Genomic DNA, 50,805 nt, shown 5'->3' with positions numbered 1-50,805 from the left:
TTTGTTGTGTTTTAAAGAAAAATATTTAAACTATTATCAGGAAAACTCGAGTAGAAATGTGCGTAAACAAAAGCAACACTTCAGTTTTTCAGTCCGTCCTCAGTGGTGTGTGCAGAGTCAAACAACTGAACACACTCAGTGAAACGTAAAGATTAACAATAGCATGTACGTTTCAGGGGTGTATTCAATTTGTAAAACTATTAACACAACATTGATCATGGACTGACATTAAATATCTCAATTTTAAATAAACTCAAATATTACAATATTTCATTAGGTTTTCGTTTAAATTCACAAGAGTAATCCTTGTTCTCCTACACTTTGAGCATTTTTGTTGGAGGTATTCTTTTCACAAAGTAAATACTCTGTGTGACAACAGGGTAAGCAGTTTCTCTAGAAGCACTTTACTCAGCCTATTTAATTAATGAAAGCTTATCTAGGTAAGTAAATCCTGGTTAACACCAGGCGATGGATAAGGCATGAAAAAGAAGCCGTTGACACGTTCAGATATATATTACAATCGCATATAAAAAGTTTGAGGGACATTATGAAAACAATTTAGACTTCTGTATTCAGTAATCCAGAAGTGTAAATATAAGTCAAATAGATGGTCAGTACGTACTTGTCCCTGCTGACAAAGTAGATAACAACTGTCGTCGTTTGTTAGGCTCATTATATAAATTGTAATTTGAAGGAACTTGTATTTAAGGTATTCAATGTATAATGAAGGGATTTTAATCAATTTTGAATAAGTTTTAGCTATTTAAAAACGCCTTGCTGGATAACGATAAAAGTGAAATGAATTAAATTCACATGACTCATTACATGTAAGACGCCGTTAATTTTGCACCTTAAAATGTTTTTGAAGAGTTATCTGCCCTTGATTTAAAAAAAGAAAATTTTTTAATTTCTGAAAATTTATGTGGTATATTATTCATTTTTTTCATAGATTAATAAAGAGAGAGTTTATGCTTATTTTCACCTAGAGATTTGTTGGAAATTCAAATTACTTTTTACAATATCTTCAAAAAATATGCACTGTCCATAGACGTCAAAGTAAAATTCATGATGCAATTAACTGGAAAATAATCAAAATTTGGTAAATGCCTTTGGTGGAGCATTTTTTTTTTGGTAACTCCTTCAAAATCTACTGTGATTAAAAATATTGGACCACTAATTTTTGGGTGTAAAATATGGTCGCTGTACATTGAATATCTTAATTCTTAAAGTAGTAATCCAACTTATGATCATAGTTCATTTGCTAAGGAAGAAATTCTTTAAAATTATGTCTGTTTTGAATATCTTTCATATTCCACGCAGCAAAAATGAATTTCTATATTGAATTCAAAAACTTCCTAAAAATCCTTATAAACAAAGATATATAGCGGGTTCCAGTAAATGTCCAACCATTCATCTTCCTTTACTCCATACTAAAATTTTAACAGAAGTAAAGGAGAAACTTCAAAAGTACTCTGTAACAATATAATTGAGAAACAGTGTAAATCATATGTGGATACTTAAAAATTCCAGGAAACTTTTGGAACGTTTAAAATCTCAAGATTTTACCAAAATCAACAGTTAAAAAGATAACAATTTATCAACTTTATACACAACTATTCCCCACAAGAAATTAAAATCCAGGCTATTTAATATCTTTGGCAGCTGCTTATTCAATAAAAATTGCACTTGTAAACTTCCTTATTTTGCCATTGGTCATGTACCTAACCATTTTGTGAAATACATTCTAAGTGTACACACAAGTACTCTTAATTCGTTATCAAAAGGATGCTTGATTTTCTGATTGGAAATGTCCGTGCGTTTTTCTAACAATCTATTAGAATAAACATTGGTACCGATATTTTCGTATTCATATGAAGCAGAATTTGTCCAAAATCGAAAAGGTAAAAAGGAGAAAACACTTGCTGTGTACATGGAGAATATACCGATAGAAACTAGCTTATGTTAACAAGTTTTATGTCACTTTTTTCAGCTGTACAGTCTTTAACATTTATCCTTATTTTTGGGGTAGACTTTTAGTTAAATCTTCACGATAAACTATAACGTTTTTGATCTGAAATACTTGGTTGCAAATAAACTGGCACGGTCAAGTGTTTCCATCCATCGGATCATCCATCCCTTTCTGACGACCGAAATTCCTCCAAATTTTTATCATCGATCTTCGGACGTGTTTCTTGTGTCTTTTCAGCATTGATTATCAATTTTCACGAATAGAAATATTCCCAGACAACAATATGTTCACTATTACTGATCACAAGTAGCCTTTCACAAAATGGTCCCTTAGAAATAAAATCCTTAGCCTAATGTCAGTGAATTCGAAGCGTTACCGCCATTCAAGCCGATTTACACCTTGCGTCATTTTTCAAAATCTACGACGGACGGTTAGTGCAATAATTTATATTCGAAAATATTTAAAATAAATAAGTAATATAAGTAATAAATAACAAGTTTATAAACTTCAATGGGAATTGAAGTGGGTCGGTACGTGATCAAATCTTCTGAGAAGGCCTTCGGCCTTCACAGGATTTGATCAGTGACCGACCCACTTTAATTCCCATTGAAATTTATAAAGTTGTTATTTATTTCTTAAGAGAAGTTGAGGATTAAAAAGTTAATATCATCAAAAGCTTTGTTTTTAAATTTCGATTTTCGTTATTTTTTTCTTGTAAAGTATCATAATGAGAAACAAATGTGTCAGACTCTGCTGATTCAAGCTGATTGTGTAATATACATTTATCCTGTCGATACATGAATGAAAATAACTATTGTAAATTGATAATTCGTATCTTACTGTCGAGTTCAAGGCCAAAGTAAGTGTTGATTTCTCCTCAAGCATAAAGATTTTAATTTTTTTTTCTTTTTATGAATACAAACATAGGTCTGCTAATAACAGCACGCAACTGATACCCTGGGAATGCCAAAAGAGTATTCGAAGACCTGGTCTCCAAAAAAACAGAAATATCGCAATCAGAAACTCAAGCATCATTTTAATATCAACTTCAAAGTACTTCAGAGTACTTGTGTGTACAATCGGGACGCTTTTCAACAAAATAATTTTGAAAAAAGATCAATGACAAGATAAGGAAATTTACGAGTTCTACTTTTATTGAAAAAAAGTTGTCATTGGTATAAAAATGCCAATTTATCGCGGGGAGTGGTTAAAAAAATTACCAGGTAATAATTATAAGTCAAGGCATTGATTCGTGGTAAAATTTTGTGATTTCAAAAGATGTTCCTTGGAATAAGTATACACATCTGACCTACACCACCTTTCGAATATATTGCTGCACAGTACTCCTGGGGAATCTTCTTCACAGCTGTTAATATATTAGAAAGAGGGTTGGAAAAACATTTACTGGAACCTAATAGATATTGAATGATTTTTATGAAGTTTTGAAATCCAATTTAGATATGGCAATTCAAAATCTTTTTCGTAGAATATTGAAATTATTGAAAACAGTTATAGACATTTGATTTTGAAGAATTTCCCACTTAGAAAGGGGGTATGGGTATAGGTTAAAGTTTCAAATCTGAACAGGGTTGGAGATAATTTAGGAGTGCTGTTATACGAATTATATCTGCAACATACAAAAGTCGACGTAATTCAACAAAATGTTAATATTTTTTTTACCTTTATTTTGGAATATTTTGCACGTTTTGACTGATTTGAAAAATACGTATCATATGAACGCGTCTGACGGGGAAATATTTTCAAAATAGAATAGTTGTATGATATAAGTATAAAAGCTTTATATATTACACTAAATCAATCGGGCAGAAATGGAATATAGGTTTTTCATATTTCTCTCCATGTTAACAACAGCGTATGCATCTTGTGAAAAGTAAGTTATATTTCAATTTCCTTCAACCGTTAAAAAGGAAACTTGGTAATGACTAATGTACGTTTTAAACTAATTGTCCTAACTTATGTTAAGTAACTTGATTACAAGCACTTTAAGAGATAATTTTAGAAGTACTTATTTTAGTCTTTTTCAATGATCCCATGCACTTTTTTTGGAGTCATGTAACGGATCTATCCGTATTAAATGGTGGCGCACAAGACCAATCTAACTGTGCGCAATTCATAGCTTGTGGATATATTGGAATACCATAAAAAAAAAATCACTTTAACTGCAAGTGTACATATTGATTTTCCCGGGTTCTTTCTGCTTTTTTCTGTGTTTATTAGGACTTTACAAGCCTTTGTTACTTAAATTAAAAAGTAAACACATTTTACTATACATTGCGAAACATCTCAAACAAATATATTTACACGCAGCTTAGCCTTTTTTCACCTTGTAGAAATGTACTTTTGGATGCTATTTTAACTTTCAGTGCCCAATTCTCAAAGACATTTCGATTTAATTGATTTTGGGGCTACATTACGTTCGAATTTTCTCCAGCATGTTCTAGCTCGCTTGTATATCGACATATATGATAGATACGATGTACACATTTTGTATGAAAATTGGCTGTGAATGATATTGTAGTATAACCTGGTTGTCTTTCATTAATCTTTGAGACATCAACTTATTCTTAATGTTAACTAATTTATCTGAAATAGAGATATCATCTCGTTTGGCTTTTTTCTGATAAAAAAGTCAGCCTGGTGATATTTAGTCACCCTGGTGATATTTTGAGTTCCTCTCAATACATATTGCAGGCAACAACAAAAGTTCAAGACACTTTAACTGTTGAATGATGGGATGAAACTCATTGTGTTAAGACAAACCCTTTAGCAAATAGATAGACAGTGTTCTGAATGACTGCAGATGTAATTAACCCACGAACCTTTTTCCATTTAATTAAAAAATTGAAGAGAGCTACACACTGCTTCACACATCTTCCTTACCCAAGTGTGAAACATATTGAGATAACGGACAGTATTCTAGATCAAAAGTCCACAAAACAATAAAAAATAGGAGCAGATTAAACATGGACCTCCAAAACATAAGAGGTGAGATGACGTGCCATGGAGGAGTGAGCATCCCTTGCTGACCGGTCACACCCACTGTGTGCTCCTAGTCATGGTCGAGAAATAAAGGAAAATCCGTCGTCAATTCAGTGTATAAATAATGGAATAACAATGAGTATTAAAAACGTCCGTCAGCATTTGACTTATTGATAAATTGTATTTGCTGGCTAGATCATCGTATAGATGATAGAACTTATGAAATGATGACTTTAAACGAGAATGCTGATATTCTTGTTTCATCAACCTATTTGTAAATAATTTACCTCGGTTTGGAAATTGTCATACGTTTAGCATGCTCTTGTTTAATGAATCAACTGAGATATATAAACTCCGTATGTTGTCGATGAAGGTATATTGCTGCATTAGAAAGGTAAGTTGAAGCTTGTGAAGTTAAAGTCATTACTTTTATCATAAAGATTGTGTTTTTTATATTACCATTAACATCTTTTTCGAGTAAAATATCCAAATATGGAGCAGATGTATCAGACTCTGTGGTATCTTTATCTCAAGATCACCGGGATATGTCGTATTGACATACGAATGGAAATTTTAATTGTTAATTAACAATACATCGTCGATATATCTAATTGTCGAGTTGAAGGCCATAGCAGAGATTTCTGCCTTTCACGCAAAAAAATTTGGACAAATTCTGCTTCATATGAATCACAAAATTAGGTTTGCTAATAGCGGGACCATATTGGTACCCATGGGCATTTCAATTGATTGTTGTCAGAGCTGGTCTCTAAAACCACATATTGTCAATCAGAAACTCAAGCATCTTTTTATGTAATTTCCTGAGTACTCGTGTGTACAAGAAGAATGTTTTCAACAAAATAATTTTGTACATGACTAATGAAAAGGTAAATGAATTTACGAGTTCCATTTTTATTGAAAAAGCAGCTGTCAATGATATCAAAAAGACTGGACCTTAATTCATGGTGGGGGATGGTTGTGTATGAAGTTGAAAAGTCGTAAGTTTTTTAGCCGTTGATTTTGGTAAAATCTTGCAATTTCAAATTGTTCAAAAGTTCCTTGGAATTTTTAAGTATCTATTTCTGATTAACACCACTTCTGGAATATATTGTTGCTCAGTACTCTTGAATTACCTCATTCACTACTGTTAATATCTTAGTGAGCAGTACAGAAAAAGGCTTGATTGAACATTTACTGGAACCCGCTATGTATCTTTGTTTATAAGAATTTTTATAGAGTTTAGAAATACAATTCATTTCAGTTCTTTGGGATATTAAAACTGATATATGATTTTGAAGAATGTCTTGCTTAGAAAGGAAACTATGAGCATAAATTAGATTACCACTTGTAGAATTAAACGATTTAAATCCAAATTTTCTTAAATACAATTCATATATTGAGCCTTACGATTTCTCCCAGAGGGATAAATGTTGGCGAATCATGCAAGCTCTTTGCTATCAAAGATGTTACTGACAATGCAAATTGCATGGCTTTGAAGTGGGTTTTGAACAACTGCTCATTTCTTCTTTTTTTCATAATGATGTTCAGCATTTAAACAAAGTCTATTATTTTAGACCTGAACCTTCTGTTTCATTTCAGAATTTCCTATTTAAAACACTAAATTTAAAGAAACAAAATACCATAGGAGGGAATTTACTTTATTTTGATCTGTAATGTGATTTTCAAGATTTTTCAGCTTAAATATTCAAGAACATAAGCAATATATCTTACCAATTGATAATTTTCAAGAGATTCTTAACTTAGATTAAAGTGTCATCAGATGCTCATAAACAAAAAATTAGCATGCATTACCCAGTGTTTTTAATAGATATCAACTGTTAAAAATTCTTGGATTACTAAATATATATTCTAGATGTTATTGTTATCCAAACTTATTTCAGAAGAAGTGCAAAACACCATATATAGACATCAAAATATAGCACAAAGTTCCTTCAAGTATTAGAACTTTTCAAATCTTCGGAAAAATAAAAAACAAGATGTGTTTGTGAAACACTATGCGCCCGGCAGCAACAGAGTTCGAAGAAGCCTATTTTAGCATATAGCTCACAGTTAAGGTCACAATGACATTGACCTTGGTGTCATTTAAAAGAACTTACTTTGTGGAGTAGGCATACTCAATATAAAAACTCTACCTTCTATGGTTCAAAAGTAATGGCAAAAGTTTGAAAAAGCAATTTTTAGCATATAGGTCACAATCATGATCGAAAGGTCAATGACCTTGGTGTCATTTGAAAGAGCTTAATTAGTGGAGTATGCATACCAAATTTGAAGTTTCTATCTCTCACGGTTCAAAAGTTATGGCGAAGGTTTAAGTTGACAACAGACAGACAAACAGACAGACAGGACAAGACAAAAAGATATACGCCCCGAATCTATCGATTCGGGTGCATAAAAAAGTTCGAACTTCATTCCGTATATGTCCATAAGCTAAATCAAGCAATAGTGCATAGGTTATATCCAATTATCATTCTCCTGATAAAATGCTGTTTAATTATTTTGTAATTAGAAATTGAGTGTACGTAACTATAGTCAAGTAAACTGAGTGAATGCATGTCTTAGCTGGCCCGCTTTCTCCTATGGAAGGTTTGAATGCTACTGTTTGTATGCAATGCTTCTATTCATTCATTTAAAAAAAAATAATAAAAGAAGCTGATCCTTATGTTGCATGTTCGAATCTCACTCTGGTACGTGGAGATCCGTCTTTCAAACGAGAGATGAGACGAGAACCCCTGTCGCAGTAGGTATTGGCACGAGATACATCCCTCCCTGCTCGATGACCCTGAGGGTCGATTAAAGGTATCAATTTGCAGCCGTCCACCGGCAAGTGGTGACGTTTCCATATGAGTGAAAAATTCTCAGAAATACAGATGAAAACTTTTTATATAGCTTATAAAGAAGTTATAGCTTTAAAGATCAAACACCATTCTTCTTTCCAGTTGGCTTTACAGTACTGACCAATGATGACCTGGAGTAAGAAGGAGAAGAATGAAAAAAATAAAACTGATTTTCAAAAATGACATAAAATACATTATAGACCTTTAATCCCAAATTAACTTTATATTCTTTCATAAAAGCACAATTTTTGGTGATTTTGAATAGAACAAAATAATTGACTTCCATTTAAAGTCAAAAAAGAAACAAATTTTCAGTTTGATTTTGAAATGCAACACGTATTAGAGTTTACCAAAGAGAAATTTTATTTGTATAACATGAATTATTACAAATTATGTGGCATTATTAAAAAGAAGAAAAGAAAGTATGTATTGAATGTAAACTAACCTATCGAACAGTCTACATATGTGAAAGCACAAATAAAATCTATGAATTAAAAAAAAATAAATAGATAAATTAAATGTATACGCTTTATATGTCTTATCAAAACATGTTTACAACAATGTATATACAACCCAATATGATTTACAATTAACAAGCTTTCAACATGTTGTTGCAAACATTGCATTCTTTTAAAAAACGTAAGAAATTAATGACTTTTTCAAACAAGAAAAGATTGATTGATAGATTGTTTACTGTTTAACGTCCCTCTCCAGAATATTTCACTGATATGGAGACTGATATGGAGACGTCACCATTGCCGGTGAAGGGCTGCAAATTTAGGCCTATGCTCGGCACTCAGGGCCATTGAGCAGGGAGGGATCTTTATCGTGCCATACCTGCTGTGACACGGGGCACATACACATGTATAACTAAAAGATGAATAAAAATCATCTAATGTATCATATTGGAAAAAATGCTTGGAAATATAAATTCACATTGTATATTATTACAACACAAATGTATATAATTTACTCATATCTACTAAGGGGTATATATGAAAAAGTATATCAATGTGAGGTTTCTTTACAGATATATTCGAAGATTCCTATTCCGATCCAATATCTTTTTTTTTAAAATGTTCTGTGAAAAACTGTAAAACCTGTGACATTTTGATAAGAAACGCTTCTTTCACCAGTAATCGTACTCGACAGAGCTTCTATACCAAAACTTGGGGAAATCTGAACTGCATATCTTCTAATGTTGTATATGGAATAGAATGTTATCTGTGTGGACTTATTTATATTGGTGAAACAAAGGGATCACTTAAGAATTTCAGGCCATCGATTTCAAATTAATTCTGGGGGTCAGCAGCTTTTATACAAACATTTTAATTAACCTGATCATTCTATTTTGTCAATGAAAGTTGGAATTCTCGAAAAGATTTATCACTACACAAGCAGTCCATCACTGAATACATCTTTCCAGGCGCGGATCCAAAAAAATTTTCCAGGGGGGGGGGGGGTCCACCCAGTTAAAAAAAAATCCAATCCTAGAAATTTCTTAACAAGGTAAAAAAAAATAAATAAAATAAAATAAACTCGCCCAAACGTCAAAAACCTACTTGGTGGTGGTGGTGGTGCGTGTAAGCTATGACTTCTATTGCCTCAAATCTTTCACTTTTCTTATCTATTCCACACATATTCGCGTTTACCAGGGGAGAGGGATCAGGTTTTCCAAGGGGGTCTATTGTAACTTTTTTTCTTTCTTTAGTATAAGATAAGATTTATCAATACCAATTTGGGGCCCATCAGGCATACAAGTAATAAGAAAAAATATACAAGAAGAAATTCAAAATTGATAGTAGCAACTAACAAAAGATAAATGATGATACAGCAGTTGGGGATTACAACATATATAATCAACATACTGTAAATATGAAGCTTTTTTTTTAGAGTATAAACATTATTTCTCTTTTGTATTTATTTGTTTCTTTGTTTAACATTGCATAATTTGCTATTTCTTATTTTAAAGATATTGATTAAAAAATTACCCAGCTTGATAAGCAACATGTCATTTTCATCAGACATAATCCATAAAAATTTTTCTTTATTTGTTAAAGTATAGAAATTTTTATTACTTTTAGCAATAATATTAAAAAAGGCATCTCTATCATGTTTATATAATGGACATTCAATCAGTGAGTGTATCTCATCTTCCACACAGTTCATGTCGCACATTCTACAAATTCTTTCATTTCTTGCAAGGGTGGTTTGCTCTCCTACAGAGTTTAGTTTTTTTTCGTATCTTCCACTTTCTATTCTGAGGTTATGTGAACTTAATCTAAATTTGCATATAATTTTTCTTTGTTCAAAATTTTTTAATAATAAATACTTTTCAATTTCAAAACTTCTTTTTATATAGAAATATGTTGTAAGTTTACCCGATAGACAACCATCATCTCTTTTTTTAAACCAATATTGAAGGAAATCCTCTCGAATAATTTTTTTCAGTTGTTTCTTTAAAGTTATTAGTTTCATTGATTTACATCTTGACAAATCTATGCCCATTCTATTACAGAAATATGCTACATTTGAAAACCAGCTATTTACTTTACAACTGTCCAAGATAATGCTTTCTTTGTATGCACTGTATAATAAAGAGTTTTCAGGCATGTTTTCCAGTATGTGCCAGTAAGATATAATTGCTATAATAATAGAATAAAATATTGGTTGTCTACCCAGTTCAGATAGAACTGCAATATTGGTACTTCTTTTCCCTGACCCTATGATAAATTTGCAAAATTTCATATGAAGATTTTCAATCTCCCAATCTTTAAATATATCAAATAAACATTTTTCTTTTCTTTGCATTGATGATGACAATACACCCCATATTTCGGATCCATAGGTAGCTATTGGCTTGATCATGTGATCAAATAGATGAAGTAAAGTATTAATGGGTGGATCTGTCGATTTTATATCTTTGTATATTTTAAATGATGACTTTAAAGCTTTGTTATATAAATTACACCTTGCTTCTTTGAAAGAACCAGAATTTGAAAGTATTATACCAAGGTATTTATACGTTTTAACACATTCTATATTAATACCATTAATTGAAAATGTTTCTTTTAATAAATGCCCACTTCTGTTGAAAATAATTACTTTTGTTTTGTTAACATTGATTTCCAAACACCATTCTTTACAATATTTGTATAGCATATCAAGTTTTTGTTGCAGAGCTAGCTGGTTGTCAGATATTAATACTAAATCGTCTGTATATAATTAAGCTCCTATTTGCTTTTTGAAAGGTGAGACTGAGTTAACAACATCTTCATTTAGTAAATTTGCGAGATCAGTTAAGAATATTTTGAATATATTCGGGCTTAAGACATCACCTTGTCTTACTCCTAGTTCAGGTGAGAAAGGTTGGGTTAATTTATTATCAATTTTAATCGAGATATAACTGTATTTGTACATACTGCATATTATTTTGTAGAATAGTCCATTTATATTCAATTGGAGAAGTTTAAGTTTTATGCCCTCGTGTATTATTGTATCAAATGCTTTGTGGAAGTCAACGAAGCAAGCATACAAACGTTTATTACCTTTGTTGGTGTATTTGTCGATCAGACATTTCATTATAAATAAATGATCCGAAGTTCTAGCTTTTTTTGAAAATCCTATTTGGCTTTCGTGTATGATGTTATTTTCTGATAAAAAATTATCTAATCTATTGTTAAGTATTATATTGAAAAGTTTGCCAATACTGTTGGTGATAGTTATGCCTCTATAATTTTGGGGTAATCGGGGATTTTCTGATTTAAAAATAGGTGTTATATAACCTTCTACCCATTTTCTGGGATAAATTCCGGAAGTAAAGACTTTGTTAAACAATTTCAGAATACAAGGATTCATGTAAATTTGTGCTACTCTCAACATTTCGTTGGTAATATTATCCAGGCCAGGGCTTTTATCAGATTTTATACTAGATAAAGATTTTTGTAATTCCTTTAAAGAGATTTTAAAGTCCAGTTTACTAAAAGATAGAAAGTTTGGTCCATTTTCAAGTTCCTTAATTTATTTTGAATAATTTGTAGTCTCTCTGAATGCTTATTAGGCAGTTTAAACAGAGTACTAAAGTAGCTATGCCACATATCTGGTTCAATACATTTCTCACTTTTTTCCTTATTCCCTTCTTTGGCTTCTCTGATTGATGCGACTAAATTCCAGTATTCTTTAGGATTATTTTCCTTTAGTTGATCTAACTTGTCGAAAATATTTTGAACAAACTGTCGTTTTTTGTATTTATTTAATTTAGCATACACTTTTTTAGCTTTGAAATAAGACCCTCGTATGAAAGGGTTGTTAGGAAATTTAGATATTAAGATAGCCTTTTCACTAAGTTGTTTCTTCATTTTCCAAAGATCAGAATCAAACCATTTTTTGTTAACTTATTTATTTTTATGAAGCTTCTTATTTAGTGATAATTTTGCTACTTTTTCAAAAATGTTATGGATATCATTTGTAGCTTCATTAATTTCCTTTTCATTCATTTGTATATCTTTATTTAAAAAGGTTTGTATGTCTTGTTGGATAATAGGGTGTGTAAAAAAGTTCTGGTAGTGGTTTACTAGTGAACTGTTCCATTTGTAACGAATAGGCATTTCTTGAAGATTATTGTTATTTATCTCCCTTGTAAAAGATGATAGTATTTTTAGTGAAATTTTACAATGACAATCAGAGAATGGTAAAAAATCATATACATGAAAGTACATAATATCGTCAAGTAATTTCTCTGTTACAATAAAGTAATCGACAACACTTGAACCTGCATAGTTATGGCAAGTAAATTTTCCATATGAATCACCAAAAATTCTACTGTTGACAATTCTCATCTTATTTGCTATACACATTTCTAACAAGTCTTTACCTCTACTATCTAATGTGGTATCTCTATTTTTCCTATCCCCAACTGCTATATCTACATTATAAAAGTCTTTCTTAATTGGAATGTGTGAGGCATTATCTCCTTTTATGTAATCAGGTTCATTCCCAGTTCTGGCATTGAAATCTCCAGTAAGTATAATATCACCCAAATCTCTATACTTAATAATATCTCTCTCCAGTATTTCAAGTATATTAATATTATTTCTTAAATAACCTGATGTATAAGGAGGAATGTATATCAAACATAAGTATATGTCGGACTTAAAATTGAAGAATTCTTTTTTAAGCTTTAACCATTGAAACTCTATGTTTGTATTTTGAAGTACTAAAATACCCTTTCTTATGTTTTTCTTTATTAAATTTCCTAAACCTCCAAAGTATCTGTTATTCTTTGACTTGTCTCTACAAACTGGATAGTAAAAAAAGTTATCCACTTCGAGGGTAGTATTATAGCCTATGTGTGTTTCAGTGAGTAATACAATATCAAAAATTTTTATCTGATCTATAAATTTGGTATCTGTACATTTATTTATGCCGTCAGTGATCATACCTCCCACATTCCATGTACATATGTTTAAATGAGTTTCAGCTCTACTCATTGTATTTATAACAATTAATATAATGAGCTATTTTGAATAATTATATAGACAGTTTTGTTTTTTTTTTAACAAAAACAAAAACAAACAAACAAAATCTTTCAATAAAGATTTGTGCACTGATTATAAATTCACAATCTCTTTTAATAAAGATTTGTGAACTGACTAAAAATCCACAAAAGCTATGTGTTATGATATAGCTAAAAGAAAACTTAGTGCCAGGGTCTGCCTCGGTAAGCATGGTAAGGCCGGAAGTCTTTCCAGTCATTATTTTGATATGGATTCATGTGCTGGTTTGTTTTCCGGGACGGACGATATGGGTTTGCTCCTGTGTATGGAGCATTCTTGCTCTTATATACCGGTTGCCTCGTGTAGCCACATGCCTTGTCGATCGCCTTTTTTAAATTGCACCCCAACACTGCCGCTCCCTCCTTCGTCAGATGCACTCCATCTGTCTCTACGAACTTGGATATTGGTTTCCCATCTAGTATGAAGTTGTTATTTTCACAAAGAATTATTTTTTCATTGTCTCTAAACTTTTGTTTGAGAATAACATTGACTAATTCCACTTTGTTGTTTCTTTCCACACTGTCCTTCCTTGGTGTCTCAAGCGATATGATGAGAGTTGATTGTGGAAATTTCTTAGTTGTTATTTCTGTTAGAGCTAACATTTTCTGTGCACATCCCTCAGCATTCGTCTGGGACTTGATCTCGTTTGTCAAAGTATGTAGTACAATGGCGTTAGGCTGTTGTTTTGAGTCATACTTTGTAACGGTTTCCATAGCGCTCTCTACAGTGTAGGCGGTCTCTTTATCTGTTGTATATTGGGTCCATCTCTGGGGGTTGATATATTTTAAGTTTGATGTTCCAATCAAGAGGATCGATGGCTTTTTTTCCTTTGCAGCACTTGTATTATTGGTCTCACTGTCCGTATCGGTCGCTCTATCGCTTTCTCTTGCCTTGTTAGGTGACTGTGTAGTTTTGTAAACTGTCCTGCTTTGTTATCTTGCATGCTCCCAACGTTAACATGGAGCTTCATGCTGTATAATTCCTCTTCTTTGCTGTTAATTATCTTTTTATAAGCTTGGACTGCACGTTCTAACTCGTAAATTTCCTGGGTTTTAGTGTCCATCCGTGCTATTAAATACTCCTCTTCTTTTTTAGCCTCTTCTATGTAACGATTCATTGTACTCTTCGTAACTTCATGATATTTTCGTCTTTGTATTTGTATTCAAACTGTTTGACTTTATGCTCTAGCATCCTAATTTTTTCACACAGTCCTCTGTTCTCTTGCTCTAGTTTCTCATATTTTACATCCGTTATATTTGACTCTTTTTTCTTATCTCCATTCTGAACTTTTGTCTTCAGAGACATCATATCTTCTTTTATTTCGCTCATTTCTTTCTTTAATCTGGTTTCGCAAACATGTTGGGCATTGCACATTTCACTGAACTTGTTGGATATCAAGTTGGTGACTTGAGTGTATATTTTATCTGTAACGCTTAACAAATTTTCCTCTAGGGAGTCTGCTTTCTTCACATCTTGACCAATTGTCTGACTCTGGGTATCTTTTGTTTCTATCTGATTGGCTGATACTTGGTTTCCTATTTGTCTCTGATCTATACACAGTTGTTGACTAGAGTTTTGTAACCTATCGCTTTTTGTATCTTTTTCTACTGGCATTTGACTTGTCTCTAATGACTCCTCAGATTGGGTTGTTGTAGATTCCTTTGTATAGGTTGTTTCTGATGTAACAACTTCTTTCACGTTGGTGGAGTCTGACGGAATGCTGTTTACCACATTTTTTAACACTGGAAAAATATGTCCTTGCTATTCCCCTGGACTTGCACTGTGCCAGTTGTAATAAAGAAGGTAGTTCGAAATAATTTTTCTTCTGAATCCTTGTACTGAACATCAATACAAATAGCGTTACCTGTGCTCTCTTTTTCCCAGTGGCTTGGAGTTTCATTCCAAGTAACTTTAAACTGTGGTTCTTTGCCAATACTATCGAAGAATACGTAATGTAGGGCCTGGATATAGGGTACAACCTTTTCTCTTGGGACGCGGAAGGCCGCCATCCTGGCGTCACTTTCGTACAAGTGAGGATTTATTTCCTCGAATGAAGCTTTTTTGATTTTATTTCCCGTTGGATTCCGAAGACGGTCTGGTATAAAGGCTTCATAGTCTTTGATATCTATGTTTGAAGTTTCAAGTCTGTTTATGTTTTTCAAGGATTCAAACATTTTGTTCGACTCTATTTTGAGCAGAGGCAATTCGAAATAGCACGTGTCTGGTTATCACATTTACCGAGATTGTAGGCGCTAAGTTTTTGTTAACACATTCTTTTAAATAACGTAAACTTGCTTTTATGGAGATCACAAGATAAATGTCAATGAAATTAAGGGGTAATTACCATTAAACGATTAATCAATATTTCCTTGTTTTTTAGGCACATTTTAAAAACTTGTAAAATCCTGGGGGGGGGGGGGGGTCCTGCCTCTGTCTTCTTGAAAAGGTCAAGAAAAGTCCAATGTTTGAATCCTCGACATCAGAATATAGGCTTTGATCTGTGATTGTGGATATTGCAAATCATAGGCTTTTAACTGAAGAAAATGCAGCTAAAACAATCCGTCTTTTCCTCAAACTTCAATTTGCCAAGAAAGGAATTAACGTGGTTAATAAAAATAATGTTCTTAATCACAAAATGGTCCAGTCCTGTATTCCACCTTATTTCAAGTTAAAAACTACATCTTTTTTTCTTATAATACACATCGACTATTGCTTTCAAACTTTTCAATTACAAAAAATCTTTTCATGGCCTTGATATTGAGTATCTGAAACATAATTCTCCATCGTGTTCTTCTTAACCCTATAACAATTGTCCTTCTGCATGCGTTATTACAGGTGATGTAAATTATTAAAGTTGATAATTAGGACCCCTTAGATCACTTATTTTAAAATGTTTGAAATATAGGGAATCCCGATCCTTCAACTGGCGTCGTAATTATATAAAAATATTGGATACCGTTGAAGGATACGCCTGACACTGGGACAGATAGGAAAAAGACTTTGACACTTTGTCAGAATAGATTGAATGTATCAGATTCATGTTAAAATCACGTAAATATATCACGGTTATATGAAAAACATGTATCCTTCTGTATTCAATAATCCGAAAGTTAATTTAAAAAATTAGGCAGATTACGTGATCAGAACTTACTGGCTTTTGCTGACAAAGCAGGTAACAACATAGTCTCCGTTTGAGATGCTCATTATAGAAATTGTATTTTATAAGAAATTGGATTTAATTCTACTAGTTCTAATCCAATTTTTACGGTGTTTATGTATATCTCAGTTAATTGGATACACAAGCGCATGCTCTACGTACGGATAATTTCAAAAACGAGGTAATTTATTAAAAAACAACATAGGTGTCGGAACTGGGGGGGGGGGCTAGGGGGCTTAGCCCCTCCCCGAATTTTTTTGAAAATATATACATAATATAGGCGTTGAAAATTGGCGTTTACCTTTTTTTGTTCGTTTACCCCCCCCCCTCCCACACTTTCAATGAAAGAAAAAGTGAGCAAGCTCACATACCCCACGCTCCCCCAAAACTCAAAGTGCTGAAAATCCCGGGAAAAAAATGAAAAATCGGAATTTTCTGGTAATATGCACATCTACACATTGTGTCCTAAATATCTGCAAAGGTTGACCAAATTCTGTGCGGCAGTTTATGAGGAGTTGCCCTGACAAACTGTTCATCTCTATATTCAAGATATCCCCAAAAATCTAATTTGAAAAGTGCCGAAATTCCCAGAAAAATGAAGGAATCGGAATTTCCTGGTAATATGCACATCTACACATTGTGTTCTAAATACCTGCAAAGTTTGACGAAATTCTGTGCAGCGGTTTATGAGGAATTGCGCTGACAAAATGTTCATCTCTATATTCAAGGTATGGCCAAAAATCTAATTTGAAAAGTGCCAAAATTCCCGGGAAAAATAATGGAATCGGAATTTCCTGGTAATATGCACATCTACACATTGTGTCCTAAATACCTGCAAAGTTTGACGAAATTCTGTGCAGTGGTTTAAGAGGAGTTGCGCTGACAAACTTCATCTCTATATGCAAGGTATGGCCAAATGCCTAAGTTAAAAAGTACGGAAATTCCCGGGAGAAATAACGGAATCGGAATTTCCTGGTAATATGCACATCTACACTCTGTGTCCTAAATACCTGCAAAGTTTGACGAAATTCTGTGCAGCGGTTTATGAGGAGTTGCGCTGACAAAATGTTCATCTCTATATTCAAGGTATGGCCAAATGCCTAAGTTAAAAAGTACGGAAATTCCCGGGAAAAATAACGGAATCGGAATTTCCTGGTAATATGCACACCTACACATTGTGTTCTAAATACCTGCAAAGTTTGATGAAATTCTGTGCAGCGGTTTAAGAGGAGTTGCGCTGACAAAAAAAAAAAGGACTGACTGACTGACACTCTGACTGACACTCTGACGGACGGGTCAAAAACATTATACCTCCCGCAACTTGTTGCGTGGGTATTTAGCCCACCCTCCACTTTAAATTTGCTATCGACGCCTATGAACAAGTTGATGAAACAACAATACCAAGTCTTGTTGAAGGTCATCGTTTCGTAGGTTCTATGGTCGATACACTGACCATGTCAATAAATACACTTTATCATTGAGTCAAATACTGACTGACGTTTTTCATACTCATTATTATTCCATTATTTATACACTGAATTGACGACGGATTTTCCCGTTATTTCCCGATCATGACAAGGAGCACACGGTTGGTATGACCGCTCCTCCATAGCACCTGATCCCACCTCTGATGTTTTGGAGGTCTGTGTTTGCTCTGCTTCGATTTTCTATTGTTTTGTGGATCTTAGATCTTAAATACTGTTCGTTATCTCCTACGATTCATTCATTCATTTTTCCAAACAATCGAGAGACATTCTATGATCAATTTGTAAAAATACCTTTTGTAAATTTCTATTAAATAATATCAATATATTTAAATAAAATAAATCATTTTTTTTCATTAAAATATTTCTGCCTTAAAATGCAAAAATACGGGTAAATCTAAGAGGAGGTGTAATTAGTCTAATTGGTATATACAAAAATAAACTTTCAAAAAATAATGTGTTATTTACATGTAGGAACAGGGGGAATGTAGATTTTTAATTACTAGTTGCGGGAAAAGGTAGACAAAACCTTATTCAAGCTATAAACTCACTAATTCTAATAAAAAATAACGTCTAGCAATAAGAAGTTCGCTTGTCAATAGTCAAACACATCATTCTTCATCCCCATTTTCTAGCATTTTAAAGTGCTTCGATCCTGAGTCAGAAAGGATAACTCTAATTATAATATTAGTTATTTAATTTAAAAATCCCGAAATCAAGCTTGAAACTGAAATATTTTCGTGTAATAATTTTCATTTTATAAAATAAATTTGATTCAAGATTTTACAAAGTCTCAGAAGAGGTCTTGTTAAAAAAAATTGTACCCCATGAAGTACAAAATATAAATACATTCAAATAGAAGTCGAATATCCCTTAATCTAGTCTTCGATACTCATGTTTTAGTGTGATATGCAAATAGCAAATAAAAGTGATCTGTGATGTCATTAAACGATGACACAAGGGTGTTAAAATATGCATGTTATATTAGTTGAACTAAATAAAAAATAAATGATCGACTAAGTATGAAAAGCATACACTTTTCTCCATATGCCTGGAAACCTATAAAAAATATTGTAAAATATTATTGTTGATCAATTTCTAATTAGAAAATGTATAGCAGATACTTTGATTCGCATTTCCTGAAAACATATTTGAGATATAATCATTTTTTGTATATAATATGATTAACTTAAAATATAAAGCTTTTATTAAATACCCTGGGTAAAACGCATTATTTTGAGAATTCAGAGACATTTTTATGATCATTTTCAATTACCCAGCTCCTTTATAGAACCTGAGAATCGGAGTACCTTAACAATAGGTATATCTAAGTATATGCAGTGAATCATTTGATACATGTACATAACTCAGTTGATTAGTTAAAAACTATTTAAGCATCTAGGAACAAGTACAAAAATATTCTTATATTAATAATGATTGAATTATATCAAAAGCACGTATAGATGGCTTTTGGATTAAATATCCATTTCTCTATTAAACATCAAACAAATAGCTAAATGTTTGAAAATTAAATAATAAACTGAAAATATTTCAAGACCAAGTGATTTTAAGTAAGCGGAAGAAAACATGATCAAGTGAAGAAAAACAATTTAGTTTAATTGATTACTTCAAAAAGGTAATTGTAATTTATTGATAACATTTAAATTTAATTTACCCATCCATGATGTCCAAGCTTTGAAACTTTCGTTCATTATTCATTCATGCAGAAATACAGAAAAGTAGTAACATAAAAATATAAATTCCCGTCACTAATAATGATTGTATGTAGAATCGTTCTTGGGGTCAGTATATAATATGTTTATTTCTTCCATACATTGTAGTTCTTCCATGAAAGACACCAAAAACAAGCATATTTCTGATTGTAAAGGTATTTGATTTAATTCTAATTTAAACAAAATATAATTTCCCTCTTTACCCATTTCAAAGACATATTTGAAATCATCGCTTTTCAAAATAAACTATTCAATTTTTAAGGATATGAAGCATTTAGCGGATGTGAAATGGGTTATTTTGGGATAAACTGCTCAGTAGCCTGCAGATACCCTAGTTATGGAAATGAATGTCAATCACGATGCAATTGTTCAAACACAACATGTCACCACGTCAAAGGATGTCAACATTTCTCAGGTATATCAGAAGACATTTCACATAATAACCAAAAAAAAAACAATTTAAAAATAATTTCATTTTTTGAGTGAAAAAAGTTTAGATAATATGATTTACATTTAAATCCACAGTAGTTAATAACAGCGATTTCTTTTTGAATATGTAAGAATTCGCATTCTGATAGCTTGGAAAGTTTTTTTAAACGATGTATGTACACATTTTGACCCGTTAATTTGCAATCAGCTATCAAACGGAGGTGCGTCAGTAAACGGAGGTACCACACTACCTTTAAATATTGATGCTTTGAGACTTTCTTCAATTATCATTTTCATGTATCAAGTAAACATTTCGTTAAGAAATTAAAATTTCCCTTACGAAAGTGTAATATTCTAAAATTCATTTTTTGCAACATATATATGAAGGATATGGAGATAACAAAAAGTATTCAATATCAAACTCCATAAAACAATACAAAACAGGAGCACAGCAAACACGGACCTCCAAAACATCAGAGATGGGATCATATTTATACAGCACTTCCTTTTCTTTCTTCAAATACTTAAATTTTATAATAATTGAAGCGATCAGAAAATTTTTATTTGTATTTTTATAGAACTCTTGAGATTTAGGTTTAGCCAAAATTATTTTGTGAAAAACACTTGACCTTTGGAAAAAGCTTAATCATTTTTCTTTTTAATTGCATACAAAACTTTTTGTTTTAGAAGAATATGGTTTAACAACTGGTTCCATTTCAACAAAAGAAAAGTTTAGCTTGGAAAAATACATAATGATCACATCTATAGGCGTTTCCTCTAGTCTGGCTTGCATTTTCATCATGCTGTCTCTAATCCTCATTTGGCGTCGGCAACGAAACATCGATGTAAATCAACAAAATACTGCCTCTACATATGAAACACGTCTTCAAGACGACATACATTCAGCTTTCTATATATACAGTCGACCAAGGGATGAAATGGATCAGACCACAAATTCTCAATACCACAAGTATGAAACAATACCCGAAGAACATTTTCTGGAAACAAAACATGAGCGTAAAGACCCACCAGAAACATAGGCGCTTGGTTTCAGGATGGTGTATTTTGTGCATTATGTATTTATCTCGGTGTTTCCGAATACACCCATTAAATTCAAATCTTAAAAATTGCTGTAATAAGCACATATAAAAATACAATGTTACTATATTTAATAAGAGTGAAGATAGGATACTTGACGTCTTAGATTGCATGGGGTGCCTCGGTTCACACTTGGTTCTAATATCTACACATTTCCTACTGGTTTTGGATGAAATGTAACTTAAATTAATGGTTGAATAATACCCGTCAATCGCCTGCTAATTTTAACTTGATTTATCTTTTTTAATTGTAATTCATATAATTACAAAAGGATTGGGCACGTGTTATAAAAACTTATTACGCCATCTCCCTACAAGTAAATTACACATTAGATTTGTAACACTTTTTAAGTATTTAAATCTAAAAGAATGGTATATGTATGTTTGAACAAAAAAAAAAGGAGATGCATATGCTTATTCTCTGCAGCATTCAATGAATCTATCCCCATACTAAAATATAAATAATAGTTATCTGTAATGCAGATTTTTTCTAATTGTAAAACAAAACTGGCTTTCACATACTTTGGACTTGCGAAAAATAATGATAAGGACCCTGCCTTTTTTTCATGGATCTTTCCTCCTTATCATTGAGAGTTTAGTGATAAAGTTTCGATTCGATTGCGAACATCATTACTGTTCTGTAGCTTGGTAATATCATTTATTTCTCAGTAATGTTGTATGAATATATAGGGTTTATCAAATTATGAAAAACTATATAAAACCGGTGACAGGAGCAAGGTATCTATGATGTGTTGTATAGAGCATAAATTACCTTGAAAATATTTATTTTTGTGAATCCCTACGAGCTAACTCTTTACTGTTGATAGTAATTCATATGTTTTTTTCTCGGAATATCCGTTTATGGAGCAGAAGGAATATATTGAAAGTAAGTCAAAAATCAATTTTATATACTGATATATCATATATATATATATATATATATCGATCCAGACATCCAATTTTAAATCGTTAGTCAGAAAGTCAATAAAATGCAAATTCAAAATGAGTAAACTGTATGTAATACAATATTGGTAAAAAAAAATATGGAACCTTATGTCTGTCATTTGTATCCTATTTAGAATTTTTTCATGACTATTTGTTTCCGCAATTACTATTTCTACTATTTCATTCATGGTTATAAAGATTATCTAATCTTAAGGCGTCTCGATCATCAGGTTTATAAAATTAGCAGTTAAGTAATCAAAAATACTCATAAATGTATCCCTGAATTCACAAAGTTATGTAAATTTATCCACAGTATTTCTTTAAAATTAAAGATTAAAGTTAATCATATTATGCTGTATAGGGAAAGTTGTCAAATCTCCAATATTTTTACAGAAAAGGCGAATTAGAATATCAGCATTTCCTAATCGCAAATTGTTCAAAAAATATATTTTAAGTTAAAATACAATAGGTATCCAGGCATTCAGAGAAATTGTCATGATTTTTATACTTATTTGGTATTTTTTATCTTCTATTTCCGTCATATATTCTATGATACATAGTGTAAATGGCTTTTGCTATCAAAGCAAGACACCACAAGTCACTTCTCATTTCATATCATGCTAATATCATTAGTATCTAAGGCTGGATTAAAGACAATCTTATTTTTCTAAATCTGCATTATTTTTTTACATTTTATAGGGTACAAATGTCAACTTTTATGAGACCTTTTCTAAGACTTCCAAAAACCTTAAACCTATAAAGATGAATAAAATGAAAATTGTGGCATAAAAGACATTTATTTTCAAACTTCATTTTGATGCATTTCAAATTAAATATTAATTTTTAGAGATATCCTTCCTGGCTGAGGATCGTATATCCTTAAGTTATCGTTCCTGCTACGCTCAAATGCACACCTCTGTCAACGCTGGTTGTGCAAGATTTGACTTCATTCATTAACTTTACGAAATTCTTAATACATTCTATATGTAGTTTAATGAGCATATTTATATTTGATTATATATTTTTATTATTATACATTTACACTTCAATTCAGGGCTCATAAAGGTATATCACAATCAGTACCGGAGGATGAACAGAATTATTGAGGAAGGAAGAATTGAGTACTTGACTAATATCATCTTACGCATGCACTTTACTATTCAAGTTTTTAAGTTCTATTCGTCTGGTTTGATCATGAAGGAGGCAGAGGTGCAGGTTTATTCTTTGTAGATTTTTTATGCTCATCTACTTGTTGATCTTCTTTTTCACTAAAAATAGGAGAAAACATTAAGCGACCTCACTCACGATGTTTACATCATCTAAAGAAACACGAGATAAATTTTCAATATAACTGATGATCTCTATTGAAACATACTTTGCTCTTGGGGGATCTGTTGGCCGCGGTGGTGCCGTTTTCTTTTTGGGTCCTTTATTCTCACCTAACGAAAAAAAGTAAGTCACTCATCCTGTGCTAAACATTTCAAACAGTATATATGTAAGAATTTGTAACTTGTATCACTGCACAGTTGTGTAATAATTAATGTTTTTCTGTCATATTTAAATCTTTGTTGATATATCAATATCAAAAGATTTAATTTCCTTGTTTAACTTATTTTAAGATATCAAAAAACATTTAATTTATACAAATGATACAAACTAAATCAACAATCATTACTTCAATGTACAAAATTTGATCAGTTAATACTGACTAAGTCAATAGTCACAAAAATAGCAATTGTTCTGAACAAAAAGAAACAAATCAGCTCTCTTTGTGATTTATAGAGAAGACAATTTTCAATACAATCAATTAATATAGCATGGTCTTGTGACAGAACCTCCGACCCATGAACTTCATAATTATGGAAGAGTCATCATTGTATATAATATACATTTTTTGTAATATAAAAATCCATATAATTGTTTTTGAAAGAATTTATGAATTTCATTGTATGACGAAAAGAGCCTTGGCTAAACACTAAACCCTGACTCAGGTAACCTAAAAAGTGCTTACCATGTTCTTCTATTTGTCTTTTCAAATCGTCATTCTTTTTATTGACTTCAGTAAGTCTTACTAAAAAATACAATAATCAGATGACATTAAACAAAAGATTTCAAAAGATACCACAACGCCTGACACATTCGTTTCATATTTATACATTTTACTTGAAAAGGAAATAAATAAAAATTAATCAAGATCCTTTTAGAAATCGAACAGAAGACCTACCCGTTGCTCGCAACGAGATCCCTTCTATAGTTCATATTATTAAATTTCATTGCATTAGCAATATTTCATCAAAGGACATGCCTTTTAATCCTTGTAGATCTTTTATCTTTCTTTCGATTTCTTCCTTCTCCTTATTTAACTCTACGAGTTTCTTTACAATTACAAGTAACTTGTGAAATTTTCTTCAAACGGGAAGGACTTGCCAAGGACATTGAAGGATATGCCTTTTAATCCTTGTAGTAAAATGCTCACCACTTTGATCTTTTATATTTCTTTCCAAGTTTTCCTTCTCATTTTTCACCATTGAAAGTTCCTCTACAAAATAAAATCAATTTGGATGATGAGAAAAAAAAAATTTCCACTTGCCAAGGACATCAAAGGACATGCCTTTTAATCCTTATAGTATAAATGCTTACCACTTTGATCTTTTATCTTTCTTTCCAAGTTTTCCTTCTCATTGTTCACCTTTGAAAGTTCCTCTACAAAATAAAATCAATTTGGATGATGAGAAAAAAAAAGTTTCCACTTGCCAAGGACATCAAAGGACATGCCTTTTAATCCTTGTAGTATAAATGCTCACCACATTGATCTTTTATCTTTCTTTCCAAGTTTTCCTTCTCATTGTTCACCTTTGAAAGTTCCTCTACAAAATAAAATCAATTTGGATGATGAGAAAAAAAAAATTTTCCACTTGCCAAGGACATCAAAGGACATGCCTTTTAATCCTTATAGTAAAAATGCTTACCACTTTGATCTTTTATCTTTTTTTCCAAATTTCCCTTCTCATTTTTCACCTTTGAAAGCTCCTCTACAAAATAAAGTCAATCTGGATTTTAAGAAAAAAAAATTTCCACTTGCCAAGGACATCAAAGGACATGCCTTTTAATCCTTGTAGTATAAATGCTCACCACTTTGATCTTTTATATTTCTTTCCAAGTTTTCCTTCTCATTTTTCACCATTGAAAGTTCCTCTACAAAATAAAATCAATTTGGATGATGAGAAAAAAAATGTTTTTAACTTGCCAAGGACATCAAAGGACATGCCTTTTAATCCTTGTAGTAAAAATGCTTACCACTTTGATCTTTTATCTTTCTTTCCAAGTTTTCCTTCTCATTGTTCACCTTTGAAAGTTCCTCTACAAAATAAAATCAATTTGGATGATGAGAAAAAAAAATTTTCCACTTGCCAAGGACATCAAAGGACATGCCTTTTAATCCTTGTAGTAAAAATGCTTACCACTTTGATCTTTTATCTTTCTTTCCAAATTTCCCTTCTCATTTTTCACCTTTGAAAGCTCCTCTACAAAATAAAATCAATCTGGATTGTAAGAAAAAAAAAATTCTACTTGCCAAGGACATCAAAGGACATGCCTTTTAATCCTTGTAGTAAAAATGCTCACCACTTTGATCTTTTATCTTCCTTTCCAAATTTTGCTTCTCATTGTTCACCTTTGAAAGTTCCTCTACAAAATACAATCAAATTGGATGATGAGAAAAATTATTTTTTTAACTTGCCAAGGACATCAAAGGACATGCCTTTTAATCCTTGTAGTATAAATGCTCACCACATTGATCTTTTATCTTTCTCTCCAAGTTTTCCTTCTCATCTTTAACATTTGAAAGTTCCTCTACAAAAGAAAATCAACTTGGATGTTAAAGGTACTTGGACACAGATTTGAAGTTATTATTTTCTCTATAATATTACGACTTATATATTTTAATAGCATTTCACACAAAAATTAATTAAAAATCTTATTTCATATAAAAGATATTAAAATTTCAAATTTTTTGGCGGGTTTGATTGACACATCCTTGCACTTTCACAAATTAATTTTATTGTTAGTCCTTAGGAAAAGTGGCAATCTCTTTTTGTATTATAAATGAAAAAAATATTAATACTATTATCCAGAAATCTCAGAGTAGACATGTTCGAAAGCGAAACAAACACACAATATATTGTCAGTCTGTGCAGTTGTGGTAAGCAGACTGTGACCAATGAACGCACCCGGTAAATTTTAAACATAAACAATAACAGAACTCGTGCCCTGTTTACAAAAACTGTGTACATAACACGAGTGTGTTCGATTTGCTACACTCTGTGCACAACTCTTAGTTCAGAGCGACGTTACCTGCGAAGGAGTTTTGCTTTCTAATATTTCTACTCTGAATAAAATTATTTTTCTGCATATAAGTTTTAATATTTCTCATTAATACACAACAACATTGCCACTTTTCCTAAGGATTAAGAATAAGGTTAAAATTTGTGAAAGTGCAAGGATTTGTCAATCAAACCCGCCAAAAATTTGAAGTTTTAATAACTTTTAAATGAAATAAGATTTTTAATTAATTTTTGTGTGAAATGCTATTAAAATATATAAGTAATATTGTAGAGAAAATATTGACTTCAAATCTGTGTCCAAGTACCTTGAACAAAAATAATGTTCTCAACTTGCCAAGGACACCAAAGGACATGCCTTTTAATCCTTGTAGTACAAATGCTCACCACTTTGATCTTTTATCTTTTTTTCCAAGTTTTCCTTCTCATTTTTCACTTTTGAAAATACCTCTACAAAATAAAATCAATTTTGAAGATGTGAAAAATATTTTTTTTCCCACTTTGTCCAGGATATCAAAGGACATGTCTATTAATTCTTCTGGTAAAAATGCTCACCACTGTGATCTTTATTTTTTCTTTCCAATTTTTCCTTCTCATTATTCTCCTCTGCAAGTTTCTCTACAATATACAATCATCTTGGATGAGATCCCTTTGTAGCCCTTGAGGGTCACGATTTAAAAAAAAAGAAATAATCACTATACGATGAAGTTTCCGTGTCAATATTGAAAATTTTATCCATCTCTTCAAATCGCATGTGTGAAATTTGGTATGTATAAACTCTGATGTCACATGACGCTGTATGTGAGTTGCATAACCAAACTGAAAGCTGATCAGTGCTAATTTTAAGAAAGAATGTTAAATCTACTAATCACAACATTATCTATGAAATCAATGTGATTTTACTTTTTTGTTGAATTATTGCTTCCGCGAAAAGGTAGTTTGTGGCGAGATGTAATACAAGATTTTAAGATTGTAACTCTCCAACGACAGAGGCGCAAAAAGTATCCATATGAGCATGGAAGTGTATATAAAAGAACGATGGCTATGGTTTTTAAAACTCATTTAATATTATAGAATGTTGATAAAGCTAACAAATGATCATTTTGATGGTTTTATAAAGCTCTAATATACATATTTACATTTTTTCTTTCCATTTGGATACTTGAAAACGGAAGAAGCGTCATAATCTTTGTAAGAAAAATAATTCTTTAGTTATGCAAACCCTTTCTAAAACGTAATTCAGCTCTTTAATTTTATATTTAGTCCGGGGAGATTACATCAGATTGCCGATGAACATACAATGATCAGAGACGTGTGTATTTATTAGAAATCCATATCTCTTCCCTCTTTTGATACCACTGATATTTTCCTTAGACTGTTCCTATATCTTTTTCTTTCGATCCGATTTTTGTTCATAGAAAAAATATCGCCTTTACTTTAAGGTTTCGTCAAAGGTCAACATGTCCAAAAATTTATTTTAACAATAGCTCCAAAACTATGTGAGGTATAAAGTTGAAACTTTTACAGTTTATAAATATTTCATTATTAATAAATAAGAGCAGAGCGAACAGGGACCCCCGAAACATCAGAGGAGGGATCAGGTGTCATGGAGGAGTGAGCATCCCCTGCCGACCGGTCACACCCGCCGCGTGCTCCATGTCATGATCAGGAAATAACGGAAAAAATCCTTCGTCAATTCAGTGTATAAATAATGGACTAACAATTGGTATGAAAAACGTCAGTCAGCATTTGACTCAATGATAAATTGTATTTGCTGACAAGGTCATTTTATCGACCATAGGACTTAAGAAATGAGGACTTTAAACGTTCTTGTTTCATCAACTTGCCTGTCAATGATTTACCTCGTTTCAGAAACTGTTCATAAGTAGAGCATGCTCTTGCGTATCGAATCAACTGAGATATATATTCTCCGTATCCAGGTGATGAAGGTATATTGCTGCATTTGCAAGGGAAGTTGATGATAGAAAAGTTAAAGTCATCACGTTTATCATATAGTTCGGTTGTTAGATTACCATTAGCGTCTTTTTCAAGTGAAATATCCAAGTATGAAACAGAAGTGTCAGACTCTGTGGTATCTTTTATCTCAAGCTCACCAGGATATATCGTATCGACGTGGAATGGAAATTGCCATTGTTAATTGACAATACATCGTCGATATATCTAAATGTCGAGTTGAAGGCCACAGCAAGTGTTTTCTTCTTTTCACGCATAAGATTTTGCATAAATTCTGCTTCATATGAATATAAAAATAAGTCTGCTAATAACGGAGCGCAATTTGTACCCATGGGAATTCCAATAGATTGTTGGAATACCTGGTCTCCAAAAACCACATAGAAATTGTCAATCAGAAACTCAAGCATCTTCTTGATGTCAACTTCAGAGTACTTATGTGTGCAATCAGAATCTGTTTGAACAAAAAAATTTTGCAAATGACCAATGACGAGGTAAGTAAATTTACGAGTTCCATTTTTATTGAAGAAGCAGCTGTCAATGATATCAAAAAGCCTGGATTTTAATTTGTCGTGGGGAATTGTTGTGTATAAAGTTGAAAAGTCGTAAGTTTTTAAGTTGTTGATTTTTGTAAAGTCTTGTGATTTCAAATTATCCAAGAGTTCTTTAGAATTTTTTAGAATCCACATCTGATTCACACCACTTCTTGAATATATAGTTGCACAGTACTCTTGAAGTTTTTCCTTCACTACTGTCAATATCTTAGTGAGGTGTATCGAAAGAGGCTTGGTTGAATATTTACTGGAACCTGCAATGTATCTTTGTTTGTAAGGATTCTTATGAAGTTTCGGAATCCAATACATATATAAGGTATTTCAAATTCATTTTGGCTCTGTGGAATATTGAAAGTATTCAAAACTGACACGTGATTTTGAAGAATTTCTTCCTTAGAAAGAAGCAGTTTTTTCTCTTTTAAACCATGAGCAACTTTTTGTCTATTAACCTCCTTTTAACACAACATTACAAAAGCAAATATACAACTACAGTTAGAAGGAGAACAATAGACAAACATGCACTGACTATGAATAAAGTCAGTAAAAAAGTGGGCGTCCTCATTATCGTACGGAGATTGAAGAACTTGTGATGACCCCCGCCTTATAAAACAGATTCGTACATCGTAGATACATACTTTTATTTATTGTAATAAAGTAAAGTTGTAGATTAGATGTTGATCATTTCTGCAATTAAAAGAAAAATTGTCTGTTTTGAAAGTTTATTTTGACGCAAATTTCGCAAATTATTAAGTGCAGTCATCCTCTCTAATTCCTCCGAAAGAATTTCTAATTCTTCTGAACAAATATCTAATTCGTCTAACCGAACTTCTAAGTTCGTCCAAACAAATTAAAATATTTTTCTATCTGGACCGCTAGCGGCGCCGCACAGAACGAACTAAGTGAAACAAAACTTTTTCACATTAAATCAAACAGAGAAATCCTGGAAATTGCTTCGATACTTTTCCCGTTATTTCCCTTTATATATTAATGACGATTAAGCAAAAAATAGTTTCTTTCAGATTTACTACTATATAAATATAAAAACATACTTTGGAGTTCTTCTTCTGTTTTCGTATGAGTTTCCTTTAACAGCTGAACTTCCTTTGATCTCTCTTCTCCAGCTTTTCTTTCTTGACTGAGTAAGTCTGTCAGATATATTGAAAGGAAAATCACTATATAGCTCATTTGTCGAAAGAAGGCAAATGATGTACTTGTATTATAATATGTTATGCTTGGTTATTTGTTCGAATAATGTTTAATGCTTATAGATAATTACAGGTATATACTTCCTTTATAGTTTTAAGGATCAAATACTTTACAACTAGAATCTCTTCTGAAAATCCTTGTACCATTCAAGAATTTTATTTCCTGTTCTTGTTTTTCTATTTTATCCTCCATGATGACTTTCTCTGCTACACATTTACACATGACATATTTGCTTTTTTAACCTATGGTTTTTTAAATATTTTATTATTCCATAAAGAAAATAAAACATAAAAAATAGTGTGAGCAGGCATAGGATAACAGTTATGAATAAATCCTTGTCATAAATTACAATAACTGCTCACATTTGAATTTTCTGAAATTATTTTCAAAGCTTATATTTACACAATTTTTAACATGAAATAATTGTTTTTTTTTTTATTTTAATCTGTCATGTTGAACCGTGTCACATCTTATTTCGAGTTACAACGAGTGACACTGTGGACTATAGGACCTGTCTACTATGAAAGGATCTGACGGAGAAAAAAAAACTCTCCTTAAAACATTGTCCCTCTATCTGTTAGACTACATTTGTTTCACTTGAGATTATGATGATCTCTTATGTTCCTGTTTATAATGCATACAATAAATTAAAAACAAAGATATAGAGGGGAAATAAATCTTCACCAAGGGAGAGCTCCCTGCATCAGATATGATATAGGAAAGTGACTTAATATTTAAACAGGTTTTCGAAACAAACAGCGATCAGACAGAAAAATATATAAAATCATAAATGGATTAATAAAACATAGACATATTTTCAAAACTAAAGAATAATTTTAAAAATACTGATGCATCATATGGTTAATTTCAACTGTATATCCTGCGATTTACAAAATATTATTAATAATATTTAATGATTATATATGTTTTGATGTGCCATCTTTTTGCTAACATTTTCATATGATGTTTTGATTGTCTTGTCTTACAGATACTTTTTTCTAGTCAGTTTTGGGGGATCAGACGTTATCATATTTTACGTAACTGCTATTCAAAGCTTGTGAATCTGATACCCTTCTTGTTTGTTAAATTGTTCACATTTATACCGTCATTTTAATAAATGATATTATTCATCTCTATGAAACTGATACAAAATTAGCAAAAACAAGCTGCGGTGACCTTGCCTATAAGCATAAGAATACATAAAACAACAATTTTTAGAATAATAATTGTATTTATGTATTGAATGCGATAATTTAGTTGGAGGTTTCCGGGAGGATTAATTTTAGTAAATTGTGAAAATTCTTAGATCCACGCCTTGGTTGATGGATTACATGTAATAGAAGGTGTAAGGTCAAGTGGTCAGCTCAGCGAGTCATTCAGTTGTATTGTGATAACCTGCATGCTGACCACGCTAACATCAGGCACGTTTATTTTGAAGACCCTCCTCCACCCCTGCACTCCTACCCCTTAAAATGGGTATTAATGTGTCATATTAATCATATATTTGATTCGTTCTGACTCGACTTGATTAAACTGTTTTTATGTACATGTATTATGTTTCAGTACTATCCTTAGCCTATTTTGTTTTGATGTGCCATCTTTTTGCTTACATTTTCATATGATGTTTTGATTGTCTTGTCTTACAGATACTTTTTCTAGTCAGTTTTGGGGGATCAGACGTTGTCATATTTTACGTAACTGCTATTCAAAGCTTGTGAATCTGATCCCCTTCTTGTTCGTTAAATTGTTCACATTTATACCGTCATTTTAATAAATGATATTATTCATCTCTATGAAACTGTTTTATTTGACTTATACAAAATTAGCAAAAACAAGCTGCGGTGACCTTGCCTATAAGCATAAGAATACATAAATAAAATTCCCACCATTAATTTCTCTTTTCAATTTTTCATTTTCTTCACTGGCTTTTGCTAGGTTCTCTAAAAATATAAATTGCATGAAACATTATTTACAAAAATATACATCTATTTTTATTACTGACAATTAACACCCTTACTAATGTGTTCGGAACCTTTTATTTATCGGTGTTCTGCAAATTATAAAACCCGATGAGTTCAGAGTAGCTCTGGTAGTGGCTCTGGCGTGAGTTAGCGAGACTTCAGCGAGATAGGGTAAATTATTCACGGAAATGTGGCTAGGAAGTAACTAGCACATGGAGGATGGTAAACAGAAAAGTTATGTTGCGTTTCAGTTTTCACCACCCTAAAATCAGCTGATAATGTCTGTAGAAATGTACTTCAATCAATCAATCTCTCTTACATTCATTCAAACTTAAATAAGTGTTCTCCATTATACAATTTTCTGCAGTCATGAATTAAAATTTCTTTTTGGACAGATATTTTTGCATGGGAACAGGGACTATATTTTTGGCATCAGATACGAAACTGAGGCACGAGTATGATTTTAACTGACCAATCAGCTGATTGCATTATGGGTTACTACGAATACTACAGGAATTTTACGCTTGAAAAAAAGGAAAATCTTATGGTAAATGGAAAGCATTTTTAAAAATATTATATTCATGCTCATAATGACAAACAATTAATTTGTTGAATAAACGGTGGAAGTCTAGGTTTCTGAAAGTCATACTGCAAAAGCAATTTGCGTCTGTATTGATTCCTTTGTTGTACTATCGGTGAATACAATTGCCAGGTGGATTCCCTGGCCGAACACGTGATCACCAACGTAAACAAGGTTTTTTTAAATGCATAAGAGATGCTGCTCGTTTTCCTTACCCTTGAAGCGCTGTTGTTCTGAACTAGACACAAACTACATTTTATTAAACATTTTTTTTCAGTTAACAACAAATTAAAAACGCCGTAACACCTTTAATAGTTTCTTACCTTTGTATTTTGATCGTAAGGACATTTTTTATTCTGTAGTCCATTGACATGATCTTAGATTGACCTGAACTATGTGTTCGAAGTAACATGTAAACATGAATTTGGTGTAAACGTTGCTATTCATTCAACGATTGCTCATGGTAAGATCCTCTGTGCGCATTTATAACAATAGCCATATAAGGCAAACAAAGGTTTTTCAGTGTAGATGATAATAGATTAAACATTTTTAACCAGCGAATCGGTCACTAGGGAGCTCTAATTTTCGCCGGAAAGTATAAGATATATTGTTATTTTAACACCCTCTCCTTTAGCCACCCTTTTTCTGTTAAAAATCATGAAAGTCTTTCAGAAGGGTCTGGAAACATTTATTACAGGACATGTTTTCAAAAGAAACAGGCTATAGCAATATCATGTTCACTACCAATTTTATTTATATAACCGGTTCTACCCTATAACCTTTGAATAGATCAACCTAAACCACGTGTCTTGAATTAAAATCACAATAACATTAGTAGGGGTGATTAAGTGAATATAATTATTGTGTTCCTTTCGTTTGTTTAGAACAGAAAAAATACATAACTGGCGAAAGCCAATTTTGCATTGGAAAGGGGGGAGGGGCAATATCTGCAACCGTAAACCGTATAAAGAATAAGTCACATAATGTAGGTTTAAGTATTTTGAATATCAGTTTGTCTTATTATATACTTCATTGATTGAAGAGGTGAAATATAAACTGTAAGGTAACCGAGGGAGCTCTTTCCATCAGATAGGAAACTAAAGTAGAAACAGGTTTTTCGAAACAAACAACAATAAGGCATAAAAATATATAAATTCATTAATTGATAAAATTTTTAACTTGAAATATTATCGTTTTACTAACAACGTGACAGTTTGCCTGATGGGGCGTGCTAAAAGTTTGTATGCTGATTATCATTTTACCCATGGACTGGATGCTGATTTCAATGGAATCAATAGTAATTTGCATTTAAAACACAGAACCCGGCATTACCAATAACAATACTGACCAATCGTATTGAATGATCGCTCTCTATACACCAATTAAATGTGAACGTACAAAGAAAGTTTTACTGCTATTGTATACAATGCATGATCGATCATTGTAAAATTTGTATAGACAGATGAGAAAGAAATCTTGATGAAATATCTTGCTGAACATTCGCTGAAGCAGCCTAATAAATATTTGATAAGGATCTAATCCTCATATCTTACACGTTTCATAATTCTTTTCACTAAGGAGACTCTTCTCATTACATTTTCTTTGAAAATCGTTACTTTTAAAGGCTGATCAAGTACTCAAAACTTTCCTTATTTGACAATGTACTTTTTGAAGTTTAACCCATAAGGAATACTTTGTATTTTCGGTATAATGACTCTTTGTATCAATCGATCGTCACTACTGTAAACAATGATTTACCCTAGAAATCTTGCGAGATTGAGAGCTTCCTCCACTCCACCGCAAAAGAGAAGCAGTGAGTTAGGTAACTGCGAGGTACTCGCAATGCAACGTATTTTACAAGAAATGTCGCATGGATTATTTCAACGATATATCTTGCGATTCACAAAAATATTATATCATTTAATGATTATATAAATAAAATCCTCACCAAGATTTTCTTGAATTTTTCTTTTCAGTTCTTCATTTTCTTGATTGGCTTTCGCTAGACTCTCTAAAAGTATAAATCACTTGAAAAAGTAATAGACGTGTTCTTTTATCGATGACAATTAATAAATATTATTATTCTGTTTCCTTCCTTTGTTAGTTACAGAGAAATACATATCTGGCGAAAGCCAGTTTGTATTAGCTGCAACCGTTAACTCACGTACCACAAAAGAGGACATTATTTTTTATTATGTCTGTATAAAAATACATCATATAATATGGGTTTAAATATATAAACTATCAGTTCGTCTGAGTTAACTTCATTGATTGAATAGCATACCGCACAAGAAATTAATACCTGCTTGACGAAACAGTTCTAAGCGACGTTTATTGATTCATAAAATGAAATACATGTTGATGGACATTACGAACAGTATTCAAGCTCAAATGTCCTTTAAATAATACAAAATTGGAGCAGAACAAATATGGACCTAAAAAAATCAGAGGTGGGATCGGGTGCCATGTGGGATTGACTATTCCAGGCCGACCGGCCAAATCTGCCGCGTGCTCCTTGTCCTGATTGGGAAATAACGGAAACATAATTCCGTAGCCAATTCAGTGTGTATATAATGACCTAACAATGTTTTCTCTGCTCCTGATTTGTTTTTTTGCTTGGACTTTTGAGCTTAAAAACTGTTCATTGCCTCCCTATGTATTTCATTTTTCTAAATTTCTAAAATACACAACATTAGTAAATTATATATATATTAACGATACAAAATAAAGGAAATTGACCACATCAATTCTTTTAAGAAAATTTTAATAAAAATTCCTTTTTTCCTTGAATATGAGCATCAGTTTTAAAATAAAGTGAATCATACAAATTATATTCCATTAGAAGAATTTATTACAATGTACATGAACGCTCGTACCTGAATTAATCATATCTCGGTTGATGAGAGACCGTGTTTCTGGATTTCTATCCTCCTCTTCACGTACATCTGTTCAAATTAAGTGAGTCAATATTTAAAAATAAAGGAAGTGTATTTGAATTTATTGTTACTCTCTAAACTTTATTATAAACAATGATGAGGAATTAAGAAGGTACTTGACAAACTGTCATAGTAGTTAATATCTATTTATAACTATTATACGTATTTCATGTTTCTATGCTTTTTTGATTTAACTCCCCATCGCCAATTATCTTTGAAAAAGCTGTTCTATAAGCTAGGACATTGCAAATCGCCGATCGGAAAGAAACGCGAAAGAAGCAGTTATAACTGAATTCATTAAAATTCAGGCGCCAGCTGACTCCTTAAATATAGTCGTCAATGCAAATTTTCAGTCGCAAGACAATTACTTCTTTGGTGCCAAGTTAGATATACGTCCTCATTGGGTTATTCCCAGGAAGGGGAGGGGGTATATTGCAATCATAAAGATTCTTTTTTCCTCTACGGAAAAATATGGTCGCCTGCGTGGCCCAGTGGTTAGAGCATCTGCACTAGATTCGCGAAGTAAGGATTTTTTTTCTTACGTCGCGGGTTCGAATCCCACTGTGGGACGTGGAGATGGGTCTTTCGGATGAGACCGTATAAACAAAGGTCACATGTCACAGTAGATGCTGGCAGGAAAAAGATCTCTTCCTGCTCAGTTGTCCTGAGTGCCGAGTATAGGACTAAATTTGCAGCTCTCCACCGGCAAGTGGTGGTGTCTCCATATGAGTGAAAAATTCTCGATAGGGACGTTAAACAAGATACAATCAATCAATCAATCAGAAAAAAAAAGTTGAAAGAAAATTAAATGTATCGTTCAAAATTTGATGATCGCTAACTTCATTTAAACAGGACGATAAGTTGTCGATTTATAGAGACATAATAGCGCCAAACGAATTTTTTAGACGCCATGGCGACTAAATTAGTCGCCAGTTAGAGCCATGTTTTGAGCTGATCGAATACTCTTAACTTCTCTTATTTGACAATATACTTTTTAGAGTTAAGCCCATATGAATACATTATATTTTCGGTATATTTTTTTTCGAATCAATCGATTGTCACTACTGTACACAATGATATGCTCTAGAAATTTTGCGAAAAAAAGAGATTCCTCCATTCCATCACAAAAGAGCAGCAGTGAATTACATGTAGGTAACTGAGAGGTACTCGCAATACAACGCATTTTACAAGAAATGTCGTATGGATTATGTCAACGATATATCTTGCGATTCACAAAAATGTTATATCATTTAATGATTATACAGTATAAATAAAATCCTCACCAAGATTTCCTTGAATTTTTCTTTTCAATTTTTCATTTTATTGAATGGCTTTTTCTAGACTCTATAAATTTTCATCACTTGGAAAATTTATTAACAAAAATCAGACTTGTTTCCTTAACAATGACTATTAAATTAATATAATTTTTATGTTTCCTTAGTTTGTTTCTAACAGAACAAGAGGCCGTTAGAAAACATCGCTCACCTGAGTAATTTGGCAATTTTGTTATTTAACAGATTCCCCCTTTTTATACCTACAATGACCCTGCCCTTACCCCAAGGGTTATGACTTGAATGATTTAGAATCAACACTACTCCGGATACTTCCTGATAAGTTACAGCTTTTCTTTCCCAGTGGTTCTTGAGAAGAAGGTTTTTAATTTTTTTTTCATATAAATTTCAATGTAAAACTTGGATTCTGTATTGTGACCCTTGGGGTCATGATTGGAACAATTAAGAATCTAAACTATCCCCAATATGCTTGCTCATAAATTTCAACTTTTCTGGTTCAGTGGGGTTTTTTTTTAATGTCCCCACACTGTTTTTTCTAGATTATCTCCCCTTGGAAGGGGACTTGGTCCTTCAATTTTATAACTTAAACTCCCCTTTATCCAAGGATGCTTTGTATCAACATTGAATAAAATTGGCTACGTGGTTCTTGAGAAAAAGTTGAAAATATGAAAAGTTCACAGACGGACGGACAGAAGGGCCGGAGTGACAACTAGTCATAAGAAAAATTTGCTTTTTTTTTTTTTTTTTTTTTTTTTTGCAATAGTTGCAACCGTAAACTCACATACTAGAAATGAGAGCATGTATTTGTATATATTTATGTCTTTATAAAAAAAAATTATAAATAAATATCATAGATACATGTATATGTTCTTTTTATTTTGATAAGTTCGTCTTAGTTAATTTCATTGATTGAATATCATTTCGCGCAAGAAATTTTTACCTGCTTAAATTAAAGAAATGATTCTAACCGACGTTTATTGATTCATGTATATCGAGATAAGGAAGATTATATTCAAGTTCATAAGTCCTTTAAATAATACTAAATAGGAGTAGAACAAGCACGGACCTATAAAAAATCAGAGATGGATCAGATGTCATGCAGGAGTGAGTATCACAGACCGAAAATACTCATTGTCATGAATGGGAAATAACGGGAAAACCCGTCGCCAAATTCAGTGTGTTTATAATGTATATACTATTAGTGTTAAGCCTGTTTTACAGGAGATGTGTTTGTCCTGGCCCTAATTTGTTTTATTTGATAGGAACTTATGAGCTTAAAAACTGTTCCTCAACTCCCTATATATTTCATTGTTCTAAATTATTGAAATACACGACTTTAGTAAGTTATATATTTATAAATGATACAAATAAAGGAAAATGAGAACAACGGTTCTTTTGAGAAACATTCTCATAAAATATATATCTGATAGCGAGCGCAGCGAGCTGCGCTCGTCACTGCGAGCTGAAAGCAACGCCTGTGCGAAGAGAAAATTTTGGACTACTGCACATTCATTCGATAGAATTTTTTGACGCAGTAATTTGGACCTACAATGCATCACTTGTTAAAGCTACGTTATCGCGAGAATAGCAGCAAAAGTTCAGCTAAAAGTAAACATGCCCTGATTTAATGGATAAACATTGAAGATAAATAGTAAAAGAAACGTTCTTCATTAATGATTTACTTTTAGCACTGTTCAGGCTTCTTTTTGGAAATGTAACTTACATACGACGTCTTGTGACGTCAGAGTCTAGACGCACAAAATGTCACGTGCAGTTTGACGAGCCCGATCTAAATTATAACAAAATAAATATCTGCGCTCGCCATAACGGTCGCACCGTCAACATATTATAATTTTTTCTTGAATATGGAATATTCAATATAATATATATCAGATAAAATCTTATTATATGAGAAAAATGAATAACAATGTACAGGTAAGCACCTTGCATTCGAGGCTGTGTTGCTGTATTTCCATCCTCCTCACCATGTACACCTGTTCAAGTAAAGCTTTCACCAAAGAGCAACATGCCCATTTTTTTTTTTACAAAAGCTACAAACTATAAGGTATATAAATTAAGACTTTAACATTTTATAAATATAAAAAGTATCACTCGATATTTATCGAATATTTATCGAGATAAATTCTTACAAAAAATACATATACTTTTACAAAATACACTTAAGTACATCCGAACTTTTAGTGAAATTCATCACAACAGAAACAAAACATATTTACCAATGAAGGGCAAGTAGGACTTCGATAGCCTCTGGAAAGTTGTTTCCCTTATTTATTTAATTTGTCTAAATGTAAATAAAGACTTGAAACCGAAAGTACAATGCAAATGGCGGATTTTATAGAGACCTTGTCTTTATACATATCATGCTTTCAATAACAGCCTTTCAGAAACCATTCACGTCTCACTTGTCCTTCGTTGATAAACATTTATTATTTCTACAATTATGGTTTTCACTAAAAGTACAGCATTAAACAGATATTTTTCTTCAAATTTGATAATAAAACAAAAGAATTAAATGTTTCATTGATACCATAACTTTGTGAAATTTTCATTATTTGGGGGTTGGGGGAGGGAATCATTTAAAAAAAAAAAACAATCTATTAGTAAACAAAAGAAATTCATTAATAAGTTGTAAGAAATCACTTATTTTGATATTACCTCTTTTACAAATTTTCTTCAATATCCTCTCTCGATACCTCCATATCAATATATGTATGACGATCGTTACGACTACAAATAAGATTACTATTACAGCAACTACCCCAGTGTTGTCATTGGATCTGTAAGAAAGAATGATTTTGTTAGTTCAAATATTTCATATAAAATTAATTAATCATATGTATACGTACATAAAAAAATGACTAAAAGATTTTTTTTCAGAATGAAATCAGTACCTGCACTCCTTATTTTGATTTGCTACTGCTGTTGCTGCTGTTGTTGCTGGTGGTGTATGAGTTGTTCTTGTTTCATTTTTTACATCATACGGGTAGCATCTCTGATCTAGTTAGGAATAATTGTTGTTTGATAAGTGTAGTTCTTTCGCCAATTTTCATAAATTTTATCAGTACAAATCAATTATAAAGGATATTAATGCATACAATTAGTGAATAATCAAAACTAGAAATCAATCTTCACTCCCATTCTTCAAAGAACTTTATTACAAAATTTGATGTTATGTGGAAAAGTAGCATGGAAGGCAAATATTTATAGCGCCAACATAATGATGAGCAAAATACAGGGTGTCCCAGAATATATGATACCGTTTCTTGTTTGAATAAAACACAACTTAATGAATATTGAATAAAAACAAATACATTGTTGATTTGTCATATATTGTCCAATTTTGGTAACATAATTTGTTAGACATCAAAAAGAAAACAACAAAATTAGAACACTTTAAATTTTGATACAGTTATTACATGATGTGCTCCAAATGACGTCCTTTCTGGCTAGTGACGATGTTGAGACGTTGCATGAAATTCCTAATGACTGCGGCACATGTCTCGTCAGTAATCTTCCTGATTTCCCTCCGAATTGCATGTTTTAAGTCTGCTAAGGATTCAAGCTCTGGCTTGTACACATTGTCTTTTAGATATCCCCACAAAAAGAAATCCAGAGGGCTTAGATCGGGGGAATGAGGGGGCCAAATGTGTGTAGTTTTGAAAGAGATAAAAATTTCCATTGAATGTTTCTTGTAGCCAGTCAGTAACATTTCGAGTTGTGTGAGGCGTTGCTCCGTCTTGTTGAAACCATATATCCTTAGGATTAAAACCCCTTCTTACTAAACACGGCAAGAATTTCTTCTTCAAAAGTTCCAGATAGCGAGTACTGTTAACAGTCTGAGTTTCGCCTTATTCATCTTCAAAGAAAAAAGACCCGATTATCCCTATAGAGCAGGTTTCTCCAGATAAAGATTTGGGTTTTCGCTACCCCAGTATCGAGAATTTCTCTTGTTTACTATCCCGTTTAAGTAGAAATGAGCTTCATCGGAAAACCAAAATGTCATTGACTATATTGTCATGCTCCCTTATCCATTGAACAAAAGTAAGGCGGCTCTCAATGTCACTTTGCATAAGGTGCTGCATTACAGATATTCTATAAGGATTTAAGTGTAGGTCAAATCTTAAAATTCTGTGAACACTGGATCGGCTACATGACAAAGTGTTACTCACATCACTTAAAACTTTCCTCACAGATCTTTGCGGTGTTTCCTCTATAACTTGCTGCACCTGTTGAATACTCTCTGGAATCCTCACCGACTTTGGTCTACCTCCATTGTTCTGTCTGTTGTCTTGAATGGATCCCGTTTGCTCAAACTTTTTCACAATTTTTTAATATTTGTATATATGTGCATAAAACATTCAATCGTTATTATCGATGTCTAAACTCATCCCTTTGTACTCACAAATCGAAGTAAACTAAAGTTTATATGAATAACTATAGTAGCAATTGTCTTCTTTAGGTCATACAAAGTTGATATATAAATTTCCATTGCAATAAACTGAAAGGCTTCTTTAGATATCGCTTGGAAACGAAAGTGTTACAGACAGAACTACATACATGTATCTTAGTTAATTCGATACCCATGAGCTATCTTTTACATGCAAGTATTGGGAAACGAGTAGATGAAACAAGACGTTTTGATCCGTCTATACAATGACCTTGTCAGCAAATACACTCCATCACGAAGTTAAATGATAGCTGCTGGCGATTTTATGCCAGTTGTTAGGCCAGTATTTACAAACTGAATTGACTACTGATTTTCCGGATCATTAGAGGGAGCACAAAGCGGGTTTACCGTTCGCCTGGAAATGCCTACTCCTCCGTGGCACCTGATCCCATTTCTAATGTTTGCTCTGATCATTCATTGTATTGTTTGAATGGACTTCTGAATTTGATTACCGTTCTTTCCCCTCATATTTTATTAGTGCAAATATTTTAAACCTACAATTATGATATTTTGCATTAGCACACATACATTTGTAAGCTTCATTGGACAGGTATCTTAAAGGGCATTGTTCAGATCCATGGTATTTTAGACATTCGAATCCATCGTCGTACGTTTCAACAATTTGCTTCTTTTGGATGTTGTAGCTAGCACAGAATCCTAAAAGAAAAACAAATGTTTATATTTACATTTTTGGGGTGATTGCTATTTTGTGTGTAATTGTAAGTAAGTAGAAATATCAATTTAATCAAATTGTTTTGTAGCTTTATTGCTTTTGATTTTTCTTTATCTAATGCTATTTCTCTTTTGGTACAATGTTATGCAATTCTTTAATTTTTCATAGCTGAACCTTTTTTTTTTGTTGTTGTTGACAGCCAATCTAAAATTATGATCATTGTCATTTGATTTGATGCATTTGATTATCGACAAATCATCCTTTTGTTACTGAGGGCGCAAAATATTAGGCATACCCACCACCATGTAATCACCTATCTAAAACATCGATCTAATTGATTTTAGACCATGAATTAAAGGACGTATGAAGTAATATGACATGAAATTTATAGATTGTTAATCTAATATGAGGGAAAAATATTCAATACTGTTTAAAAAATATTTAATAAATATTTAACAAAAATAAAGTTTTAAAAAAAACATGGGACAATTAAACAAGATAGAGATTACCTTGTAGGAAGTAAACAGGTGCGCAAACTTCTAATGTTCCGTCCAGCTGTTGATTCAATAAACAATGATACTGAAAATCACTGTGTAACTCTGTGCAGTTTTGTTTGATTGCCTCGCACTGTTTTCTTATTGCTGCAGTTTCCCATTCTTGTTTGTTTTTCGGACAGGACGATACGGAAGATAATGTTGGTATTGATGAAGGGCAGCTAAAACTAGAACCCTCAACAAAAATCTGAAATGATAATTTATCAAAATATATTGTACAACAAAAAGACAATGTATGTCAGAACAACTCTGCCATGCAATTTGTTTTCCATAATTTTTCATGCTGTCACCAAAATATTTATATTTCCTACTTTTTATTAGCCCGGTATTAACTGCAGATGTAATAACTCCTATTCGAATTCTTTGAACATGTATTTAATGAAAATGATTATAATGTCTGTTTTGTTCATTGTAGCGAACCAAGGATTTTCTTTCCATGGACACAAAACTTGTGGAGCAAGACATTTTCATATACAGATGAACATGTGCGTATAGGATAAACGTTTCCTAAAAAATAAATGAAGGGATGCAAAAAGCTTTTGCAACCCAAAAAACGTTTGTTTCTTCTTTTTTTCTTTTCTAATATTCTTCTTCACGCATTCATAGATTTTCTTACTGTTGAGGAAGATTAAAAAAAAGCTTATGGAGCCTGAAAATTACCTGAAGGTTCAAAAACAAAACATAGTACAATATCATCCTTTTCTTTACTTCTTTCTCTGTTGTTTCTAAAAATAATACACATACACAAAATTAACTGAGAAAGACAAAGTTAGAAAGTATAGATATAAATTAAGTACAAATATATATAAAAGAAGTATTTGCAAATGTGTATTTATAAATAGCCAAGGAGCTAAAGTAACGTAATGTAAAATATATTTGATGAAGTGTAGGACTTTTTTTAAACAGTTTTCTATACTTTGATTACTTTTACAAGTATACGCCAGATTATCCAATGCTCAGACCAGGAAACAATAACAAAAATAGAATAGCTGAATAGCTCTTCTACATAATTGGGAATAATTCTTCCTCAAATAGTCAATCTACAATGGATTATAAATGTAGATGTGTCATCTTTTTTTCGGTATCTTTTACCGCTGTACATTCGTCAGCTGAAGGGTAAGTTACATTCGATAAAACTACTTCCTTCGAAATTAGGCAAAGTTATCTGATTGTTTAACACTGTTTTCTCTTTTATTTATGTCCATGTAAGATGCATTCTAGTACTAACACGCATTTTACTATGAACATGGTAGATTTGTTTTCAAACATTTCTTAAAATTTCATTGTCAAATAATTTTACCATTTACGTAAAAAGAAATGCAAATAACACGTGCACTTTTAAGGATGAATTTCTCGCTTGATATCTAATCTTTTTTACTACATTTAGTATTATCATGTTGTAAATTTTGAATTTACTAGAAGAGGTAAATGCAAAATTTACAACATGTTAATTTTGCATTTACCTCCCCCTAGTAAATTCAAAATTTACAACATGATAGTATCATGCTGACAGAAATATTTTCTCGTTTGCAAGAAATATATGCTCACCAGAACCATTTATTCTACACAGTTATGCGCAATTTAAGATTTCTTTTTTATGAGGGAAAATTCTAGAGACGTATAAAAATATATTAACAGTGTGTTGTGAATTCTTTCTCTGGAGAAATCATGTTTAAAGAAAAGATATATGTCATGAGAATGACAATTCCCCGAAGTTCCCAATAAACTGAACACATACATGTTCATCTAAATAAGTAACTAAAATTTCAATAATATAAACGTCAATTTAAATACAATTGTAATGTATACACGATTTTGGACCTATTTTGGAATTTACTAAGGCAGTACATGTTCCTGTGCTGCATTGCTGATTTACTGATGTACAGTAAGTAGAATTTTTATATTCATGTGGAGTAACTTTGTGTACTTTCCTTTTTCTCTAGATTCCAGAATGACATTAAAAACAACTCCTCCATTGACTACAAAGGTATTTTACTCGATCGTAAATTTAGATAATACATGTATGCTTTTTCTTTCAATTGTCAATGACAATTTTAAAATAATTGGTATTCAAAACTATAATTTTATAACTTTTAAGGCTATGCAGCGTATTCGGATTGTGAAAGTGGATATTTTGGAGTAAACTGCTCAAAAGTTTGCAGATACCCTAATTATGGAATCCAATGCCAATTAAAATGCAATTGTTCGAACATGACATGTCACCACATTACAGGATGTTATCAATCTACCTCAGGTATTTGAAATACTAGTAACTGAATGATGATTAAATATCTTTATTTTTAAAAATATAATTACAAAACACTCTATATGATTGCTTTTGTGGTTTTAACAGAAATAGATCTGAATATTACGACCTCGCACATGGATTCGGATTTTCCACCAGAATATTCTTTTTTGAAGCATCTTCACGCTCTCATCATTATTGGGGCAATCATAGTTCTTGTTCTATTGTTGCTATTTCCGCTTGTTGCCGTTGCCATAGTCCAGAAAAGCAGAAGACCTGAGCGGAAGACGGAACAAGAGTTAAACTTTGATTCGTTTGGTTCCTTTCGGTCGATGAAGAGCTACGACATGGGGGATACTACTTCCGAGAGGTATTGCGACAACATGGAATTAAACGGGAAGTCGGTGGAAAATTATGACCTTGAAATATACGAAAACACGTGCATACAGGGAAATATGCGTACATATAAGCTTTAGACCAATATGAACCAAATTAACTGAAAATATTTTCAAGAAGAAAGTGTTTTGCGTTGCCTTTATGATGTAAAACGCGTGACTGTCTCTTTTTAAAGGACTGAAAAGGGTTGAAAATGACAGAAACTGTTTGCTCTAAAGTATAATTTCCCTTTAAAAGTGTCGTTAATGAATGTCAATGTTAAAATTTAAATTTTGTACTATTTGAGAAAAACGCAATATCATGTGTTCATTCATAGATTTTGTAAATATAGGTATGTTACAGCTCATAGCAAATTTCATGCAATAAAAATTATCAACTAGAGGTACTGAGACCAATGAGCTCACTAAATGATACCTCGCCTCCCATATGAATGTAATGGCAGTGTCCATGTTTGCTATGTGAAACCCAAAATATGTGTCGGATCAAAAAGTAAAATAGGAGGTGCACAATGTCAATATGTAACAACGATTCTGGGAAAATTTCATCAAATTTCATTCAGTGGTATGAAAGGAGTCACGGATAAGAGATGGATACCCAAAAACGTACCAGACGGACGGACAGACATCCCGATTACTATATGCCCTTCCGCTATTCAAGGAGAAGGGGGTATAAGAAAATATTTAAAGATACAATTAATGTTTTCAGATGAGAAACAATATTGTCACAGGATGGAAGATATATTTTCACTCTTACTAGCTCAGTTTTGTTACATGTGATATATCTTTTGGAAGATCTCTTGCCCTCTCTATGTTAAACGGAAACGTGTAAAGAGGAGTAACTCGTGGTGTCCCATGTTATTCATAGGTAACAATATAATGGTAGTGTCAATGTCTTTCTATGGGAAACCCAAAATATGTGTCGGATCCAAAATCAAATAAGAGGTGCACAATGGCAATATGTAATACAGATTCTCTGAAAGTCTTATCAAATTGCATTCAGTGGTATAAGAGGAGTGGCGGATAAGAGATGGGTACCCCAAAGCGAAACAGACAAATGGACGGACCGACGGACGGACGTACAGCTAGACGGACAGACAGACCTCCGATTACTATATACCCTCCCGCTTTTTAAGCGGGTGGGGATGTATAAAAATACTAACAAGACTGTTTCAGATAAATATAACGAGGTTTTGTTCATTGACTCGTATAATTTCATATCCTTACAGAATAAGGACAAATGAAATGTGTGGAGAAAACGAACAGTATTCGAACTCAAAAACCGTTAACGATAGCTCAATCGGTAGAGCGCTTGCTCCGTGATCGGGAGGTCGTGAGTTCAAATCTCGGCCGCGACTGACCTAATTCTTTTTTTAAAAAATGGGTAGCAATTGTTCCTTCGCCATGCGCTCTTCAATTGAAGTGAAAATTGCGGGTCCTTCGGATGAGACTTTAAAAACCGAGGTCCCTAGTCATGGCAGGCGTTGGCACTATAATGATCCTTTACTGCTCAATGGCCCTGAATGCCGAGTAAAGGTCATAATTTGAAGCCTTTCGAATTCACTGATGAAACTCTTATGTACCAGTGATCTGGTTGTGATTGAATAAAGAATTGGTGTATGATGACGTCTCTACATGAGTGAAAAATTCTCGAATGAGACGTAAAACAACAGATATCAATCTCACTCAAAAGTCCATTTAATATTATCAAATAGGAGTGGAGCAAGCACGGGCATCAAAAACATCAGACGTGGGATCAGGTGTCATGGGGGAGTTTACATCCTGCCGACCTGTCCCACCCGCCGTGTGCTCCTTGTCATGTTCGGAAAAAAGAAAAATTCCGAAGACAACTCAGTGTATAAATGACCTAACAATCATAATGAAAAAATACAGTCAGCATTTTACTTAATGATGATGATAATTTGCTGACAATGTCATTGTATCGACCATATAACTTACGGAATGATGACCCTAACCGATACAAAATAAGCAATCTTAGGCAAAAATTAATTTGAAAGATTTTATCTCTCTGTTTTTGTAATAATGTAAAAAAAAAGAATGAGAAAATTGATAGAGAAAATTTGGACTTTAATATTTAAAAAAAGAATTTTTGGCTAAAATCTTAGGTTAAATTATTAAGTAAAACTATTTCAATTGTCGATTTATTTTATTATCTGAAATGTTCCGTTTATGTTCACTCTCGGTTTAGAATGATTGATCATAGCGTAAAAATAAAGCTTAGTTCCTGGTAAATATTTAGGGGCCACTAGCAGAAAAGTAGGTCGTTAAAATTTTTATGTGAAAGTGAATGATATTACTACAAGATAAAAGAGGTGGTTCTTCATTCGTCATAATCGAAATTATTCTGTAATCCGAGTTAAATTAATTCTTAAGAGCTGATAAATTCCAGGTTATGAATCTCTCATATGACACAACTCCATTGTATTATTACATTATACTTTTTCTCGGGTTAACGTTTATACCTATACCTTGTATATTTTTGATCTGTATTTGTAGGTTTTAAAACATCAAAACAGAATTATTTTACATATTATCAAAAGTATCAGGGTAATACCTTCATGACTTCCTGCATAATTAAAATATATATTTATGGATTATGAATATATTTAGTTATGATAATATACTAGCTACAGGATATTAGGACAAACTAAAATAACTTTTTATCTACTTATCAAATTTCGAAATAAAATAATACTTTCAATCTAAGATATAACAAAATATTATTTTTATGCTAGGTAATCAAATAATATAATTTATGAAGAAGGGTCAAAATGAATTAAAGATAGGTCTAAATAAAGTTTGGACAAAAACTGGAAAGAGATAGAAGGCATTGCTCAGGATATCTAGAGGGCCTGGAGGAATCTAGTCATCGGCCCAAAAGGGGTAGCAGGCATAAGTAAGTAATACTTGTTATTGTTAGTATAATTAGGGGGAAAGTTGCGCCTTTCTTTAAATCACTATTTCTTTCTTTAATTCATGGCATTTGTACCTATCTTCAAATCAGTTGTACCTATCATCCATTGTTTAAAGCTAGATATAATTGTATTAAACCTATCTTTAACTTATTTAACGATAGGTAATTTTGATTTGAAGATAGGTACAAATAATTAAAGATATGTTTTAAAATAGTTTTATATATACATGTATGTTAGTTTGAAGTTCCATATTTAAATTTCACTAGTGATTGCCTATGAAATGTTTTTATGAGTCTATAAATTCAAAAATACTTCTCATATTATTGTTCATAGGTTGGGGCAAGGGACACAACTTTTGATTCGAACAGCGAAGCACATTATATATTATAATTTATATAATTTATAATAGAAATGGTTTAAACTGTTTTCAACATAGGCTTTAACACAATTCTTAACAAAGGTTATTTTTTTTATGGATTTATTTGTATGCAGGCGTTGATAATCATAATATTTATAGCTCAAATAAGAAGAATCCTGATATGTACCTTATTTCGATTGGCGTTCTGTAAGGCATAAACTATTCTAAATTAGGGTGTAGGTTTTATACACGCGATCATTTTTATTTTAATGTTACAACGATGTTAAGAACAACTTTCCTTTCCTCAATATATGTTTGTTTAAAATAATTTACCTTTCTCTTAAATATATTGGTGAATCTTCTTATCGATCTGGAAAATTTCCTACTTTCGTTTTCTCAACTTTTCACAAAAAATTATTGATGCGTATTTAAATACCCGGGGTGTTTTAAAAATAGGTAACATACATATGAAGAAGTTGTTTTCGAATTCGCAATCATTGTATTTTTTGTATAAAACAAATGTTTCCTTTTATCTTTTTTTTTCTTATTTTGATAACAAAATATTAAAATCAAAATTTCTAGCAGGTTTTGGGCGGTCGAGAGTCATGCAGTAGTCAGAGCGCCTTGGATGCCTTTGTCCAACTATTGACATACTTGAAGTTTCCTCATGACCAGAGAGTATTCAAAGAGCACCATCAAATTTATTTTAACGTTGAGACTGCGTGGAAAGCACGGAAACATAGAATAGAGCTTTAGGAAAAGAAAAGATTTTGAAGTTTATGTCTTCTAATGCTTTAGACAGAGTCACAGCAACTCCATGATTTTCGCTCAAATCGATTACACTTCTCTATAGATAAATGAAGTTTTTTTTCAAAATGTTGTATAATTTGAAACCTAAGAAAGGAATCATAAAAAAGAGATACACTGATCATTAAAAGATTGAATTACAATAGGAATCAATGTCTGCTTTATTTATCAAATTACAAAACCAGTACATGTGCTCTCTTCACATACTTTTTATATTAAGTGTATTCATGTCAATTGACACCATACACATAAATGGAAAAATATCTAAAAACATACGTGAAACGAGAATACACAGAAAATCGGATTTTTAATGAGTTCAGAACAAAAGCTTCCTTGTAACATATAATTCTATACAGATTGTTAATCCTTTAATAATGCGCTATCGACCTTTTTATTCCCTTTTCTCGTCAAAGTAACTAAATCATAATTATTGGGTTTTAGAATTATATATACTCGATGAATAAATTTAATTTTCACCGGTAAGTTTGATTTAATATAATTACTCTATTATTATCTATGCATTCTGCAAATTATGAAGACGACCTTTAAAACTATAACTTTTGGAGGCTACATGTATCAATCCTCAGCAACGGTCCATTTATATTCTGAATATTTTACTTAAATATATCTAAATATGAAGCTTTGAATTGAAATTGTGTAGGTACTTCGAATTTTTTGAAACAGTCTTGTAAAAACTTTTGTATTGTTTGGTTTGAACATTGATTATTTAAACAGATATAAATATAAACAATAAAATGTCTTTCTTTGTTTGTTATAACTGGAATTAACGGTCGCAGCTATTGCAGAAAAAAATTACATAACAAGCTTACGCGGGTTATGTATTTTTTCTGCAACAGCTGCTTCCATTAATTCCAGTAATAACAAACAATGAAAGCATTTTATTGTTTAAGTAAGTATCTTTTTTTCAAATTTTGGATGCTTGGATGCCTATGATTTTGTATTCTCCAAATTGCTTATCAGTTTCCTTTTGGAAAATTCATATTCTTCATTGTTTATTCAAGTGTCCTTAAATATACATGAGATTTATTATTTACTCTTAATGTTTAATGATAAACTTTGAAGAACAAACACAGGTTGATACATACCGGTACTTATTACATTCGGTTTCAGTCTTTTAAACATTTGCAGTTAACTAGCTGCTGATGTTCAGACCCTGTCAGATGGACTTGATTAAAAGATATATGAAAAACCATTTTTATTGCTTGATATTTTACAAACCACGGACCCTCGTGTAGGTTCAAGACTGTATGCAGATATATTTCTAGATTCTAGTATAACGTTATTGTTTAT

General features: G+C 32.1%; 3 protein-coding genes across 10 annotated transcripts; 2 read left to right on the top strand and 1 right to left on the bottom strand.

Moving 5' to 3' along the window:
* Positions 1 to 19,862: 19,862 nt before the first annotated feature.
* LOC134280016 (multiple epidermal growth factor-like domains protein 10) lies at positions 19,863 to 21,240 on the top strand. The gene is made up of 3 exons (XM_062762447.1): positions 19,863 to 19,905; positions 20,013 to 20,165; positions 20,867 to 21,240. Exons 1-3 carry the CDS (start codon positions 19,866 to 19,868, stop codon positions 21,217 to 21,219), a joined length of 546 nt encoding a protein of 181 aa, XP_062618431.1. The 5' UTR covers positions 19,863 to 19,865; the 3' UTR covers positions 21,220 to 21,240.
* Positions 21,241 to 23,010: 1,770 nt separating this feature from the next.
* Positions 23,011 to 49,101, bottom strand: LOC134280011 (calponin homology domain-containing protein DDB_G0272472-like). 8 transcript variants are annotated; one of them, XM_062762433.1, is made up of 25 exons: positions 49,021 to 49,101; positions 43,417 to 43,481; positions 42,712 to 42,943; positions 42,058 to 42,186; positions 39,974 to 40,079; positions 39,738 to 39,859; positions 39,005 to 39,055; positions 35,710 to 35,778; positions 34,782 to 34,844; positions 32,179 to 32,232; positions 30,136 to 30,231; positions 27,117 to 27,179; positions 26,949 to 27,011; positions 26,011 to 26,073; positions 25,846 to 25,908; positions 25,683 to 25,745; positions 25,519 to 25,581; positions 25,354 to 25,416; positions 25,191 to 25,253; positions 25,026 to 25,088; positions 24,862 to 24,924; positions 24,698 to 24,760; positions 24,233 to 24,292; positions 23,597 to 23,660; positions 23,011 to 23,489 (listed from the first exon to the last, which is right to left on the bottom strand). In XM_062762433.1, exons 2-25 carry the CDS (start codon positions 43,450 to 43,452, stop codon positions 23,414 to 23,416), a joined length of 1,851 nt encoding a protein of 616 aa, XP_062618417.1. In that variant the 5' UTR covers positions 43,453 to 43,481; positions 49,021 to 49,101; the 3' UTR covers positions 23,011 to 23,413. The 8 variants fall into 8 exon arrangements, with proteins under 8 accessions (XP_062618417.1, XP_062618421.1, XP_062618419.1 ...); XM_062762437.1 differs by lacking the exon at positions 24,698 to 24,760; XM_062762435.1 differs by lacking the exon at positions 25,354 to 25,416.
* On the top strand, positions 43,783 to 45,632 carry LOC134280015 (uncharacterized). Its single transcript, XM_062762446.1, has 4 exons — positions 43,783 to 43,872; positions 44,700 to 44,743; positions 44,855 to 45,010; positions 45,110 to 45,632. Exons 1-4 carry the CDS (start codon positions 43,802 to 43,804, stop codon positions 45,475 to 45,477), a joined length of 639 nt encoding a protein of 212 aa, XP_062618430.1. The 5' UTR covers positions 43,783 to 43,801; the 3' UTR covers positions 45,478 to 45,632.
* Positions 49,102 to 50,805: the final 1,704 nt, after the last annotated feature.

The sequence above is a fragment of the Saccostrea cucullata genome, unplaced genomic scaffold (assembly GCF_032062105.1).
Source record: "Saccostrea cucullata isolate Sc308-1 unplaced genomic scaffold, CSIRO_AGI_Scuc_v1 ctg152, whole genome shotgun sequence".
NCBI lineage: Eukaryota > Metazoa > Mollusca > Bivalvia > Ostreida > Ostreidae > Saccostrea > Saccostrea cuccullata.
This window is presented reverse-complemented; position numbering and strand designations above follow the sequence as displayed.

What these genes read in the sequence shown, in the direction of transcription:
- LOC134280016 (XM_062762447.1), top strand. Translation starts at nt 19,866, where the DNA reads ATGAAAGACACCAAAAACAAGCATATTTCTGATTGTAAAG. An exon ending in GCATATTTCTGATTGTAAAG is followed by an intron (nt 19,906 to 20,012) that starts GTATTTGATTTA and finishes TCAATTTTTAAG; the next exon opens with GATATGAAGCATTTAGCGGA. An exon ending in AGGATGTCAACATTTCTCAG is followed by an intron (nt 20,166 to 20,866) that starts GTATATCAGAAG and finishes TTTTTGTTTTAG; the next exon opens with AAGAATATGGTTTAACAACT.
- LOC134280011 (XM_062762433.1), bottom strand. Translation starts at nt 43,452, where the DNA reads ATGATATTGTACTATGTTTTGTTTTTGAACCTTCAG. An exon ending in ATTGAAAAGAGAAATTAATG is followed by an intron (nt 30,232 to 32,178) that starts GTGGGAATTTTA and finishes TATATCTGACAG; the next exon opens with ACTTACTCAGTCAAGAAAGA. An exon ending in AAGACAAATAGAAGAACATG is followed by an intron (nt 23,661 to 24,232) that starts GTAAGCACTTTT and finishes TTTTTTCGTTAG; the next exon opens with GTGAGAATAAAGGACCCAAA.
- LOC134280015 (XM_062762446.1), top strand. Translation starts at nt 43,802, where the DNA reads ATGGATTATAAATGTAGATGTGTCATCTTTTTTTCGGTATCTTTTACC. An exon ending in GTACATTCGTCAGCTGAAGG is followed by an intron (nt 43,873 to 44,699) that starts GTAAGTTACATT and finishes CTTTTTCTCTAG; the next exon opens with ATTCCAGAATGACATTAAAA. An exon ending in ATGTTATCAATCTACCTCAG is followed by an intron (nt 45,011 to 45,109) that starts GTATTTGAAATA and finishes TGGTTTTAACAG; the next exon opens with AAATAGATCTGAATATTACG.